This window comes from Magnolia sinica, chromosome 11 (assembly GCF_029962835.1).
Source record: "Magnolia sinica isolate HGM2019 chromosome 11, MsV1, whole genome shotgun sequence".
In the NCBI taxonomy this organism is placed as follows: domain Eukaryota; kingdom Viridiplantae; phylum Streptophyta; class Magnoliopsida; order Magnoliales; family Magnoliaceae; genus Magnolia; species Magnolia sinica.
The window spans coordinates 37225664-37297752 of NC_080583.1; the positions used below are offsets into that span (position 1 = coordinate 37225664).

Here is a 72089-nt window from a genome sequence, read left to right on the forward strand (position 1 = left end):
CTTGAAGAAGGGTAGGCTATTTTACGCCAGGTATTGTTGATCTTCAAGCCCTTGTTAAGCATAAGTTTAAGAAAGTGACTCGAACTCTGAAGTCTATCCTGTGTTGCTTGCAGGATAAGGGTGCCCCGCCTCCATCTCCTGATTCCGATGAGTAGTTGTCGGTGTAGCCGTCCTTTACTTTGTTTGTTGTTTCTTTCTGTGTATAGCCATTGTTGGCTTTGTAGTTGGAGTTGTTTGTGATTGCTTGAAGTGTTAAATGTTGTTGTTCTCATGCTTTCCTAATCGTGATTCATGTAATGCTGCACTACTTGTATTGCGACAATTTTGTTTAATGGAATGCATGTTGTTTTTCCTTGGAGTTGTGTTGTGAATGCTGTATGGATGGATTATGTGACGTAGAATCTGACAGGTTGCATCCTCTGTTGAATGTAAGGATGCCTCCTAAGGGTTCGAAGTCTTCGGCCCGTCTCTCTTTGGTTGAGTCGCTTGCTGGGGTTCCTCCCTTGAGCGATAGCCAGGTAGATCCTCAGACGGGTTCGTCTCATGCCAGTGTTGGGCCGACACCTATGGCTCCTCCAGTCACGCCCTCTGTTCCTTAGCCGAGTTGTGCATCTTCATTTGCTCCACCGTCTGATAGGTTTGAGCAGATGATGCTGTTGATGCAGTAGCAGCAGTTTCAGCAGCAGCACCACCAGCAGCAGCAGGAGTTCCTCTCTTCCATGGCTGGCATCTTTGCTCAGTCAGTGTGGGCGACTCCACCTGTTTCACCTATGCCTTCATCTGGGAGCGCCAGTGCCAGCGGCACTTTTGAGAGATTCCAGTGCTTGCGACCTCCTACCTTTGCGGGTTCTCATAGACCCGAGGAGGCCGAGTATTGGATTGATCGCATCTCTAAGATGCTGAGACCGTTGCACTACTCTGAGGTTGAGCAGGTTGAGCTTGCCTCCTTTATGTTTGAGAAGGAGGCCAGTCTATGGTGGGACAGTGTGCTTCGCACTGTCGAGGAAGGTTTTGAGTGGTCATGGCAGGCGTTTGAGGCACGCTTCCATGAGAAGTATTTCCCGGTTACGTACTGACATGAGAAGGAGAGTGAGTTCCTTCGCCTCCGCCAAGGAGGGCTGCCGGTGACGGAGTATAAGAACCGGTTCACTGAGCTGGGTCGGTATGTTCCTTTGATCCTGGGCTATTAGCCGATGAGGATGCGGCATTTTTCTGAGGGATTGAGACCTGAGATCCGATCGAAGATTTACTGTGCTAGCATTTCTTCTTATGCGGAGCTGGTGAGCATGTCCTTGCGAGCAGAGCAGGATGGGGACAGGTCGTCCCGCATGTGAGCACCGATGGCTCCTAGGCCGCGACCGGACTTTCAGGGTGCACCTTTTCTCGGCAAGAGGCCGTAAGCAGATTCTCCTCCTAGGCATTTAGCGCCGTCCGCTCAACAGATGAGAGCTGATGTTCGCTGTTCTTATTGTGGGAAGACAGGGCATTTGGACCGTTTTTACTTTTCGCGTATGCGGGCCAGTGGTTTTACTCCACCGTAGAGGATTAACCGTCCGATGCCTCAGGTTATCTCTGCTCCACCTCTTCGATCAGTGCCAGCTCATCCATCCTTCAGACCTGCAGTTCCTAGCTTCAGGCCACCTTAGCGGCCCATGGTTCCTCCGCCGAATTGTCAGCAGTAGGCTCGAATTCATGCGCTCTCAGCTGAAATGCCTATGTCTGACTTGGTGCCGAGGTCTTTCGAGGTGACAGCACACATTGAAGGTATTCCCGTTTCTATGTTGGTGGATACAGGGTCCACTACTTCTCTTATATCTTATGCGGCAGTTAGGCATTTGGGTTTGAGATCTGTTCCTATGCAAAGAGTGACACTTACTACCGCTATGGGGATTTCCTCTGCTTTGGGCAAGCGTTGTATGGATTGTTTGGTCGATCTTGGAAGTGGATCGATCCGTGTTGATTTCTTAGTCGCACCGCTTTATCATTACGATGTTATTTTGGGTATGGATTGGCTCACGAGGATGCGAGCTGAGATTGATTGTGAAGCAAGGTCGGTGACCATCCATGGACATGAGGGCGAGACAGTTACTTTCCTAGTTCAGGTCAGCTACCCTTTTCGTCTTGATTAGTATTCTTCTCTGTTGGAGAGTATGGCTGAATCGGCGTTAGTTAGCACGCCGGTAGTTTGGGAGTTTGAAGATGTGTTTAAGTCGATTCCTGGATTACCTCCTCAGTGTGAGATTGATTTTGCTATCGACCTCATGCCTGGTGCGGCGCCCATTTCACTACCCACCTATCGTATGCCTCCGAGTGAAATGGAGGAGTTGAGGAAGCAGATAGATGGTTTACTGGAATTGGGTTTTATTCGGCCTAGTGTGTCTCCTTGGGGAGCACCTGTTTTGTTTGTGAAGAAGAAGGATGGTTCCTTGCGATTGTGTATTGATTATCGCATGTTGAATTTGGTAATTGTGAAGAATAAGTACCCTTTGCCCAGGATTGATGGTCTGTTTGATCAATTGAAGGGGGCACGGTACTTTTCGAAGGTTGATCTGCAGTCAGGGTATCATCAGTTGCGCATCAAGGATGGGGACGTGCAGAAGACCGCTTTCAAGACTAGCTTCGGTCATTATGAGTTCCTTGTGATGTCGTTCGGTCTTACGAATGCACCGGCCGTGTTCATGGATCTAATGAACAGGGTGTTTCGGCCATTCTTGTTCCAATTCGTCATTGTCTTTATCGATGACATCTTTATTTATTCGGAGAGCCGGGAAGAACACAAGGAGCACTTAAGAGCGGTTTTGGATACTCTTAGGAAGAATCAGCTCTTTGCGCAGTTCAAGAAGTGTGATTTCTAGAAGGAGGAAGTCAAGTTCCTGGGACATGTGGTGTCCAAGGAAGGGATATCTGTCGATCTTGCCAAGGTAGCTGCAGTGCAGGACTATAAGCAGCCTGGTTCAGTTACTGAGGTAAGGAGTTTTCTGGGTCTTGCAGGCTATTATCGACGCTTTATTCAGGACTTCTCGAAGATTGCCAGACCGTTGTCACTGCTGACATGGAAGGATTTGAAGTTTGCTTGGAATGAGCAGGCGGAGTTAGCTTTTCAGGAGCTGAAGGACAAGTTGACATCCGCCCCTGTGCTAGTATTGCTAAAGCAAGGGGTTAAGTATATTATATATACTGATGCCTCTCGCGTTGGCCTGGGTTGTGTCCTTATGCAGAAGGACAGGGTGATTGCTTATGCTTCGCGTCGGTTGAGGAAACACAAAGAGAATTACCCTACGCACGACCTGGAGTTAGCGACTGTCATCTTCGCATTAAAGCTTTGGAGACATTACCTCTATGGTGAGTAAAAGCTCTTTTGCGACCACAAGAGCCTTAAGTACATTTTCACGCAGCGTGATTTGAATATGAGGCAGCGCAGATGGATAGAAACATTGAAGGACTTTAAGTTCGATGTTTCTTACCATCCGGGTAAGGCGAACCTTGTGGCAGATGCGTTAAGTCGCAAGAAGGCTATTGAGTTTGCGGCTCCGTTGATGATAGCAGAGTGGGATATGTTGGAGTTCGTGCGAGATTTTAAGCAGAAGCTTACGGTGGTTGAGCCGTATGAGGTTATCACACACATTCGGGTACAGCCCCTTATCGACAAGAGGATCGTTGTAGCTCAAGCAGATGATGAGCTTTTGGTGAAGATGAGGAAGTGGGTTGGTACAGATGAGAACTCTGACTGGAGTGTTAGTTCTGATGGGGGCCTACGATTTCGTGGCCGGTTATGTGTTCCTGACATCCCTGACTTGAGATGGGAGGTTCTCGAGTTAGCCCATAGTTCTAACTTGCGATGCATCCAGGTAGCACGAAGATGTATCAGGATATGAGGAGATCTTATTGGTGGGACAATATGAAGGTCCAGATTGCTGAGTTTATTTCTCGTTGTCTCACGTGCCAGCAGGTCAAGGCAGAGCATCGCCGACCTCCTGGGTTGCTGCAGCCCATGCCAATAGCCAAATGGAAGTGGGACTTCATCTCTATGGATTTTATTTCTGGGTTGCCGATGACGAGGAAGGGATATGACTCTATTTGGGTGATCATCGACCGATTAACGAAGTCGGCACATTTCTTACTGATTAGAGTCACTAACTCTGTAGACGAGTTGGCTAGGTTGTATATCAAGGAGATAGTACGTCTGCATGGAGTTCCCCTGGAGATTGTGTCTGATAGAGACACGCGTTTCACATCTATCTTCTGGACTCGTATTCAGGAAGCGATGGGTGTGAAACTGAAGTTCAGCACCGCGTTTCATCTGCAAATAGATGGGCAGACGGAGCGCGTGAATCAGGTCCTGGAAGATATGTTGCGAGCTTGTGTTTTGAATTTCAAGGACAGTTGGGATGATTGTGTTCAGTATGCAGAGTTTGCGTATAATAATAGTTTCCAGGCGAGTATCGGCATGGCTCCCTATGAGGCGCTGTATGGTCGCCCGTGCAGAGCACCACATTGTTGGGCAGAAGTTGGCGAGCGTAGTTTGCTTGGCCCGGAATTGGTGCAGGTGACTTCAGAGAAAGTTGACATCATTCGACGTCGACTTCTGACAGCCCAGAGTAGGCAGAAGAGTTATGCTGATACGAGGCGTCGACCGCTTGAGTTTGAGGTTGGAGACCATGTTTTTCTGAAGGTCTCTCCTATGAAGGGAGTTCTGCGGTTCGGTAAGAAGGGGAAGCTGACGCCGAGATTTATAGGTCCATTTCAAGTTCTGGATCGAGTGGGAGCGGTAGCATACCGCCTTGCTTTGCTCACACCTCTTGCGGGCGTGCATAACGTATTTCATGTTTCTATGCTGAAGAAGTACGTTCCTGATCCTTCGCATATTATCAGTTGGGAGCAAGTGCAGTTGAGTGAGGATGCCACTTATGTACTGCGACCGACGCGTATTCTCGATAGGAAGGAGCAGGTATTGCGTAGCAAGGTTATCCCTCTTGTGAAGGTGCTATGGTCGCATCATGGTGTGGAAGAGGCTACTTGGGAATCTAAAGCTGAGGTCAGGAAGAGCTACCCTCAGATCCTTGAAGTTTACGAGAAGGTATGAATTTCGAGGACGAAATATTCTTTAAGGGGGGTAGATTGTAATGACCCTGAAAATTTTGTGCTTATCTTTCCCTAGTAGTTGTTTTTGGGGTAATTAGTGCTAATCTCGATTGCTTGTGAAATTCGCATCAATCACTTTAAATTCGACCTGCATGACTCTAAACGTGTAGATTATTTAGCGCTATGTTACTCTGAAATCTGGGATCCATCGCTAAATCCAGTTGTTCTGGGGTATTTTTGGAAGTTTTGGATCGGACCTGGACCGCGCGTCAAAAGTCCGATAGCGATGATCTTAGGCTGTTGTGGTCACCATGTTGGACTTGACCATTACCTCAAAAATCAAGTCCAGAAGATGTTCTGGGTCGATTTGATTGAGTTCGGAGTGAAGAGTATGAGAACGGTTGGAAATTTATTAAGCTTTTATGAAATCTGAGTCGTGTCGCTTACGCGACGATTTTAAGCAATCTAACCGTTGGATTCTGACCCAATTTCGCCCTCTGATCAGGGAAGGTGACCCAGGCATATCCTTGCGCTTGTGGACCTGATCGAGATTCTGTGACCGTTGAATTGAGTGTGGTCTGCCACGGCTGATCTGTAAAGCCGGTCGGTACGAAAACTCAACCTGACCTAGATCCTTGGTCAGTGAGCTTAAGTCCGACCTTTCGTGGTGATAAGCCCACCATAAGTGCTTCGTTGGATCGAGAGAGGCATGCTTTGGTTATAACCTAAGTATACCTTGTCCCTGGGGTTATTTTCATCAAGTTTAGGCCTATTTATAGACCTTGAAACCCTAACTCTCTTTTTCATACGAATTTTCTCTAACCCTAGCTAAGTGAGAGAGAGGAAAAGAGAGAAAGTGAGAGAGAAGCTGGTGAATCGTCTTGGATTCTTTCTTGTTCTTCTACATCCTTGAACCTTCACTTTGAATCGTTATTCTGACGATTCTGAGTTCATCTTTGGATAAGTTAACCTAACCCTAATCTGTGTTAGAGCTTAGAATAGTCTTGGTGTTGTTATATCTCATTTCTATTCTTGCTTTAGGGTATTCTATCACCGTTGACGAAGACAACTCGTCTGAAATCAGTTCGGTGTTTTTTCTGGCTTAAGGTGCGGACTTTAAGTGTATAGGTTATGGTTTTCAAGGCTTTCAATGCCAGTTAATGATTTATTCTTGCTTTGGATGAGATTTCACATGCCAAATGTTATGTTTGCTTTGCGTTCCTGATATGCATGTGTTATATTGAGATTTGTGTATTCTACGTGTATGTATAAAGTACCGTATGCGTATAAAATATGCACTTGTGTTTGCCATGATTATTTGTCATGTATGTATGCTAGATGTATGTGCGACAACTCCTTGGTAAAAGGAATTGTCCAAATGGTTGTATTTCAACATACGTCATGTATGTTGTATTATGTATGCTAAGTGTTTGTAGAAATGTCTCAATGATCTAAAGTGTAACTTATTACACTATTTGCGGGTGTTGAGAAGTGATTCTCAATACTCCTATTGATGTGTATGATTTCCTCCATGTAAGTTACATTCCTTGTTATTTAATTTCAAGTCTTACTTATGTTTGAATTCATGTTAAGTGGATATTCTTCAAATGCTCGTGTACCACATGATTGAAGTTGTTGTTCCCTTACTGTTCTACATTCAATACAAATATCTGTTGTAGTGTAATGTGTGTGGGACTATGCATTAGTCCAGGAAATCGGTAATCGACCTTATCATCGTGGTTGAGGTTGCTTTCGCCATGTAGGACGTATTAGACGAACCCGAGTCGTATTAGAGTTGTCGGCAGTGGTTTGGCCATGCGGAGTGCTTGCGCACTCTATGTCGTTCAACCCAACGTGCGCTCGTGCTAGTCGAGTTCATCAAGTAACCCGATTGTCCGATGTATGTTCACCATGTATGGACGCTACTGCTTGAATCTAGGGTACCGAACTTACCAGTGAAATCCTATTAACCTTGGTACCTTGATCCGCTAAGACTCATGAGCCGGACATGGTGGTATGGGACACTGTGGTCGAGCTGTCGGCCTACGCTGGAGTGACGAGCCTTCCTGTAGTGACCAGTGAGCAACTAAACTCGTGAGCCGATTATGGTGGTATGGGACACTATATTCGTGCTGTCGGCCTACATTGATTGGTGACGAGCCCTTTGTAGTGACCTCGAGCATGCCTGGATACCGCATTGAGGTGACGAGCCTTAGTGTAGTAACGAAGGTGTGATAGGCGTGCATTGATTGGTGACGAGCCCTTTACTACGACCTGAAACTATATGATCGTATGAGATGTCTAGGATTGACGACCCTAGAATGGATCATTGTTTGGATGGTGATATGAGGAAGGTATCTTAGCTTCCCAATCCTGCTGTATGAAAAGGACTAATAATAACTTGGTAATTATATTCATGCACCGCATTTGCATGTGCTTTGTAGATGTGGCGCACTTTGAGATGGTGTCATGCGTAACGTAAGATGAAGACACTGAGGGTGTATGCGTGAGGGCACACATCATTTTGTATACATCCTTGCATTAACAAGAGTACTTAGGACATATTTGATTATTCTGCTTTATCATTATTGCTTGATTGAATTGATCACATGTTAACCTGTGCCTTATTGTTCCACTGAGTTGATCACTCACTCTCACGTTATGGGGTGGTGTTAAACACCCACCAGACTCTGTCTTAGGTTCTGATGTTGCAGATGTTGAGGCGACTTCTGAGGCAGAGCGGGAGATGGATGATGATGAGGCTGCTTTCTCTTATATGCAGTTTTTAGACGTGTTCTAGCGAGCCTCGTTCTGATGCGCGGGATTCTGGGATTATTTTTGGGAACTAAATGATGTACTTTGATACTTGTAATTTTGATAGTAACACTTTCATTACGACCTGGTATGTATATGTACTTCAGGGATTTGTACTTTTACACATATATTTCTATAAGTCTTCCGCTTGCTATCTTCACTTATCCCTGAATTATATCTGTGTTTTGGCTTAATCTATTTCATGTTTTATGCACTAATACAGACAACATACATCCATCATTAAATATGTTGCATAAGTGATGTTTTGGAACTCGGGAGCTGAGTTATGCTCGACCCCCGAATTTCAGGGCGTTACAGATTCCTTGACTCAAACTCCAACGATCAAAATCCTTTAATCCCGTCATCCTCAGTTAGTTGAAGGAAACCCTCGACCCATCGAAGGTGACCCTCGACCAGTCTAAGGTTACGCGAATAGCACACGGACTGCGTAAATTTGAGGTGGTTTCTTGATTTTTCCAACTCGATGTAAAAGTTGGATTTACAAAACTATAAATAGGAATACCTATGAAGTTCTTAGGCATCTTCTAAGGTTTGAGTTGAGCAAAAATGTGAAGAAGCCGTCACCAAGAGTTTTTCCTTCCTTTTCCTTAGTCGTTTTTATGCTTTTCTTAAGAGATTTTAGTTTAATCATGTCTATGGTTGGCTAAACCTCTTAGCTAGGGCTAAGAGGTGACACTTGTAACGTGATTGGGATGTTTGTTTTGATTCATGTTTTGTTGAACTCTCTTGGATTCTAGTTTGATTATAAGGAGTATTTTTAATTTTTAATGGTTTGTTGTGATAAATTACAATAGATCTGTGATAGCTTGAGATATCTTATTTTCCTTAACTGAGATTGTGAAATTAGGAAATCCTGTTGTTCACCATTGTCCCTTGGGCATGGTAGGATGGTGGAATCGTTCCTAACCTTCACAATTCTCTTACAATTGGTTGTGGGATTGGTAAATCCTGTTGTTTGCCTTATCTCCTGGGCATGGTTAGGTGATGGAATCACTTCCAAATCTTCACAACTCTCATCCATTAATGATTAGATGCATGAGAAGTTCAGAGATCTAACAAATCTCTTCTTACCAATTGATAGGATAGGACTATGATTCCAGTTGTGTCCTTGAATCATGCAAGGTAGCTTCCCAATTGCTACAAGTGGATCCTTGGCACCCTAGTTACCACCTTTGAATTTGTTAGTTTTAATCACTTTAATCACAATTACTCTCTCAAATATTTTAGATTTAGGTTTACATCTTCTTCTAGTTCTAGTTCTAGTTACTTTAAGAAGACACATAAGTTCAGTCCTTGTGGATTCGACCTCGGTCTTACCGAGATTATTACTACGTCAGGACCTTTCACTTGGGGTTTTGAAAAGGTTTTGGCGCCGTTGCTGGGTACTAACGGTTGTATTTTTTTTAGATTAGCTAGTTTTGGAATTAGTTTAAGATTAGGGTTTTTCTATTTTATATTTCTAAGATTAGGTTTTTCTGAATTATTTTAGAAACTAACTTACTTTCTATTTTCTGTTTTTAGGAACTTTCTTTTTTTCTTTTTCTTTTTTTTTTCTTTTTTTTTTTTTTTTTAGTTTTTCTGTTTTACAGGATGTTAATATAGAAACTTCTAATTTGGTAACCTCTTTCTAATTCTCTTCCTTTCTTTTATAGATTTCCTATTTGACTTAGGTTTCTTTCTTTTTAAGAATATGTTAGATTTTTCTTATTTTCTTATTTTTTTTATCTAAGGGTTTTAGAACTTTCTAATTTCAAAATTTTGTTTTTAAGATTTTTCCTGTTTTATTTATTTATAGAAATTAACATTGTTTTTTTGTTTTATAGAGTCCTAACATAGAACTCTGATCCGGTAACATTCTTCTAATTTCTTCCCTCTAACTGCTTTTCATACTTGCTATAGGAATTAAAAAAGGAGTTTTAGTTGAAAAATCTATTGATAAGTTAGAAAATCCTCAAATATTTTTGAAAGCATGGATCAAGAACATTGGGTTGATGAAGGCCCTGTGCATCACACACCACCTATTAAGATGGTGCGCGATGAGAATGAAGTACATCGAGTTCCCTTGGTTTGAGCGCTATGAGATTATTTACAATCGGTGAGAACAACTTTACCTTCCTGCATAATTCTTCCAATCAATACAGGAAATGTGAACTTCGAACCTGAGATAATCCAATTACTTCCTAAGTTCCATGGACTTGATTCAGAAAATCCATATATGCACATTAAAGAATTCGAAGAGATTGTTACGACCATACATTTTAATGATATTCCTTCTAATACAATTAGCCTTAAATTATTTCCATTCTCTTTAAAAGAAAAGGCCAAATCATGGTTTCATTCATTAAGGCATAGATCCATTAGAACATGGGCAAAGATGAGCCAGGAGTTCCTTAAAAAGTCCTTCCCTACTCATAAAACCAACGCTCTTAGACGAGAAATAATGAACTTCTCCCAGAAAAATAATGAGACTTTCTTTGAATGGTGGGAACGGTTCAAGGACATACTGCTCGCTTGCCCACACCATGGTTATGAAACTTGACAGACAATTGATCTTTTTTATGACGGACTAAGTCCAAACATGCGCCAATTCATACAGATGATGTGTAATGTCGAGTTCATGGATAAGAAACCAGAAGATGCATGGGATTACTTTGACATGCTAGTTGAAAATGCTCAATCATGGGACACATCAAACCAAGCTAGTACTTCCAAGGAAATGCCCAGAGAGATAGGAATACATGTACTCAAGAAGGAGGATGATATTAATGTACGGTTGGCAATTCTTGCATGAAAAATTGAGGACTTGGAATCTAGGAAGGAATCAACTCAGCCCACAGTGGTCGTTGAATCCGTATGTGGAATTTATGAGAGCGAGGTACACCTAATCAAAGATTGTTTTACAATCCCAACTTTTCAAGAGGTGTTTCACATTCAAGTAGAAACTACAAATGTGTATCAACAACCACTTAATGCACCAAATTCTGACATGCACACTCCCAATGAGTGGAACATTAATTGGGGAAATGAACCAACTACAAATGTAACTAATTATCCACAATGGCCATTTAGTGGACTTCCATTAAGGAGAACCCTTGAAGATACATTAGATGCATTTAGGCAAGAGCAACTGCAGGCTATGAATGAGCTTAGAACTTCGGTTGCAAGACTTGAGACACAACTAAATGTTAGGGAGACTGGGATCTTTTTGGCCCAACTGCAACCTAACCCAACGAGACAATGTGAGATATGTGATCACGACTCTTCAACTCAGCATCTAAAACATGTTAAGACCATCACCACCTTGAAAAATGGAAACGAAATAGACAAAGAGATTCCAAGGACGGTTGAGAAACCCAAGGAATCCAAAAGTTCAAAGGATGGTTGTGAATCTAGTAATGCTCCATATGACAAAGAACCAATGCAGGGATATAAACTCATGACCCCATTTCCTCAACGTCTCATCACATCAAAAAGGCTAAGTGAGAATCAAAATATTCTAGAGGTTTTTCAACAAGTCAAGGTTAACACCCCCTTGTTGGATGAAATTAAACAGTTTCCATCTTACGCCAAATTCCTGAAAGATCTATGTGCGGTAAAAAGGAAGCTAAATGTACACAAAGAAGCATTTTTACTAAACAGGTGAGTGCCATAATCAAACGAAACACTCTCCAAAATATAAGGATCCTGAAAGTCCTACGATCTTATGTGTGATCGAAAACTTCAAGGTTGATAATGCACTTTTAAACCTTGGGGTAAGTGTTAATCTGATACCATACTTGGTATATGAACTGTTAGGCCTCGGTGAGTTGAAACCTACTAAAACAACATTACAACTAGCCGATCGCTCGACCAGAATACCAAGAGGTAAGATAGAAGATGTGTTGGTCTAGGTCAATAGATTCTACTACCCAGTAGATTTCATAGTCTTGGACACACGCTCAGCTTCAAATATGGGCACTCAAATTCCAATCATATTAGGTCGACCATTCCTGGCCACTGCCAATGCCATTATAAATTGCAGGAATGGAGTAATGAAAATATCTTTTGGGAATATGATGGTAGAATTCAATGTTTTTCATTTGCACAAGCCACAAGAGGATAAGGACCTGACCCATGAGATGAACTTAATAGATACATTTGTAGATAATGAGTCTCTTTTAACTGAAACTCCTGAATCTTTAGATGTCTGCTTGGCGCACTCTGTAGATTCAAATGATCATATTAGGTAGGAAGTTGATGCCACTCCTTCCACTAACACTAAAATCTTACCATTACAGGTGAAGGAGATAGATTCTGAACTGGAGCCTACAACTTAGGATTTTAAAGGGACCACGACTAACAACCCTTTTTTTATTTAATTATTTATGGTCTCTCATTCATCTCAACCCACTAATATTGAGAAATTATCTTCTTTAGGTGAATCATATATTCTCTGGAAACCTCCAAATTTCGATCGCAACACATGATGCTGAGGTCCATAAATTTCTCTGGACATTCATGCTCCAAGATATCTAAGCTTATTGGAAAAAAGGCTTTTAGATAATCTTGTTAAGAAATGTCACACCCCAAACTCGAAAATCAGGCTCACAAAATTCTCGATCGCCGAATTTAGCACCGATAATCTCCATAGTACCCCATTCTCAAGTCCCAACACCCATACACCAGGTTCCGATCCTGGGATCCTACAAAGAGGATTTTTAACATGAATTTGATTCGTAATAAGCATAAAAAACTTGTTCACTCCCCAAGTATAGGGTTGTGATGTAGTAATAAACTCGATGAGACCGAGGTCGAATCCCAAGGGACTGAACTTTGTACATAATCTGAACATAAATAGAACTATAACTAGAATAAGATGAAATCTAAATCAAATGAATTCGAGGGAATAATGATGAATTATTAATATAAAACTTAAAGAATTCAGAGGTAAGAAACCAGGGATTCAGAGGATCCACTTGTAGAAATCAGGGAGATCTTATGCCTGTTTCAAGAACTCAACTGTACTTAGAGTCCCATCTTCATGAAAATCAAGACTGAACTTCCTTTGATATAGTTTTTAAGAGTGAAAGGTATATGAATTAGAATGGATTCCATCACCAAACCATGCCCATGAGACAAAATAAACAATAGAATTAACCAATTACTAACCAATCAACAATGTATGAAGGTTAGGAAGGGTACCGACATCTAACCATGCCCAGGAAACGATGACGAACAACAGGGCTTCCTGACGTCATAATCAAAATAAGGAAAAAGAAATACTCAAAGCCATCGTAGACCCATTGTAATTTCAGTCACAACAGACCATTAAAAACTAAAAATATTCCTATAATAAAATTAAATCAAAATCCATTCAATCTAAATAAAAGGCACACGCATAAATTCTCTCATCACGCTACAAGCTTCACCTCTTAGCCCTAGCTAAGAGGTTTAGCCTGACCTAAACATGATTAGGCTTATCTCTAAAAGAAAGACATAAAATAAAAACAAAGGAAAAAAAAACTCTATTAGGAAAGCTGCTCAACGTTCTAAGCCAAGCTCCTTGAATCCTCTTGGAATTGAAAATCCCCACTCTCTCTCTTTGTTCTCCCTTTTATCAGTATTGTAATCAGTGGCTGGAGTCGGTGGAGAGTCTTTACGCATCACCATACGCATGCAGAAGAACAACGCAAATCAGCTTGCATTTGGCTTGAATTTCTGGACAGTGGACGTCCCATCTTTGGTTCTGACTGCATGGTCATGGTCTTGGCCACCTGATGCAATGTGTGGACGGTTTGGATTAGAGATCCGACTGTGATCTCGTTCATAAAATAATCGTCAAAATCGGACAGCGTCCGGACGCGCGTAGTGCATAAGAAGTGAGGAAATTAGGATTTTCGATGTCAGTGGGGCCCATGATTGATGTTATAGGAGAGATCCGATCCGTCCATTGAATTTCTCTCAGAATTTCAGTCGGGAAGGTGTATTTTTGACCTTCTTTTGATGTGGCCCACAGGATCTTTTATTCCACCGTCCATCTCGCGTTTAACGGCTAGGATCTTTCAATCACTTGAATGGTATCAAAAGGAGAGCTAGGGGAGAGTTACACGTCCCCTCTGGACACAATGGATGGTCCAGATCCTTTAAATGACTGATGTGTGGGGCCCACTAACTTCTGCAAGACGGACAGAGTCCGTCCGTTACACGGACGCTGGAAGAGGAAGCTGTTGTTTTCTCCTTTTGTGAAGAAGACTCGGTCAGCGATCCGGTGCACATCCGGTATACATGTACTCGTATAGACACTACCTGAGGTGGGGTCCACAGTGATATAGTGTGAGATATCTGCACCGTCCATGTCCTTACTCATCTGATTTAAGGGGTTGAGACCAAAATTGAAGCATATCCAGATATCAGGTGGGCCCCAGATCAGATATTTATGGGCTGATCTATCCATTGGGCCATTTCCACAAGGATCCAGGAGCTGAAATTTTATGTGTACAGTTCATCAGGCCATGTAAAGTTTAGAGCCGATCAGATGGTGGGAACCCTGTGATCTTGCATTATGGACATCTTTCAGGCCTGTTTGAAGTGAGTGGCTGGAATTTCTCTGATCTCTGGTGTGTAGATCCTCGATCTTGGTCCCATGGAGTCCCGTCCAATGCCTTGGTGATGCCAGAGCGTTAAATCTATGCTTTTAGCATCCTTTCCAGTTCAAGCTCGTAGTTGCATCTTGCATCATAAACATGATTACAACAGGCCGTTAAACAGTATTATGTTCATAAATCCAGGCAATAACTGGGGTCTGATATGCAATATTTGACCCTCAACACAACCCCTAACCAGAATTTTGCTAGTCCCGAGCAAAATATGCGAAAATTAAGTTGAGACTTATAGGAAAATTTTATAAACTCGAGTGACTTTTGAAAGACAATTCAGATCCTAGAATTTTAAGATTCATGAATGTTGGGCATTACTCTCTCCTGGACTCAAGCGCACAGTAAATTTCATAATCAATTCTAAGCATTAATCCATCTATTAGAAAATTTCTAACAATGAGTACCATGAGTGTATAGTGAAATCTTGTCTTATCATCCTGGTTTACTTCTCTATTTCGTGATATCCATGGCACTCCACAAGAGCATTCAGGTCAACGACAACGTAAACCAAAACCTACCTCATAGATCAACATCTCAACCCTTTCTTTTGATTTTTCGTCAAAAGTCATGCTAATGAAAGGAATCAAATCCTCACCTATAGGGAGCAAACCTATGGTGAAGATCAGTCGCCCAATATTTTCTGAATGTCAACTGTGGGGAATTGAACCTTCACCTATAGGGAGCAAACCTATGGGGAAGACCATTCGCCCGACCCTGGGTATTTTCTTTTTCTACACTTCTTATTTTTCTTTTTATATTGATCGTGATAGGAAAATTGTCTAGGCTGGTTCCTTTCATGCTTAGTGATTACCAAGTTAGTCCTTCAATATTGAACTGAAACGTCAATGTGTAAGCGAGATGTGACATGTAAAATTATGATTCAATCAATGTTTAAAACTTCTAATCATGGATTGATAAGTCACTCTCAACTGTGAAATTTATTAGATAACTAAATCCAAGAGACATAAATCACCAACATCATGTATCTTGTAAGTCTAAATTCAAGACGGCCATCAAAATCACTTCACATTCATAAGAAGTTCCAAAAAAATTTTAAAATTTTCACAATTTTTTCTTAAGACCGATAAAATACTAATTAAGGGACTTAATCTCCCACCCCCAACCTAAAATCTACATTGTCCTCAATGTAAAAGATATGAGCATGCAATGCACATGGGACAACGAAAATAAAAGAGGAGTGATGGAAAGATAGTACCTGAACAGAGAATCAAGAGGCTTTCTCAAAAATATCAACGGAAAAGCGAGTTAACACAAGAGAGAAATCAATAAAAATAAAATGACAAAAATAAAATCACAAAAAGAAGATCCTACCTACACCACTTTCGCAGGTACTCTCGATTGCATTTAACGTATGCAACAAGCCTTTAAACCCCTAGGTTGCCCCTAGTGGACGAGTTGTAGTCTCGTGAGAGTTTCCAGCAATGTTACCCACAAACATTGAACTAACTAACTAGAAAATGAAATGGAATGAAAAGCTGGGTTGCCTCCCAGGAGCGCTAAGTTTAACGTCTTCAGCCAGACAACAAATTAACCTAGAACAACATGAAGCAAACTACCTTAGTCCTATGAAAACAGGAAACCTACCTATACCTCCATCAGACTAGGAGATCAATCCTGGTAAACAGGATCAGTCAGAGGTATGGACATGTCCTCTGAATCAAATTTCTCGACAAATGGCTTTAAGCGATGTCCATTTACTTTAAACTCCTTGCCATTGTCAGGATCTCTTATCTCAATGGCCCCATAAGGATACGCAGTGACCACAATGTAAGGGCTAGTCCAACGAGATCGAAGCTTCCCTAGAAAGAGATGTAATTGAGAATTATATAAAAGGACTTTGTGATCAGGTGTGAATGATTTCCGTAGAATACGTTGGTCATGAAACGCCTTCATTTTGTCCTTATAAATTCTCGAGTTCTCGTATGTATCATTCCGGATTTCTTCGAGTTCATTCAACTGAAGTTTGCATAACGAGCCAGCGTTATCTAGATTGAGATTCAATTTTTGATTGCCCAGTACCTCTATGTTCCAACTCCACATGCAAGTGGCAAGCCTTCCCATAGACAAGTCTAAAGGGAGACATTCCAATAGTGGTTTTAAACGTAGTACGGTAAGCCCATAAGGCGTTAGTTAATTGGATTGACCAATCCTTACGGTCAGGGTTAACCATTTTCTCCAAAATGTGTTTGATTTCCCTATTGAAAATCTCAACTTGCCCACTTGTCTGTGGGTGATATGGGGTGCTCACCTTATGAGAGATATCGTATTTCTTCATTAAACTCTTGAATGACCTATTACAAAAGTGTGAGCCCCCATCACTAATGATAGCTCGAGGCGTTCTGAATTGGGAAAGAATGTTCTCTTTTAGTAATTTAATGACTGTGCGATGGTCATTATTTTGACTCGGAATCACTTCAACCCATTTAGTGACATAGTCTACAGCGAGCAAAATATATAGATTTCCAAAAGATTGGGGGAATGGCCCCATGAAATCAATGCCCTAGCAATCAAATGCCTCAATGATAAGAATGGGATTCAAGAGCATCATATTTCGATGGGACAACGCTCCTAATTTCTAACAACGGTTACAAGCTTTGCAAAACTCATGAGTGTCCGTGAACATAGTGGCCCAGTAAAAGCTACACTGTAAAATCTTGGCTGTGGTCTTTTTGGTAGAAAAATGACCACCACAAGCCTGTGAATGACAGAAAGAGATGACACTCTGATGTTCAATGTCTGGCACACATCTCCTTAATATTTGGTCTGGGCAATATTTAAATAAATATGGATCATCCCAGAAAAATTTGCGCACCTCGGTGAAAAATTTCTTCTTATCTTGCGTAGTCCAATGTGTCGGTATGGAACTTGTGGTAAGATAATTAGCAATATCAGCGAACCAAGGTGAATGGGAGACTCTGAACAATTGTTCATCAGGGAACATGTCATTGATATGTGTCGTTTTAAGGGAATCAGAGGGATTAAGGTGAGAAAGATGGTTAGCCACTACGTTCCCTACTCCCTTTTTATCTTTTATTTCTAGGTCAAATTCCTAGAGTAGGAGGATCCATCATATCAGGCGAGGCTTAGCATCATTCTTAGACAGAAGATACTTGTGCGCCGCGTGATCAGTGTAAATAATGATCTTGGATCCAATCAAGTAGGACCAAAATTTGTCTAAAGCGAACACTACGACTAAGAGTTCCTTTTCTGTAGTCGAGTAGTTCACTTAGGCAGGATTTAGAGTCTTACTCACATAATGAATAACGTAGGGTTTCTTATCTTTTCTCTGGCCTAGAACCGCCCCAAGAGCATAATCAGACGCGTCGCATACAAGTTCAAAAGGAATGCCCTAGTTGGGTGGTTGTATGATGGGTGCACTAGTCAACATACCCTTAAGCTTAGTGAAAGCTTCCTAACATGGCTCAGTCCACTCGCATGGTGCATCCTTTTGAAGTAGATTACATAAAGGACGAGAGAGGAGACTAAAGTCCTTTATGAATCGCCTATAAAATCCTGCGTGTCCTAAGAAGGATCTCACGTCTCTAATGTTCTTGGGTGGAGGTAGGTTAGAGATAAGATCGATTTTTGCCTTATCCACCTCGATTCCTTTGGACGAGATAATATTTCCAAGGACAATTCCCTTATGAACCATGAAATGATACTTCTCCTAATTAAGTACCAAGTTCTTTTCTTCACATCTTTTCAGCACACATTTAAGACTCTCTAAGCACTCGCTGAAAGATGAACTGAAAATAGAGAAATCGTCCATAAAGACCTCTAGATATTTTCCCACCATGTCAGAAAAGATACTCATCATACATTGTTGAAAGGCAGCAGGGGCATTACATAATCCGAATGGCATCCTTCTGTAGGCAAAGGTGTCGTAGGGACATGTAAATGTGGTCTTTTCCTGGTCCTTAGGGGTGATTTCAATCTGATTGTAGCCCGAATACCTGTCAAGGAAACAGTAATAGGAATGACCAGCTAGCTTTTTCAAGATTTGATCAATGAGGGCAAAGGAAAGTGGTCCTTCCTCGTGACGGTATTCAGCTTCCTGTAGTCAATGCACATTCTCCAACCAGTAGTAACTCTAGTTGGCACGAGTTCATTATTGGCATTGGCTACGATGGTGATCCCAGACTTCTTAGGAACCACCTGAGTTGGACTCACCCATTGACTATCGGATATGGGGTATATGATACCCACATCTAATAGTTTAAGAACCTCGGCCTTAACCATTTCCCTCATGTTTGGATTTAGTCTACATTGTGATTGCCGAGCGATCTTCACATTATCCTCAAGATATATGCGGTGAGTACAAATCGAGGGGTCGATTCCCTTGAGGTCTGCTATCGTCCATCCAAGGGCTTCCTTATGCTCAATGAGAGTAGATATGAGCATACTCTCCTGTTCTTTCTCCAGGTGGGCAGAGATCACCACCGGGTATGTCTCATCTTAACCTAAATAGATATATTTCAAATCAGAGGGTAAAGGTTTTAGGTCAAGCTTCAGCGGCTTGAGGTTAGACGGTAGAGGCACTACATCAGTTTGAGGCAACTCTTCAAATTGTAGCCTCTATCGGTTAACTTCAAGTACCGGTGCAGTATCAAGCAAGGCAAACGTCTCCCTAATCATGTCATCATCAAAATCATGGGAGTGGGCCAGGCACGTCTCTAGAGGGTCAGAGGATAAGGTCAAAGGTGTCGTATCTTCCACTAAAGAGTCAATCATGTTAATGTCGTGGAAATCGTCATCATCCTCTAAGTTTCTGCCGTTATTGAAAAATATGTTTGACTCCAATGTTATATTCCCAAAAGACATAGTCATGACACCATTCCTACAATTGATAATTGCGTTTGAAGTGACAAGGAATGGGCGACCAAGAATGACAGGAATCTGAGTGTTTATGTTATTGATGGGTTCAGTGTCCAGGATGAAAAAATCTACATGGTAGTAAAATCTATCAACTTGGACCAACACATCCTCAATTATTCCTCTTGGTACACGAACAGAGCGATCAGCAAGTTGTAGTGTGGTTAGGGTGGGTTTTAATTCACTCAAACCTAACTGTTTGTATACCGAGTAGGGAATCAGATTGACGCTTTCTCCTAAGTCAAGAAGTGCATGATCAATTCGATGGTCCCCGATTTCACATGATATGGTTGGGCTACCGGGATCCTTGAATTTCTGTGGCACGTCTTGCTTTAGGATGGCACTCACTTTCTCGGTCAAGAAGATCTTCTTTTGAATACTCTGCCGTCGTTTGGTCATGCATAAGTCTTTCAGGAATTTGGCATATGAAGGTATCTTTTTTACGACATCAAGTAGAGGAATGTTGACTTTCACTTGCTTCAACACCTCTAGGATATCCTGAGAGTTAGAGAGAGGTTTTGGTGTGACTAACCGTTGGGAAAATGGAGCAATTGACTTTTCAAGAAGTTCCGGTTCTAATTTTTATGGGGCCTCACTAGGTCCATCATTATTGTCCTCTTCTAGTTCTTGAGGCTTTTTAGGCCTAACCGGAAGGGTTTTATCAATGATCTTCTCACTCCTAAGAGTGGTGATGGATTTAGCGTGCTCCATTTGATTTAAAGAGCTGGGATTACTTATCTCGTATTGTGGTTTAGGATTGGGGAGCGGTTGTGCAAGAAGCATCCCCTTTTCTATAACCATCATACGTGAATCCATCTTTTGCATAAAATCTCGCATTGCCTGGGTTAGCTCTTGCATGGAATTTTGAACCGGTTCTTCTTGAGGTTTCCCCTGATTTGGATTTTGATTGAAGAAACTTTGAGGGGTAGCAGTTTGTCCATTTCTCCAACTAAAGTTTGGATGATTTTTCCAACCAGGATTGTACGTATTAGAGGTCGGTCCATTGAAAGGTCTTTGATAATTATTTACGGCATTGGATTGTTCATTCAACACTTCTCAAAAGCGGGTATCGTCGGATAATTTTCAGTTGTATGAATGTTGCAATTATAGATGCCGCAAACACTTTCCTTAGCCTTATCCTTCTTTCCTTCCATGGCCTCAACTTTTCTTATGAGCGTAGTCACTTTATACTTGAGATCATCCTCTTCCTTCAAGAGATACAATCCACCTTTCTCCTTAGATTGAGTCAGCCTAGACGAGGTGTTTGATTTTGGGTAATAATCCCATGATTGTGTTTTTTCAGCAAGACTATCGAGGTAATCCCATACCTCATCAACATTTTTATTAATGAATTCTCCATTACACATTGTCTCGACCATTTGGCGCATGGAAGATGTTAGTCCATCATAGAAAAAATTTGTAATGCGTCACGTTTCAAGGCCATGTTGTGGGTATGAACTGACCAAATCCTTGAACCTTTCCCAACATTGGTAAAATGTTTCATCCTCCTTTTGGGCGAAGTTCATGATTACTTTTCTAAGGGTAATCGTTTTATAATGTGGAAAAAATTTCTTTATGAATTCCCTCTGCATATCATTCCATGTGCCTATAGATCTAAGACGCAGTGAATGTAACCACGTCTTAGCCTTCTCCTTCAAGGAAAAAGGAAAGAGTTTCAGCCTGACCGTGTCCTCAGACACATTTTGAAAATATAAAGTGGCTATGATCTCATCCAACTCTTTCAAATGTAGATATGGTTCTTCAGATTCAAGCCCATGGAACTTAGGAAGGAGTTGAATAACCCCTGGCTTGATGTCTATATGTCCTGTATTTTTAGAAAAAATCATGCATGAGGGCGTACTCAGCCCCGCTGGTTGTAAATAATCTCGTAAAGTACGAGGCAGGGGTGCTTGATGCACCTCATTCTCATCATGAATGTCCTCCACCCTAGGTTGAGGTAGAAGAGGTTGGTTCTCAGCCATCACTTCAATTAACTCAGGGGATTTCGAGTGGTGTTTAGTCCTGCGATGGATAGTTAACCCCTCGACCAATCCTCCTTCAGTCAAGAGACGTCGAGTGTTGTCATGGGCCCACTTGGGCATGAAACACTCACAGCCCTCAATCAAATTCGAAACCTAATCCTAAGAAAGGAAAAGAAAATCTAGAAAGAAAGAGAGGAATGGAAAGAAGTTACCAAATTTGAGTCCTTAAGTTAAAAACCTGCAAAAAAAAAAACAAAACAAGTCAGTTTCTAAAGAGAATGTTTAAAATTAGAAAATCCTTAAAATAAATAGAACTATAACTAGATTAATATGAAATCTAAATCAAATGAATTCGAGGAAATAATGATGAATTATTAATCTAAAACTTAAAGAATTCAGAGGTAAGAAACCAGGGATTCAGAGGATCCACTTGTAGAGATCAGGGAGATCTTATGCCTATTTCAAGAACTCAACTGTACTTAGAGTCCCATCTTCATGAAAATCAAGACTGAACTTCCTTTGATATAGTTTTTAAGAGATGAAAGGTATATTAATTAGAATGGATCCCATCACTAAACCATGCCCATAAGACAAAGTAAACAACATAATTAACCAATTACTAACCAATCAACAATGTATGAAGGTTAGGAAGGGTACCGACATCCAACCATGTGTAATGACCATGGAATTTTTGTGCTAATCTTTCCTTAAGTAGTTGTTTTTGGGGTAATTAGCGCTATACTCGATTGCTTGTGAAAGTTGCATCAATCACTTTAAATTGTATCTGCATGGCTCTAAACTTGTAGATTAGTTAGTGCTACGTTACTCTGAAACCTGGGATCCATCACTAAATCCAGTTGTTCTGGGGATTTTTTGGAAGATCTGGATCGGACCTGGACCGCGCGTCGAAAGTCCGATGGCGATGATCTTAGGCTGTTGCAGTCACCAAGTTGGGCTTGACCATCACCTTGAAAATCAAGTCCATCTGATGTTCTGGGTCGATTTGATTGAGCTCGGAGTGAAGAGTGTGAGAACGGTTGGAATTTAATAAGTTTTTATGAAATCTGAGTCGTGTCGCTTGCACGATGATTTTAAGCTATCTGACCATTGGATTCTGACCCAATTTCACCCTCTGATCAGGGAAGGTGGCCCAGGCATATCCTAGTGCTTGTGGACCTAATCGAGATTCCGTGACTGTTGAATTGAGTGTGGTCTGTCACGGCTGATCTGAAGAGCCGGTCGGTACGAAAACTCAGCCTGACCTAGATCCATGGTCAATGAGCTTAAGTCTGACCTTTCGTAGTTATAAGCCCACCAGAAGTGCTTCGTTGGATCGCGAGAGTCGGGTTTTGGTTATACCCTAAGTATACCTTGACCCTGGGGTTATTTTCATCAATAATAGGCCTATTTATAGTCCTTAAACCCTAGCACTCTTTTCCATACGAATTTTCTCTAACCCTAGCTTGGAAAGAGAGTGGAAAAGAGAGAGAAAGTGAGAGAGATAAGTTGGTGAATCATCTTGGATTCTTCCTTGTTCTTATTCATCTTTGAACCTTCACTTTGAATCATTCTTCTGACGGTTCTGAGTTCATATTGGGGTAAGTTAACCTAACCCTAATCTGTGTTAGAGCTTAGATTAGTCTTGGTGTTGTTGTATCTCATTTCTATCCTTGTTTTAGGGTATTCTATCGCCGTTGACGAAGACAACTCCTCTAAATCAGTTCGGTGTTTCTTTCCTTGCTTAAGGTGCAGACTTTAAGTGTATAGGTTATGGTTTTCAAGGCTTTCAATGCCAGTTAGTGATTTATTCTTGTTATGGATGAGATTTCACATGCCAAATGTTGTGTTTACGTTGCTTTCCTGATATGCATGTGCTATATTGAGATTTGTGTATTCTATGTGTATTTATAAAGTACCGTATACGTATAAAATATGCACTTATGTTTGCCATGATTATTTGTCATGTATGTATGCTAGATGCATGTATGACAACTCCTTGGTAAAAGGAATTGTCAAAATGCATGTATTTCAACATACGTCATGTATGTTGTTCCATGTATGCTAAGTGTTTGTAGAAATGCATGAATGATCTAAAGTGTAACTTATTACACTAATTGTGGGCGTTGAGAAGTGATTCTCAACACTCCTATTAATGCGCATGATTTCCTTTATGCAAATTACATTTCATGTTATTTAAATTCAAGCATTACCTATGCTTACATTTATGTTAAGTTGAGATTCTTCAGATGCATATGTACCCTGATTTAAGTTGTTGTTCCATTACTGTTTTACATTCAACATGAATATCTGTTGTAGTGTAAGGTGTTTGGGACTATGCCTTAGTCCAGGAAATCGGTAATCGGCCCTATGTTCGTGGTTGAGACTGCTTTCACCACGTAGGATGTATTAGACGAACCCGAGTCGTATTAGAGTTGTCGGCAGTGGTTTGGCCACGCGGAGTGTTTGCGCACTCTATGTCGCTCAACTCAACGTGCGCTCGTGCTAGTCGAGTTCTTCAAGTAACCCGATTGTCCGATGTATGTTCACCATGTATGGACGTTACTGCTTGAATCTAGGGTACCGAACTTACTAGTGAAATCCTATAAACTATGGTACTTGATCCGCTAAGACTCATGAGCCGGACATGGTGGTATGGGACACCGTGGTCGAGCTATCGGCCTACGCTAGGGTGACGAGCCTCCCCGTAGTGACCAGTGAGCAACTAAACTCGTGAGCCGATTATGGTGGTATGGGACACTATATTCGTGCTGTCGGCCTGCATTGATTGGTGACGAGCCCTTTGTAGTGACCTCGAGCACACCTGGATACTGCAGGGAGGTAACGAGCCGAACTGTGGTAGTAAAGGCATGAAAGGCGTGCATTGATTGGTGACGAGCCCTTTGCTACGACCTCAAACATATGATCGTATGAGATGTCTAGGATTGACGACCCTAGTATGGATCACTGTTTGGATGGTGATATGAGGAAGGTATCTTAGCTTCCCAATCCTGCTGTGTGAAATGGACTAATAACAACTTGGTAATCATATCCATGCACCGCATTTGCATGTGCTTTGTAGATGTGGCGCACTTTGAGGCGATGTCATGTGTAACGTAAGATGAAGACGCTGAGGGTGTACACGTGAGGGCACGCATCATATTGCATACATCCTTGCATTAACAAGAGTATTTAGGATTTATTTCATTGTTCTGCTTTATCATTACTGTTTGATTAAACTGATAACATGTTAACCAGTGCCTTATTATTCCACTGAGTTGATCACTCACTCCCACGTTTCTAGGGCGGTGTTAAACACCCACCAGACTCTGTCTTAGGCTCTGATGTTGCAGATGTGGATGTGACTTCTGAGGCAGAGCGGGAGCTGGATGATGATGAGGCTACCTTCTCCTATATGCAGTTTTAAGACGGGTTCTAGCGAGCTTCGGTCTGATATGCGGGATTATGGGATTATTTTTGGGAATTTAAATGATGTAACTTGATACTTATAATTTTGATAAGTAACACTTTCATACGACCTGGTTTGTATATGTACTTCAGGGATTTACACTTGTACACATATTTTTCTATAAGTCTTCCGCTTGCTTTATTCACTTATCCCTGAATCATATCTGTGTTTTGGCTTAATCTATTCCATGTTTTATGCACTAATACAGTCAACATACATCCATCATTAAATATGTTGCATAAGTGATGTTTTGGAACTCGGGAGCTGAGTTATGCTCGACCCCCAAATTTTAGGGCGTTACACCATGCCCAGGAGACGATGGCGAACAATAGGGCTTCCTGACGTCATAATCAAAATAAGGAAAAAGAAATACTCAAAGCCATCGCAGACCCATTGTAATTTCAGTCACAACAGACCATTAAAAACTAAAAATATTCTCATAATAAAATTAAATCAAAATCCATTCAATCTAAACAAAAGGCACACTCATAAATTCTCTCATCATGCTACAAGCTTCACCTCTTAGCCCTAGCTAAGTGGTTTAGCCTAACCTAAACATGATTAGGCTTATCTCTAAAAGAAAGACATAAAACAAAAACAAAGGAAGGAAAAAAAACTCTGTTAGGAAAGTTGCTCCACGTTCCAAGCCAAGCTCCTTGAATCCTCTTGGAATTGAAAATCCCTGCTCTCTCTCTTGTTCTCCCTTTTATAAGTGTTGCAATCGGTGGCTGGAGTCGGTGGAGAGTCTTTACGCATCACCGTGCACATGCAGAAGAACAACGCAAATCAGCTTGCGTTTGGCTTGAATTTCTAGATAGTGGACGTCCCATCTTTGGTTCTGACTGCATGGTGATGGTCTTGGCCACCTGATGCAATGTGTGGATGGTCTAGATCAGAGATCCGACCGTGATCTCATTCATAAAAAGATCATCAAAACCGGATAGCGTCCGGACGGGCGTAGTGCGTAAGAAGTGCAGAATTTAGGATTTTCGACATCAGTGGGGCCCATGATTAATGTTATAGGAGAGATCCGATCCGTCCATTGAATTTCTCTCGGAATTTCAGTCGGGTAGGTGTATTTTTGACCTTCTTTTGATGTGGACCATAGGATCTTTTATTCTGTCGTCCATCCTACGTTTAACGGCTAGGATCTTTCAATCACTTAAATGGTGCCAAAAGGAGAGCTAGGCGAGAGTTACATGTCCCCTCTGGACACAATGGATGGTCCAGATCCTTCAAATGACTGATGTGTGGGGCCCACTAACTTCCGCAAGACGGACAAAGTCCGTCCGTTACACGGACGCGGGAAGAGGAAGCTGCTGTTTCCTTTTTTTGTGAAGAAGACTTGGTCAGCGGTCCGGTGCACATCCAGTATACATGTACTCGTGTAAACACTACCTGAGGTGGGGTCCACAGTGATGGAGTGTGAGATATCTGCACCGTCCATCTCCTTACTCATCCGATTTAAGGGGTTGAGACCAAAATTGAAGCATATCCAGATATCAGGTGGGCCCTAGATCAGATATTTATGGGTTGATCTGTCCATTGGGCTATTTCCACAAGGATCCAGGAGCTGAAATTTTATATGTACAGTTCATTTATGGTCCTCAGACCATGTATAAAGTTTGGAGCCGATCAGATGGTGGGAACCCTGTGATCTTGCATTATGGACGTCTTTTAGGCCTGTGTGAAGTGAGTGGCTAGAATTTCTCTGATCTCTGGTGTGTAGATCCTCGATCTTAGTCCCATGGAGTCCCGTCCAATGCCTTGGTGATGTCAGAGCATCAAATCTATGCTTTTAGCATCCTTTCCAATTCAAGCTTGTAGTTGCATCTTGCATCATAAACATGATTACAACAGGCCGTTAAACAGTATTATGTTCATAAATCCAGGCAATAACTGGGGTCTGATTTGCAATATTTGACCCTCAACACATAACCATAAGCATAACCCATGAATAATAACCAAGACACCGTCACAAAATCCACTATGATAAAAAAAACTTTAAGGTACAATGTGCATGAAGGGAAATACAATGATAATAATAACGGAAACTCATAAAGCTCAACTGCAACCTCCTGTTGAGACTAAGCTATGGCTGCATCCTGGCGTCACCTGCATGCATCAATCATGCATAAGCTTTTAGAAAGCTTAAAGGGTGGTGTAAGTGTGTGCATAATATGAGCCTGCTTAGAATGCAATATTAGAGTAATGCGGAATCATGCTGATGAGTCCATGAATGCAATCAACCGTATTAAGGCTATGCGATGCAAGGCATGAATGCTATTGGCCATATCAAAGCATGAATACTATCATCCACATCAAGGCCATACGATGCAAGGAGTGAATAATGTCGGCCATAGTAAGGCCATGAGATGTGAGATGCAACTCAAGCATACCAGTCCTCATCCGAATCCACATATCAATGCAACTCATCACTAAAGCATTAAATATCAATATAGTTCTCACGCTGGACAATCACCAGGGTCTAGTATACTCTACGTAAGCTTACCGCCCCTATCCGAGTGCACAACTTGGTAAGTGGAAGAGACCTCACTATTCACCTGCCAATATTGGGCCCGACTCGATGATAGCGGACCTATTCCTCAAGCTAGTCAAACTAACCTAGATATTGCCCCCTCACTTAGGTGGGTAAAGTCACACCCCTTTTCAACTAACCACGATATAGTGGGAGATGCTGCCTACTAGTATACAGCCCTCATGCGCTCATGTATCCACTGGGTCTCGACGTTGAAATTATCCTTTAGTACCATTGGGTTTTGTAATTTTCACCCAGGGACATCTATGGTGCCCCAATGCTAGTAATAATATTTTCGGTGTCCGATCTTGTTATCCACAATATGCATGTGCAGGCCACAACCCTGATGTCGCCAGGGTGTACAGTAATCATGTCATATAATATACGAGGTGCATGGATCACACTATCAGTCATGCAGCAATCCTACGCGTACCGCGTGCTCATGTGGGGCAACTCTGCCTATCAGGGAGCCCCATAAACAATGTTCCTGAACACATATGCTATGATCAGTCACTCCTCATATCAAGCACACATATGATGCATATGAGCATGAATCATGGAGTTATATTAATCATATTATATAGTGAGGAACTCTATTCATAACAAAGATAGGCCTAGACGGCCTACACATAACAAGTATGGGCCTAACAATGGGCCCTAGGGAGAGTTACAATGTGGACATTTAACCATCATTGCTCTTACAATGTGGACGTCGAACCATCATTGTTCCCAAGGCATGAACCATTATAAACATCATTACATACATCACATTAGGCCTCGCACAAAGGCCTCACGTACATTTCTTTGGGCCTCATATATGTGCCTCAAATATATCACAATGGGCCTTAAGTATATCAAAATGGGCCTCATCATATGGGCTTCATATAGAACGCATCAGGCTTCATCACATGGGCCTCATATACATCAACTGGGCCGCATTAACAGGCCACACCAATGGGCTTCATAAACATCAAGTGGGCCGCACAATGGGCCTCATAAACGTCAAGTGGGCCGCACCAATGGACCTCATAAACATCAAGTGGACCGCATCAACGGGTCGCACCAATAGGTCTCATATACATCGAGTGGGCCACATCAACAGGCTCCACCAATGGGCCTCATAAACATCAAGTGGGCCACACATTCCCACAACAATGAATTGTATCAAAAGATCATCTGGACCATACTATAACTAGTAGTGGAGATAATGATTTCCATCGATAAAATCCTACAGGGCCCATCACAGAAAACCGTGAGAGCAGCCACACCCACCATTAAAACATTTATAGGACTCACTGTGATGTATTTTTTTGAGATCCAACCTATTCATAAGTTAACATAGAGATAGATGAAGTGAAAACAAAAATATCATCTTGATTGGAAACTATTGTGGCTCTTAAGAAGTTTTGAACAGTGGACGTCACTGTCCCCACTATTTTCAATGGTGGGGTTCGTTGAAACTTTAGATCTATCTCATTCTCTTAGTATTACCATAGGATGATGTCCACTATGGTTGGACGGTATGGATAGAACACATGCATCTTGTGGGCCACACTTGTCCAGATGGATGACGTGGAATACAAACACTCATTAGAGTGGGTTTCCATAGATGAACGGCGTGGAATACAAAACATACATCACAGTGGGTTTTCACGGGTGGATGGACGTGTGATAAACACAAACATCAAGGTGGGCCACTGCACGGACGGTGCAGATATAACACTACATCATGGTGGGGCCGTACATGGCACCGTCCAGATGGACGGTGCAGATGAAACACATACATTTATGGTGGGTCCCACAGAGCTTGCTAACGTTTCACATCAGCCAAATAGTTGGTGTGAGATACACTAGCCAATCCACTTCTTTCAGTAGGTGGGTCCCACATGGGGCCCACCAGATATATATAGTATATATATATATACATATCATATATTATATGTTATATTATTTATTTTATTTTATTTTTTTGAAAGGGGTCCGGCCTGCTGGCCACTGTCCAGATGGATGGTGGGCATGGATGAATGCATACATCTTAGTGCGCCCACACCGCACCATACATTAGAGTGGGCCCCGCCCATCCAGAACAGATGGATGGCTAGGATAAGACCCATGCATAAGGGTGAGTCTCATGCAGCATCGTCCTGATGGACTGTGTAGATGCATAATACATACATCCAAGGGGTCCCACAAACCTGCTGACATTAACAACAGCTTTAGCTATTGGCTGTCTAGTAGATGGACGGCCCAAATACATCATACATACATTAAGGTGGGTCCACACGTGTGGGACCCACCAGCTTTAGATAAAGCTGAAGTTTGTGTTTTCCTTTCACTTAGACAACAAGGTAGTCCAGCTGCTGGACAGTGTGCACTCCGCTATTTCGACAGCATGCGGTCCCCCTGGATATCATGGATCATACATCAAGGTGGGCCATGAAATATGGGAAAGAGAGAGAGAAAGACGAAGACAGAGAGAGATAGTGTGGTGGAGGGACCCCGCCACTTTAGGCCCCTCATATGATTACAACACATACATTAAATTGGGTCCCATCACAAGTGGGCCAACAAATTGAAAATCAACGGTGGATCACCCACCTATTGCACACCTTCTTGGTCCCTTGGCTTCATTAGCTCCTTGGCTTCTTCTTTGATGGTGGAAGATAGGGATTGAAGGGTGGAGGTTGGGGTAGGGAAGCGGGCCACACCTAGCTTCTTTGAGTGCTTCGAATTACTCTCTTGGAAGCTTAAGTGTGAAGAGAGATAATGAGAGAGAGAGAAGTGATGGATAAAAAGAGATGGGTTGGGTGTAAGGAAGGGATGGGTTGGGTTGAATTTTGGGTGAGAGAGGGATGGGTGGAGAGAGAGAGAGAGAGTTGAATTTAGGAAAGGGTGGTGTAAGAGGGGGATGGTTGCTTGTACTTAATTTAATTTGATTAATTGATTGATTGATGGGATAGGTCATAGATATTCTCTCAAAATTCACACATGCGACATTTTCTTCGAAATGAATGCGGGCCCACATCTTCTAGCCTAGGTATCGTATCGGTGCATGTGATGCGCCGTTAGAACGGTGGCGATGGCATGGTCATTAGGATACAAGTTTTAAGTCGAGTCGACATAGATATATAAGATGTGACTTAGGGTCACGTGCAAATGCCAATTACGGGTCGCGGGTTGCCGGAATTCGACCGGGAGAACCGTGAAAGTCTACGGAACGGTACAGACTATGATACGGGCCTTACAACTCTCCCCTCCTAATAAAAATTTTGTCATCAAAATTTACACAATCATCGCAACCAGACATAACTCACAAGGAAGAGGAAACATAGCATCATCATATAAAATTGGAGACAGTATACAAGATACAACATATAATCAATCATCAAAGAGATGGGGATAACGCTCTCGAATCTCGGCCTTGCGCTCCCAAGATGCCTCATTAACAGAATGGTGACCCCATTACACCTTCACTAAGGGAATGACCTTAGTCCGAAGGACCTGCTCCTTCCGATCAAGGATAGGAACTGACTGCTCAATGTAAGAAGCCTGCTCACGAACCTCCAGCAGCTGCCAATCAATAATAGGAATGATGTTCGACCCACACTTCCTCAGCATAGAGACATGAAAAATGTTATGGATGCCTGACAACTGAGATGTCAAGGCAAGCCGATAGGCCATGGTGGCAACGCACCCAGTGATGTCGAAAGGTCCTATGAATCTCGAGGCAAGCTTGCCCTTCGCTCCAAATCGAAGCACGCCCTTCATGGGTGAGACCTTGAGATACACTCTATTCCCAGTAGTCTCTAAGGGACGACACCATTGATCAGCAAAACTCTTCTGCCCGCTCTTAGCTGTATGCATCCTCTTTCAGATGATATTGATGGCCTCTGATGTCTGCTGCACAAGCTTTAGACCTAGGGGAGGGCGTTCTCCAACCTCGTTCCAACAACTAGGAGATTTACACGGTCTGTCATATAGTGCCTCAAAAGGAGCCATGCCAATGGTCAACTGATAGCTGTTGTTGTACGCGAACTTAACCAATCACAGATGCTCATCCCAGCTACCCCCGAAGCCAATCACGCAGGCCCAAAGCATATCCTCAAGGATCTGGTTAACCCTCTCGGTCTAGACATCGTTCTGTGGATGGTATGCGGTACTGAGCTGCAAAACAGACTCCAGCGTTCTCTAAAAGCTCTTCCAAAATTGAGACGTGAACCTCGGATCTCGATCAGAAACAATTGAAACTGGAATGCCATGTAGTCTCACAATCTCCTCGATGAATAGCTTCGCAAGCCGGTCCAAAGACCAAGTCGCATGAATCATGAGAAAGTGTGCCGACTTCGTCAAGCGATCCATGACAACTGAGATGGCGTCATGACCGCGCTGAGTTTTCGGTAAGCCCATAATGAAATTTGTCGACACGTGCGCCCACTTCCACATCGGGATGATCAATGGCTTCATTGGACCAGGGGGTCTCTGATGATTGGCCTTGACAACTGGCATGTGTTACACTCGGCCACAAAATTGGTGGTCTGGCGCTTCATCCCCGCCCAAAAATACTATCGCATCATGTCATGATACATCTTCGTCGAGCCAGGGTGGATAGAAAATCATGATCGATGTGCCTCAGTCATAAGATCTCTGTGCAACTCAGGAATATCTGGGACACATAATCGGCCTCTGAAGCGAAGTCCACCATCAAAACCAACCTGCTAATCTAACTGACTCTCAGATGCCACCTCAGCCCTATAACTCTGTAACGACTCATCAGCCTGTTAAGCCTCGATCACCCTTGCGACAAGAGATGGTTGAATTAACAGGCTCGATAACTGCACAATAGAAGACTATAGACCGATCTCAAAATCATATGTTGCCACATCCTCAAGCATCTTCCACTCTTGAATCATCATATGCACCATCAGGCCTCGTGGTTGATGACTGAGGGCAGCCGCCACCATGTTTGCCTTGCCCGGGTGGTACTGGAGATCAAAATCATAAGCCTTCAAGAGCTCCATCTAACGCCTCTACCTCATGTTCAGCTCGACTGAGAGAATAGGTACTTCAAGCTCTCGTGGTTGGAGAAGAGCTCGAACTTGACCCATAGAGATAGTGCCTCCACACCTTTAGTGCGAAGACGACTGCTGCCGGCTCCAAATCATGCGTGGGGTAGTTCAGCTCATGGACATTAAGCTAGCAAGATGCATAAGCCACTAGTTTCCCACGCTGCATTAGGACAACACCCAAACCAATATGCGAGGCATTAGTGAATACAACAAATCCATCACTCCGAGAGGAAAGAGTAATGACAAGAAAGGATGTGAGGCAGTCCTTTAGCTCCATAAATGCTTGCTCACATGCGTCGCTCCAAATAAACTCTGCACCCTTCTGAGCTAACCTGGTCAACGGGGTTGCAATACGGGAGAAGCCCTCAATGAAACACCAGTAGTAGCCTGCCAAACCAAGAAAACTGCAGATCTCGGATGTGTTCGTGGGCTGGCCCCATTGATGCACCACTTTAACCTTCAAGGGTTCCACTGTGACACCATCTCTCGTCACCACGTGACCTAGGAACTTCACCTCTTCCTACCAGAACTCGCACTTCTCTAGCTTTGCATACAGCTGGTGGGCATAGAGGGTCTGCAATACAATCTCCAAATGCTGCGCATGCTCCTCACGGGTCCTCGAATATATCAGAATGTCGTCGATGAATACCACAACAAACCAATCGAGATACGGATGGAAGACCTCATTGATCAACTACATGAAGACCGTGGGTGCATTGGTCAATCTGAACAACATGACCTGAAACTCAAAATGACCAAATGCATCTTGAAAGTCGTCTTCGAAATGTCCTCCTCTCGGACTCAAATTTGATGATAATCAGAACATAGGTCAATCTTTGAAAAGAATTATGCACCCCGTAGCTAATTAAACAAATCATCTATCCTCGGGGGCAGATACTTGTTCTTGATCGTGACCCGGTTAAGCTCGCGGTAATCCACGTAGAGCCTCAACGAGCCATCCTTCTTCCTGATGAAGAGTACCGGCGCTCCCCAAGGTGAAATGCTCTGACCAATGAATCCTAACTAACATAATTCGTCCAACTGTCGCTGCAGCTCCCTCAACTCCATCGGTGCCATACGATATGGGGCTTTCGAGATAAGCACGGTACTAGGCACAAGATCAATCTAGAACTTAATATACCGTCATGACAGTAATCCCAGAATCTCCTTGAACACATCAGGAAAATTGCAGACCACCAGTAATTGATCAATACACAAGGCAATAGGCTCCTCAACTGCACACGACATCAGGCAAGATAATGGCTCTCCTCTAGGCTTGGTAATGAACTAAAACTACGGCAAGCCTGGTATATAGAATGTGACTGTCCTCACAGAGCAGTCCAAGATGGCGTGGTACTGGGCAAGGCAATCCATGCCCAGGATAACATCAAAATCTGACATGGGTAGCACAAACAAGTTGGCAGGCAAGAAAATCTCTCCCACCAAAATGGGACAAGACGAACAGTAACGGCCCAACACTGTAGTCTTCCTCAAGGGCATCGATATAGTCAATCCCTCACTACTAGACTCTGTCGGCAATCCAGTCGAACGATAGAATCCTTGGGATATAAAAGAATGCGAAGCACCGAAATTAAACAAAACTCATGCAATGCATGTAGAGACTAGAAGTATACCCTCAACGATTCCTTCAGAGGACTGCAGGTCCTGTTGAGCTGTATAGAAACTACCCTAAGTTGGCTGGGGAGGTGTCTATCCCCTCTTAGGTCCCTGCTGCTGCTATCACTGAGGCGGTCGAAACTGCTACCTCTACTATTGAGGTCTCAGTGGCTGGTGTTGATGCTACTACTAAGGGGGCCTTAATGGTGGGAGCTGCTATCGCTGCTACTGCGGAGACTACTGTAGTGCTCTTAACTGTTGCTATGGAGGCTGCTGTGGTCGAGGACACTCCCACCTACGGTGTCTTATCCCGTCGCATCCATAACAGACATCGGGAAGCTGCATCTTAGGTGGTGCTAGAGGTGCCACTGGTACTACTGGTGCCCTGGTGGCTGGGTGGCCTGTGCGCCTCTGCTGCTAACGATACTGCTATTGATGGGAGCTATCGGAGGGGGACCTACCTCTTCCAGTCTCTCCTTTGATCGTGGTCACTCTACGTGTTGGCCCACTCAGTCTCATAAATCTGAGCCCTCCGTACTACTGCCTAAAAAGTTGGGAGTTCATGCCCAACAACACGGCCTTGAAGAACATAACGCAAGCCATTCTCAAAATGGCGTGCCTTTTACCCCTCATCATCAACCAAATATGGTACGAACCTTGATAGCACCGTGAAATGAGCCACATACTCTGCCACAGACATATCTCCCTGCACCAAGGTCTGGAACTCTATTGCTCACTACCGACGAATGTGGTCGGGAAAGTACTGTTGGTCGAATCGGTCTACGAAATCCTCCCATGTCCAGACAAAATCAGGCCCTACAACACGGGTAATGGAGGTCCACCAGTGCTCGACCTAACTCTAGAGAAGAAATACTGCCAGCCGGACTCACTGCTGGGTTGTACAGGTCATCACATAAAATCTTCTCCACCTTAGAGCACCATCTCTCGTTTACTGTCGGATCTGGCTCACCCTTAAAATACTGAGGATCGAGTTGTTGAAACTCCCAAAGAAGGGCACTTGTGCACTCCTGCTTTGCCTGGGCTGTCAAAACAATGGGGTGCCTGCCCTGTCCCTGAAGGGGGGCCATCATAGCCTGCAACATTTACTGTAACTGGGAGGCACTCATGAGTACAGTCGAAACCACACCGGTCTCAAGTGAAGGAACGACATCCTCAGGCTAGGGAGCAGGGATCTCGGGTGGTCAAGTGGGAGTCGTAGGTAGTAGAGTGGGAGCCTTAGGTGGTGGAGCGGGTGTCACTCAGGTCGCTCTCCTGGACAACATGTCCCATAAGAAAGAACAAGGATGCTTATCAACCCTAAAAACTCTTGAAGGCACGCATGTTAGGGAAGTAAATCGAAAGGTTACGCACTCGGAACTTAATTATCCTAAACTCATAGTAGATATGTGATGTTATCCTAAGTTATTCCCAAGTTATACTTTGATACCAACTTCTGTCACGCCCTAAACTCGAAAACCGGGCTCACAAAATTTATGATCATCGAATCCAGCGCCAACAGCCTGCGTAGTACCACATTCTCGGCTCCCAGCACCTATACATCATGTTCCGATCCTAGGATCCTACAAGGAGGATTTTTAATAAGAATTTGATTCGTAATAGGCATAACCCACAAACAATAACTAAGACACCATCACAAAATCCACTATAATAAAAAAATTTAAGGTACAATGTGTATGAAGGAAATATAATGATAATAATAATGGAAACTCCTAAAGCTCGACTACACGCTCCTGCTCCGACTAAGCTATGGCTATGTCCTGACGTCACCTACATGCATCAATCGTGCATAAGCTTATAGAAAGCTTAGAGGGTGATGTAAGTGTATGCACAATATGAGCGTGCTCAGAATGTAATATCAAAGTAATATGGAATCATGCTCATGTGTCCATGAATGCAATCAACCATATTAAGGTTATGCAATGCACGGCATGAATGCTATTAGGCATATCAAGACCATGCGATGTAAGGCAAGAATATTATCGGCCACATCAAGGCCATACAATGCAAGGAGTGAATGATGTCGGCCATACCTAGGCCATGCAATGCGAGATGCAACTTAAGCATACCAGTCCTCATCCGAATTCACATATCAATGCAACTCATCACCAGAGCATCAAATATCAATACAGTTCTCACACTGGACAACCATAGGGGTCTAGTATACCCTACGCCAGCTTGTCGCCCCTATCCGACCGCACAACTTGGTAAGTGGAAGAGACCTCATGATTCACTTGCAATATTGGGCCCGACTTGTCAATAGCAGATCCATTCCTCAAGCTGGTCAAACTCAACCTGCATATTGCCCCCTTATTCAGGCAGGTAATGTCACACCCCTTTTCAACTGATCATGACACAGTGGGAGACGCGGCTTACTGGTATACGACTCTATTGCACTCATGTATCCACTCAGTCTCAATGTTGGAGTCATCCCATGATACCATTGGGTTTAGGGATTTTCACCCAGGCACATCTATGGTGTCCCAATGCTAGTAATAATATTTTTGGTGTCCAATCCTACCATCCACGATATGTATGTGGAGGACACAACCCTAATGTTGCTAGGGTGTATAGTAATCATGTCATACAAATGCGAGGTGAATGGATCACACTATCAGTCATGTAGAAATCCTACACATATTGTACGCTCATGTGGGGCAACTCTGCCTATCAGGGAGCCCTATAAACAATTTGCCCGAAGGCATATGCTATGATCAGTCAATCCTCATATCAAGCATACATATGATGCGTGTGAGCATGAATCATGGAGCTATACTAAGCATATTATATGGTGATGAACTCTATTCAAAACGAAGATGGGCCTAGACGGCCTACACACAGTAAGTATGGGCCTAACAATGGGCCCTAGGGAGAGTTACAATGCAGACATTTAACCATCATTTCTCTTACAATCTAGACGTCAAACCAACATTGCTCCCAAGGCATGGACAATTATAAACATCATTACATACATCACATTAGGCCTCACATAAAGGCCTCATGTTCATTTCTTTAGGCCTCACTTATGGGCCTCAAATATATCATAATGGGCCTCAAATATATCAAAATGGGCCTCATCATATGGGCTTCATAAACAACGCATTGGGCTTCATCATGTGGGCCTCATATACATCAACTGGGCCGCATCAACGGGCCGCACTAATGGGCCTCAAAAACATCAAGTGGGCCACTTCAACAGGCCACACCAATGGGCCTCATAAACATCAAGTGGGCTGCATCAACGGGTCGCACCAATGGGCCTCATATACATTGAGTGGGCCGCATTAATGGGCCGCACTAATAGGCCTCATAAACATCAAGTGGGCCGTACACGTTCCCAAAAAAATGAATTGTATCGAAAGATCATCTGGACCATACTACAACTAGCAAGGGAGATAATGATTTCCACCTATAAAATCTAACAGGGCCCATCACAGAAAACCATGAGAGCAGCCATACCCATCATTAAAACATTTATAAGACTCACTGTGATGTATTTTTTTGAGATCCAACCTATATAGATGAAGTGAAAATAAAAATATTAGCTTGATTGGACACTACCTTGACTCCTAAGAAGTTTTGAATGATGTCCACTATGGTTGGACCATATGGATACAACACATGCATCTTGTCGGCCACACTTGTCCAGATGGACGACGTGGAACACAAAACATACACCATAATGGGTTTCCACAGATGGATGGCATGGAATACAAAACATACATCACGGTGGGTTTCCACAGGTGTATGGTCGGTGTGATAAACACAAACATCAAGGCGGGCCACTTCAAGGATGGTGCAGATACAACACTACATCATGGTGGGGCTGTACATCTAGATAGTGCAGATGAAACACATACATTTATGGTGGGTCTCGCGGAGCTTATTGACGTTTCAAATCAGCCAAATAGTTGGTGTGAGATACACTAGGCAATCCACTTCTTTCAATAGTGGGTCCCACGTGGGGCCCACCAGATATATATAGTGTATATATATATATATATATATATCACATATTAGATGTTATATTATTTATTTATTTATTTTTGAAAGGGGTCCAGGCCTGTTCGCCACCATCTTGGTGTGCCCACACCACACCATACATTAGAGTGGGCCCCACCCATCCAGAACAGACGGACGGCTAGGATAAGACCCATGCATCACAGTGCATCCCATGTAGCAACGTCCAGATGGATGGTGCAGATGCAGAATACATACATCCAAGGGGGTCCCACGGACTGTTGACATTAACAACAACTTTAGTTGCCAGCCGTCTAGCAGATGGATGACCCAGATACATCATATATACATTAAAGTTGGTCCACACGTGTGGGACCCACCGACTTTAGATAAAGCTGAAGTTTGTATTTTCCTTTCTCTTGGGCAGCAAGGCAGTCCACCTGCTGGACAGTGTGCACTCCATTGTTTCGACAGCGTGTGGTCTCCCTGGATAGCGTGGATCATACATCAAGGTGGGCCATTGAATATGGGAGAGAGAGAGAGAGACGGTGCAGATAGAGGGACCCCACCACTATGGGCTCCTCATATGATTACAACACATATATCAAATTGGGTCCCATCACAAGTGGGCCAACAAATTGAAAATCAATGGTGGATCACCCACCTATTACACTCGATCCCTCGGCTTCCTTAGCTCTTTGGCTCTTTCTTTGATGGTGGAAGATGGGGATTGAAGATTGGAGATTGGGGTGGGGAAGTGGGCCACACCTAGCTTCTTGGAATACTTCGATGTTGCTCTCTTAGAAGCTTAAGAGTGAAGAGAGATAATGAGAGAGAGAGAGATGTGATGGATGAAAAGAGATGGGATGGGTGTACGGAAGGGATGGGTTGGGTTGAATTTTGGGTGAGAGAGGGATGGGTGGAGAGAGAGAGAGAGTTGACTTTAGGTAAGGGTGGTGTAATAGGGGCATGGTTGCTTGTACTTGACTTGATTTGATTGATAGATTAATTGATGGGATAGGTGATGGGATAGGTTGTAGAGATTCTCTCAAAATTCGCACACGCTGCATTTTCCTCGAAATGAATGCTAAGATACAAGTTTCGAGTTGAGCTGACATAGATATACTTGATGTAAGTTAGGGTCGCACGCAAACGCCAATTACGGGTCGCGGGTTGTTGAAATTCGACCGGGAGGACCGTGAAAGTCTACGAAACGGTATGTACTATGATACTTGCCTTACAAGAAATCTACTGATAAATTTATCAAGATATTGGCCAGAGGAGGAACCTTGTGGCATGACTGAGTAGCTTCCCCCTGTTTTCCTAGTTAGGTTTATTGCTTTCAATGAATTTAGGATTAGGATAGTTTGTTTTCCACTGTTTTAGGATAGTTTGCTTTCTACTGTTTTAGGATAGTTTGCTTATCATCTATTTTAGTCGTTGGCTAACCTATGTGCACTTTGAGACTCTTGGAAAAGCCTCCAGATTCCTTCTTCAAGTACTACCTTTCCATCACTTCTCCTTTACTTTCGTTGTCTCATGTGCATTGCATACTTATATCTTTTACATTGAGGACAATATAGATTTTAGGTTTGGGGGTGTTGATTAGGCAAGCTAATCAGTGTTTTCTTAGTCTTTAAGCAAAAATTATAAAAAAAAATTATAAAATTTTTGTAAATTCGAGTGATTTTGAGGTTCATCCATGATTCAGAAGTATAAAATACTTAACGTTGGTAATTTATGACTCTTAGATTCAGTTACTTGTTAGATTTCACAGTTAAGTTTAAATTATTAATCCATGATTAGAAGTTTTAAACACTGATTGAGTCATGATTTCACATGTCACATCTAGCTTACACATTGAGGTGTTAGTTTGATACTGAATTATTAACTTGGTGATTATTAAGCATGAAAGGAACCAACCTAGGGAATTTGTCCATCATATTCAATGAGAAGAATTGATAATAAAGAAAAAATAAAAATAAATACCTAGTTAAAAAACAGTTGTCGTTAAAAACAGCTACATATTGAAAATCATTGAAAAGATTGAATATAGCGTGAAAGCCATCGATGGAAAAATAAAAAGATGGAAGAATAGAAAGGCTGAACTGTAAGGCAAGTTTTGGTTATCCTGAATGCTCTTTTAATTATCAATGTTATTATGAAAATTGAGAATTGGACCTTTGATAAGTCTAAGATTCACTATTCACCCATGGAACTCAATGTTTAGAATTGTTCTAATTGGAGGATTAATGCTTTGAACTTGATTATGAGATTTACCATGTGCTAGAGTTTAGGAGGAAATATTGCTCGATATTAATGTATCCTAGATTTCTATGAAATGGATTATCTTTAGAATCACTTGAGCTTATGGAAATTATACAGTGGTTTTTCAAAATATCTTTCGTATGTTTTGCTCGGGACTAGCAAAATGTTAGTTGGGGGTGTGTTGAGACTTAAATATTGCATATTATCCCCCATTTATTACTTGGTTTTATGAACATGATAATACTTAATGTTCTATTTTAATCATGTTTGTGTTACAAGGTGAATTTAAGGGTTGGATTGAAAAGGTTGTTAAAAGCATGTATTTAACGCTCAAGAATCACCGAAGCCAACGATGGATCTTATGAGACCAAGAATGAAGAATTCACATACCAAAGATCTAAGAAAACTAAGTGAGGAATGAAGAGCATTGAAATAAGCCCTAAAAATCAGCATCCTTCGACTAGTCTAAGGCCATCTTCAACCAGTGAGGGATCCTTCTCGACTAGTCGAAGATTCCTCGACTCGAACTCTAGCTACCAAAATCCTTTAATCCCATCATCCTTGACCAGTTGAAGGAAACCGTTGACCAATCTAAGGTTACACGGACAGCACACGGACTGCGTAAATTTGAGGCGGTTTTCGAATTTTTCCAACTTGGTGCGAAAGTTGGAGTTACAAAACTATAAATAGGAGTCCCTAGGATGTTCATAGACATCTTCTAGGGTTTAAGGAGTGGAGAAAAGGTGTGGAGGAGCCGTCGCCAAGATTTTTTCCTTCCTTTTCCTTAGTCATTTTTATGCTTTTCTTAAGAGATTTTAGTTCAATCATGTCTATGATTGGCTAAACCTCTTAGCTAGGGCTAAGAGGTGAAGCTTGTAGCATGATTGAGATGTTTGTTTTGATTTATATTTTTGTTGAACTCTCTTGGATTCTAGTTTGATTATAAGGAGTATTTTTAGTTTTTAATGGATTGTTGTGACAAATTACAATAGATCTGCGATAGCTTAAGATATCTTATTTTCCTGAATTGAGATTGCAAAATTAGGAAATCAAGTTATTCACCATTGTCCCTTGGGCATGGTAGGATGACCGAATCCTTCCTAACCTTCACAATTCTCTTCTGATTGGTTGTGGGATTAGTAAATCTTAGTGTTTGCCTTGTCTCATAGGCATGGTTAGGTGCTGTAATCATTTCCAAATCCTCACAACTCTCATCTATTGATGATTAGATCCATGAGAAGTTCGGAGATCTGACAAATATCTTCTTACCAATTGGATAGGATAGGACTCTGATTCCAGCTGTGTCCTTGAATCATGCAAGGTAGCTTCGTAATTGCTACAAGTGGATCCTTGGTACCATAGTTACCACCTTTGAATTTGTTAGTTTTAATCACTTTAATCGCAATTAATCTCTTAAATATTTTAGATTTAAGTTTACATCTTCTTCTGGTTCTAGTTCTAGTTACTTTCAGAAGACACATAAGTTCAGTCCTTGTGGATTCGACCTCGGTCTTACCAAGATTATTACTACATCGCGACCCTACACTTGGGGTTGTGAACACTCCGCTTTGGGTCAGCCTAGGGCTCATCTCTCTGTCCTTATCAACTCGGGGAGTTCATCCTAGTATTCCAATCGGCCCAGTTTGAAGGCATTTCTCCTATTATTGGTTGCATTTCTCGTATAACAGGCCAGTTTGGTTTTCCCTAGAATAGTTGCCCACCACTTCCGAGCTCCTCATGCACGAGCTTGGAAAGTAGGAACCTAAACTGGTCTGGAAGTGTGGGAACTAAATTTCAAACTGTAAGTAGCCCAATCTTTTTCTTTTGCTTGAAATTTCAAGTTGAACTCAGATTTGCCGTCTAATGATGAGGGCGAGAACAGAAAAAGTGAAGCCCATTGTGGGATTGGAGAAAGATATGATAGCGATTGTAAGGTACGAGGGGACCCCCATTAATTGGCAAGAGTCATTCGGCCCCTGGACAAATCATCATTAGACAAATGTCACCCAAGTCATCATGGTCTTCTCCGGGCTAACCCCATGCTGCCATGTGGAGGGGTGCGGTAGTCGAAGCATCTCCTCGAGTTGACATGGGTTTAGTCAACAATAAATGCCCTGTTATAGGCACCATATAAGTATTTCCTTCCCATCCCATTAGCTCATCATTTCATTTTTATGAAGCCTGAGCTCTACCGATTAAGTCTTCCTCTCTTGCTCCAACTTCTAAGTCCCCTCTCCTTTAGTGTACCCCAGCTAGAGATCACTATGCCGAAGCTTTATTCCGGTACGCCTGGACCTTCCCTTGCTTTCATTCTCTTCTACTTTTTTCTTCTTCCTTCCTTCTAACGCCTCCCTTTTTCTTCTTTCACATCTTTTGAAGAGAACTTCGGGGCTACCTCCACCTCCAGGGCCTTTTACAGGGAGTCAGTGAGTAATAGTATAGACTCCCGGTTTGTCCTATCATCAGGTTTCGGACCTCAGGGACCTACCTCTCCTCCTAGGGAGTCATTAATAGAGATGGAACCTCGAATAAGGGAGGCCTCTTTGCCTCAAGCGGAGCTGGCCTCCTTGTCATTTTAGGGATGTGTCCCTTACAGTCAACATCTTTGTGTCTAGGTTAAGGATGGGGAACCTACAGGCCCTCCGATTAGAGTATGTGATCCCGAGCTAAGTGAGGCTCTGGCTGCCTCAGGTGGGAGAGCTTCCAGGTCAACCTCCAGCAGGGGAGGTTACTTAGTATCTATTATTTTTCTTACACCTTACAGTTACCTTTCCATCTAATGGTGAGAGAGTGTTGAGGGTCAAATATTACATATTGGACCCTATTTATTACTTGGTTTTATGCACATGGGAATGCCTAATGTTCTATTTTAATCATGTTTGTGTTGCAAGGTGAATTCAAGAGCTTGGATTGAAAAGGATGCTAAAAGCATGGATTTAACGCTCAAGAATCACCAAAGCCAGTAGGGATTAGCTAGGAGCCATTGATCTTGGGCCACCTGATCCTTGGATATGCTTCCGTTTTGGGCCTGACCCCCTTAAATCAGATGGGAAAGCGGATAGACGGGGTAAATCTCTCTAGATCATTAAGATGGGCCCCACTTCGCGTGGCCGGAGCATCAGTAGAGGTACACATGCCGTGTACTGAACTATTAGACTGGTCAAACGGTGTTTGACTCGCAACATCAAAAGAGATTTGAAGGGCGAAACTCCCACCGCTGCAATGGGAAATAGGGGATCGAGTGAAGTCTCGGTGGGCCACCAAAATGGACCCAGATGGATAATCTGGACTGTCTATTTAAAGCAGGAAGAGCCACTGACCAAGAATTTCCCTAATTGTCCACAGTGTCCCACTGATGACGAGAATTAGATTCGATTGCCACGCTGAGTCTAGATTGATGATCTCTTTCCCTGGGTCTAATTTTCATAAGAAACTCAATGGATGGATCGAATTTAGCAAATGCTTCAGACCGAAGGCCCAACTACGGTTGCCGCAACTTGCTTTACGCAAGGAGAGTGCGTTCGAGGAAACCGAACGATTTGGCACCAAGAACGAACAAACCTGGGATCAAGACACTGATCCAGGTCGTCCAATCACCAGAGGGAGGGATTCTGCACCCTTCCACGCTGTCGGATTGTGCAGACGAAGCAACCGTTCACCCCGAACTTGGTTTAATCACAAGATCTCTCCATGGTTTCGCAGCACAAGAACGGAATTGCGTAAACCGTCTTTACAAAGGAAATTACTAGAAAAGTCTAGAAGAAACACAACATCCTATATAAAGGCATGTTGTCCAACTATTAAAAGGAGGTGAGCAGGAGAAAGGAATCAAAGATTAATAACGGGGAGAAGCCATCTTTAAGAGTTTTTTTTCTTTCCTCCCTTTTTCCTAGTTTTTTTTGCTATATTTTTATTAAAAGATTCTAGTTCAATCATGTCTATGATTGGCTAAACCTCTTAGCTAAGGCTAAGAGGTGAAGCTTGTCGTGTGATGGGTTATTTTCTATTGCATTGATTCATGTTGTTGAACTCTCTTTGATTTCAATTTGATTATAAGGAATACTTGCAGTTTTTAATGGTTTGTTGTGACTTAAATTACAATAGATCTGTGATGGCTTTAAAATATGTTCTTTTCATTATTGAGACTGTGAATTTAGGAAATCCTGTTGTTCACCATTGTCCCCTGGGCGTGGTTGGATGATGGAATCCTCCCTAACTCTCACAATTCGCTCAGATTGGTTGTGGAATGGTAAATTCTATTGTTTGCTTTGTCTCATGGGCATAGTTTTGTGATGGAATCACTTCTAGTTCTCATACCTCTCATCCATTGAGAACTAGATCAAATGAAGTTCAGATTTAATTTTTTATGAGTTATCTTCCAATTGGATAATATGGGACTCTGATTCCATTTGTGTTCGTGAATCAAACATAAATCTCCCTAATCCCTATAAGCGGATCCTTGAAAACCCTAGTTTCTCACTTTTGAATTTCACGAGTTTTTTTTTTTAAGTTTTTCACAATTATTCTGTCACATATTCTAAATTAGGTTTTCATCTTCTTCTATTTCTAGTTCTAGTTCTAGTTGTTCTAAAAAAACACACTAGATTAGTCCCTATGGATTCGACCTCGGTCTCACTGAGATTATTACTACATCGCAGCCCTACACTTGGGGTTGTGACCAAGTTTTTAGTGTCGTTGCCAGGGACTAACTGTAAGGCCCGTATCCTAGTTGGTACCATTCCTTAAACTTCTGTGATCCTCCCCGTCAAATTCTGGCGACTCTCGAGCTGTAGTCGGCATTTACATGCGACCCTAAGTCGCATCCCGTAGGTCTGACTCAACTCAACTCGAGACATGTACCTTATTGACCGCGTTGTCGCCATGGTTCCAATGCCATGACTTGCGCACCAATGTGATACCCAGGCCAGAAGTTGTGGGCCCACGTATATTTTGAAGAAACACCACGCATTGTGGATTTCGAGAGAATCTCTATCCCATCCATCCCATCAATCAATCAATCACAAGTGAAGTACAACCCATCACTCACCCATACCTCTCCCACCAACTAGTCAAAGCAACCCATGCTTAGCCCATTCCTCTCATTCCAAAAGTCAATGAGACCCACGCTTTCCATGTCATATCCCTTACACACCACTCCTCTCTCTCTCTCTCTCTCATTTCTCACTCCATTCAAAGCAATTCCCAAGGAGATGACGTCCAAGCTCTTCCAAGAGTGCCAAGTGTGTGGCCCACTTCCTACCCCAAGATCTTAACATCCAACCCTTTAACCTTTATCATCCTTCATCAAAGAGGAAGTTTAGGAGCTTGGGAGATCAAGGAGCCAAGAAGAATTGAAATTGATGGGTGTTCATAGCATTAGATCTTGATTTTTTATCTAGGGCCCACATGATTTGGAACCCATCTTGATATATGCATTGTAAAGAAGGGAGCTCATAATGGCGGAGCTCCCTCCATCACCGCTCATCTCTCTCTCTCTCTCTCTCTCTCTCTCTCTCTCTCTCTCTCTCTCTCTACCTTGTTTTACGGCCCACCATGATGCATGAATTTTATCTACACCGTCCACATGATGGGCGGACCTTGCTGGACTATTCAATGGACGATCTTGCTACCTGTCTGTCTGGACAAGCCTAGTTGAATAGAAAACATATATATCAACTTAAATCTAAAGCTGGTGGGCTCCCACACAGGTGGACCCACCTTAATGTATGTGATGTATACCCACATCGTCCAAGCTTTGGACGGTGGATCCCTTCATGATGTACATATTGTATCCACCCGTCTGTCCGTGGACCCATCTACATGGCCCACCTTATGGATGTGGGACATCCAGCCCGTCCAAGGTAGGACCAGCCATGATGTAAGTGTTTAATCCATACTGTCTAGTCCTTGGGCGAGGACTGAACCCCACATTGATGTATGTATTATATCCATACCGTCCATTTTTCCTAGATAGTGGAGCCCACCAGCGTGTGAAATGTACACCGCCCAATTATCTAAGATGGTGGGACCCACCCTGCACGTGTTGCACATGTGGGGTGTGGGGCCTACTAGGATGGATGTGTCTTACATCCAAGCCGTTCGTCCAGCATACCTGGACACTGGACGCTAGAGCTTTAAAAAATATATATATAACATAATAATAATAATATAATATATATAATATTATATGGTGGGCCCACGTGGGACCCACCTGCTGTGGCAACAGATTGGCTGATGTATCTCACATCAGCTATATAGCTGTTGTAGCGACATCACCAAGTTCTATGGGGCCTGCCATGATTTATGTGGTAATCCACACCGTCCAGAGAGATGGGATGGTGGGACCCACCTCTATATATGTATTATCATACCATCCATCTGGATGGTGGCCCCACCCACTATATAGCTGTTGTATTGATGTTAGCGTGTTCAGTGGGTCTGATCTTGTGGTACGTGTTATATCCACATCATGCATCCGTAGGACCCACTATGTTGTATCTGTTTCATCTGCACCATCCAGCAAGGACAGTGGGATCCACCATGATGTAAGTGTTTTATCTATGATGCCCGGCAGCCATGGGCCCCACACATGTGGAAACCACATGATGTATGTGTTTTATCAATGTCGTCCATCTATTTTGCAGCGGGTGGGGCCCACTCCACACGTGCTGCAAGTATGGGCGGATGGGAGCCACCTTGATGCATGCACTCTTTATCCACACCATCCATTTTTGGACGGTGCTGTGTGGGGCCGACCATGATGTATGGGTCTCCTCCATGCAGTCTATTTGTTGAACGAGTGGGGCCCAGCTTGATGTTATGTATATTCACACCATCCATCAGGTTGGACGTGTGGCCCACTTTGATGTTTTGTATATTCACACTGTCCATTAGGTTGGACGTGTGGCCCACCTTGATGTTTTGTATATTCACACCATCCATCAGGTTGGATTTGTGGCCCACCTTGATGTTTTATATATTCACACTGTCCATTAGGTTGGACATGTGGTCCACCTTGATGTTTTGTATATTCACACCGTCCATCAGGTTGGACATGTGGCCCACCTTGTATGTATGTATTATATATCCAGTCGTCCGTTCAGGCCATGGGGCCCGCTGAGATATATGTGTTCTATCCACCTGTCCGTCTAGATGGGCTGGATGTGGGCCCACCATGCTGTGTGTGTTTCATCTATGCAGTTAACTTGTGCAGCCCACCATGATGTATAATGTGCCCCCCATGCTATATGTATTGTAGATCCCAGCTGTCCATTTGGTGTAGCCTAATACGATATTTGTGTGGCCTATATGTGCCACCCAATATGATATTTGTGTGGCCCATATGTGCGGCCTATGATGAGGCCCGATGTGATGTATGAGAGGCCCATATGATGAGGCCCATTGTGGTGTATTTAAGACCCATTTGGTGAGGCCCATTGTGATGTATATGTGGCCCATGTGTGAGGCCCATTGTGATGTATTTAAGGCCCATATGATGAGGCTCGATGTGATGTATATGAGGCCCATATATTGAGGCCCATTGTGACATGTTTGTGGCCCATTAGGTGAGGCCCTTGTGTGAGGCACGGGCCCACTGTGTTTGGCTCTATGAGGGCCACTCCTTAGGAGCAACGTTGGTTAAATGTCCACAATGATAGGCAATGATGGTTAAATGTCCACATTGTGACCTTCCCTCAGGCCTCTATTAGGCCCATTCTCATCATTCTCTAAGTGGGTTGACCCTAATCATGAGGTCCCATTAATAATTGCATGATCCATCTATTTTTATTGGGCTAACCAAGGATGTTGGGCCCCTATTGGTTGCTAGTAAGATTATTTTAATCTTGGATTCCATCTAGGACTTATTTGGGACCCCTAGGGCATCTAGCGAGCTAACGATAGTATGGTGAAGGAAGCCCGTTCCAGATCCTTAGGTTATAGGTATGCCACCTAGGCCTAACCTTAATAAGAGGAGAGTTCATCATCACCATTAACAAAGGGATCCATGTTGTCAGGTTTGGTATATCCATTATTGAGGACTAACCCTCATGTTATGGATCTGTTGTCCATCTATGGACCTCGCCTTGTATATAGGCCAGTTATCGATACCGATTATGAGTATGTGATAACATAGCATCATGATACATGCCTATTCGCATCACCTGTATGCTTATGATGAGATGTGGTTGACCATTGCATATGCCATTGGGTTGGTTTATTATGGGACTCCTTATTAGACAGAGTTGCCACACATGAGCGCGCAGTACGCGCAGCTTTAATACATGACTGGATAGTATGACTCATGCATCTCGTATTTATTGTGATATAATCGTTGTATGCCCTAGCGACATCAGGACCATGACCTCCACATGTATATCGTGGATGACTAGTTAGGACACAGGAAATGTTTGGTTCTAGCATATGGGCATCTAATATATCCATGGGTGAAAGTCCCTAAACCCCTTAATACCAGGGGTGCTCCATTGTCTAAACCGAGTAGATGCAGGAGCGCCGAGTGTCGAATACTAGGAGGTCGCGCTTCCCACTATGTCATGGTCAGTTGGAAGGGGGTGCGGCCTTACCCACCTGAGGGAGTAGGCAATGTTAGGCTAGGTCTGACCAGCTCATAAATGGGTCCTCTATCGATGAGCCGAGCCGATATTGGTAGGAAGATAGTGAAGTCTCTTCCACTTACCCGGTTGTGTGCTTGATGGGGCGGCAGGTGGTGTAGAGTGTATTAGACCCGGTGGTGATCCCAAAGAAGTTCGATACTAATATGTGGACTTACTGAGCAGGAGTTGCATACTCAGCATTTTACTCATTCAATCATTCATTCAATCTCCACTCGGGCAGGTGATGCGCAACTAATTTGTTATGTGTACCCTCGTAATGGCCATGATTTCAGTTGGGTACGCGACTAACCTGAGATTAGGAGTTTAGCACATTGTGTCCAGCTATCCAAATCAGGTATGGGCCAGTTTGGATAGAAGTCCCTTGTGATGGACCCCACAACTTGCGATACTATGTATTATCATCCCGACTTCACACTCTAGCTTGGTCATTTCATTCGCACCGCATATTGTATTGCATCTTCAACACATATCATTTGGTTTACTATGCTTCTGTATTGCATATCTTAAATAAGGTTGATGGTATTATGGACTCGCCAGGATTTGCATATTGCATGACATCCACGGCATATTGCATTTGGGTTGCTATGTTTCTACATTTATACAGCGTAGATGAGGCTGATGGTAATCGTGGTTCACTAGGAATTGTATATTGCATTGTATCCTCGGCATATGATATTTGGCTCTCTATGATTTGGCATTTGCATAACCGATCTGCATTGCATACTATGATATTGTATGACTTAGGGATTTGCCAGTATTTTCACTTAATCTGATATTTATATGCTTGGCACTTATCTTGCGCACACACTTATACCACCCTCTAAGCTTTCTATAAGCTTAGGCACGACCATTACGTGCAGGTGAGGCTAGGTCGCAACAGCATTGAGGTAGGAGCTTATGGCAAATCACTTTGGAGATTTTTTTATTTATGTATTTCCCTTTCAACATTGTGGTCAAATGTTTATATTAGTGGATTTGTGGTGTTGATGTTATCGTTTGTGATTTGGTTATGCTTATGGTTATGCTCCTTTAAAAAAAATTCACACAAAAAAATCCTCCTTATAGGATCCTAGGATCGAAATCTGGCATATGGGTGTAGGAAGTCGAGAATGGGGTAATACGGAGGTTGTCGGCGCTAGATTTGGCGATCGGGAATTTTGTGAGCCCGGTTTCTGAGTTTGGGGCGTGAAACTAACGGTTGCGTTTTTCTAAGATTAGGTAGTTTTGGGATTAGTTTAAGATTAGGTTTTCCTATTTTCTAATTTTAAGATTAGTTTTTTTCATTTGATTCTTACAAACTAACCTAACTTGCCTGTTTTGTAGGATCCTAATATAGACATTCTAAATTGGTAATCTCTTTCCAATTTTTCTGTTTTCTGTTAGGGTTTGTTTTCTATTTTTAGAAACCTTCTAATTCTATGATTTCTTTTATTTTTAGAAACTTATTTTCTAATTTTAGATTTAGAAACTTTCTATTTTCTGTTTTTAGAAACTGACTAATTTTGTTTTCTTTTGCAGGATTTTAATTAGGAACTTCTAATTTGGTAACTTCTTTCTAATTGTCTTTCTCATTTTTAGATTTTTATTTCCTTTCTCTTTTAGGTTTAGGTTAGAATCTGAATTTGAGGGCTGAGAGTGTTTCATGCCCAAGTGGGTCCGTGATAACACTCGATGTCTTTTTAGTGAAGGAGAATTGGTTGAGGGGTTATCTATCCATCGCAGGATTATATACCACTCAAGATCCTCAGAGTTAATTGAGGTTATGGCTGCAAATCAACCAATAAATCAACTATTATGCCCCAAACTCAGAAATTAGATTTACAGGAATCCCGATCGCTGAATCCGATGCCGACAGCCTCCATAGTACCCCATTCTCGGCTCCCAATGCCCATATGCCAGGTTCCGATCCTGGGATCATACAAGGAGGATTTTTCAATGTACATTTATCTCGTAAGAAGCATAACCACAAGTTTACCCAAATCATAAAAGCAACATCATCATCATATATCCACTAATATAAGCATTTGAATACAATGCTGAAAGGGAAATACATATGTCAAAATCAAAGCTCCAGAAGTCAACTACATGCTCCAAGCTCCACGCTGTTGCAACCTAACATCACCTGCACGCATCTATCATGCATAAGCTTATAGAAAGCTTAGAGGGTGGTGTAAGTGTGTGCACAAGGTAAGTGCCAAGTAGTCGATACAATTCCATAATCATACATATCGAAAATACTGGTAAGATCATTAATCATACGATATCAGAGTAAGCAGAAATACTGATAAGCCCATGAGTCAATCAATATCAGAATACGCAATATAGATCATCTATGCAAATGAGGAGTCATAAAGAGCCAAATATCAGATGTCGAGGGTGTAATGCAATATGTAAATCCTGTCGAGTCCTTCTAGGCCATATAAGTGTAGAAACATAATAATCCCAAAATGCCATATGCATGTGGATGTAATGCAATATGCGATGCGAATGAAATGATCAAGCCGGAGTGTGAAGTCGTGATGATAGTATATAGTATCGCAGGCTACGGGCTCCACCACAAGGGACTTCTACTAAACCAGTCCCATACCTAAATTTGGATAGCTAGACTCATTGTGGTAAACTCTTGACCTCAGGCTAGTCGCGTGCCCCAACCGAAATCCTGGCCATTGCGAAGGTACACATAACAAATAGTTGCACACCACCAGCCTGAGTGGATCGTGAATGAATGAATGAATGGGTATGCAACTCCTGCCCAATAAGTCCACATATTAGTATTGTTCATCTCTGGGATCATCACCGGCGTCTAGTCCACTCTACATGTAAATCGCCGCCCACTAACGCGCGACCATGCAAGTGAAAGAGACCTCACTATCCACTTGACCAGTAGTCAGTCAATATCTACTTGGCATGTCGATAGCAGACCCATTCACGAGCTGGTCAAACTCAGCCTAGATTATAGCCCCCTCACTCGGGCGGATAAGGCCACACCCCCTCCCAATTGACCATGACACAGTGAGAGACGTGGCCTACTGATATTCGGCACCTGGGCACCCATGTATCCACTCGGTCTAGACGTTGGGGCATCTCTTGGCCATGGAGGTTTAGAGACTTTCACCCACGGACATCCAAAGTGCCAGATGCTCGAACCAAACATTTTCGGTGTCCCATCTAGCCATCCACAATATGCGTGTGGAGGCTATGGCCCTGATGTCGTAGAGCGTACAATAATCACAACACATAATGCAAGGTGCATGAGTCATACAATCCAGTTATGCATCAATCCTGCGCATACCGTGTGCTCATGTAAGATAACCTCTGCTTATCAAGGAGTCTCATAATAACCTACCTAATGACATATGCAATGGTCAACTACATCTCATAACAAACATACAGATGATGCGTATAGGCATGTATCATGATGTTATGCTGTCACACACTCATATCAGTATCAATAACTGACATCGACAATCGACCTCGTTAATGTGGACATTTAACCAACATTGCCCCCAAAGAATGGTCCACATAGAGCCTAACATATAGTGGACCAGGACCTCACACAAGGGCTAAATATACAACACTATGGGCCTCACTCAAGAGCTTAATATACATCATGACGGGCCTTTCACATGGGCCTAACATACATCATAATAGGCTCCATCGCCTGGTCCTCAAATGCATCACAATAGACCTCATCATATAGGCCTCATATACATCACATTGGGCCTCAAACACAAGCTGAATACACATCACAAATGGGCCTCAAATACGGGCCGCATATACATCACAATGGGTCTTATCAATCATCCTTGGCAATCAGAATCAGCCTCGGTGGTCGGCCTCGACAGTCGGAATCGACCTCGATAATCAGAAATCGATATTAACAATCGAAATTGGCTTTAATAGTTAGAAATCGATAACGACAATCAGAATCAGCCTCGACAATCAGAATCGGAATCAGCCTCAACATCGGCCTCGACAATCGAAAATCAGAATCGGCCTTAACAATCGGCCTCAACAATCGGCCTTGATAATTGGCCTCGACAATCAAAATCGGAATTGACCTCAACAATCGGCCTCAGAATTGGCCTCAACAATCAAAAATCAGAATCGGACTCAACAATCGGCGTTGACAATCAGAATCAGCCTCAATAATTGGCCTCGACAATCGAAATCAGGATCGACAATCGAAATCGGTATTGACAATCGGAATCGGCCTTAATAATCGGCCTCGACAATCGGAATCGATCTTGATAATTAAAATTGGCCTCGATAATCGAAATTAGAATCGGCCTCAACAATTGGCCTCGATAATCAGAATCGGCCTCGACAATCAAAAAATGGAATCAGCCTTAACAATCAGCCTTGACAATTAGAATCAGAATCAACCTCAACAATCCAAATCGGAATCGTCCTCATTAATTGGCCTTGATAATTGAAGATCAAAATCGTCCTCAATAATTGGCCTTGACAAACGGAATCGGTATCGACAATCAGAATTGACCTTGATAATCGACCTCGATAATCGGAATTGATCTCGATAATCGAAATCAACCTTGATAATTAGAATCAGAATCGGAATTGGAATCGGAATCGGCCTCAACAATCGGCCTCAACAATTGAAAATTGGAATCGTCCTCAATAATTGGGCTCGACATTCGAAATCGTCCTCTACGCAAGGTGGGATCCATAGATGGATAGCCAATGATGGACCAAGCAATATCAATGGGGCCTAGTTGTTTGGGGTAACCCACTAAAGAATGATAAGAATAGGCCTAACTTGGATAAGGGAGGGCCACAATGTGGACGTCCAACCATCATTGCCCATCAATGTGGACATTTAACCATCATTGCTCCCAAGGAGTGGCCCACATAGAGCCAAACATATAGTGGGCCCACGGCCTCACACAAAGGCCTAATATACATCACAATGGGTCTTACTCAAGGGCCACATATACATCACAATGATCCTCAACGCATGGCCCAAAAATATATCACAATGGGCTACTCATACGGGCCTAATACACATCAAGTGAGTTGCATCAGTGGGCTGCAATAATGGGCCTCATATACAACACATCGGGCCTCACACATGGCCATATAAATGTCACATTGGCCTCACCACATGGGTCATGAATACATCGCTTTGGGCCTCCTCAATGGGCCACAATTAGACCACATTGGGCCCCATCATATGGGCCACAAATACACCAATGCGGGCTGCAAAAATGGACGGCATGGATATACAATGCATATGACATGGCAGGCCACATGAATGGATGACATAGATATACAATGCATACGACATGGCAAGCCGCACGAATGGACGACATAGATATTCAATACATACATCATGGCGGGCTGCATACATGGGCCTAATATACATCACCAAGGGCCACGACCCATGGGCTTCAAATGTATCATAAATTGTTATGACCCATGGGCCTCAATATACATCATAAATCACAATGGGCTATGCCCCATGGGCCTCAACATACATCAAGTGGGCCACATCAATGGGCCATAAATATGCAACAGGTGGGCCCCGCTCATGGGCCAAAGATACATCATGATGAGCCTCATGGATGGGCCGCACCAATGGGCAAATATACATCAAGATGAGTTAGAACAACGGGCTTCATATACATCAAGATGGGCCTATTGAAATATCATCTGGACTGCACCACAAATAGTAGTGGAGATAATGATTCCTACCGTTTAAAATTCACAGGGGTTCCACCAGAACGTTTATTTTCCATCCAATCTGTCCATATGGTCACAAGGGCCTAGATTAAGTGGAAAAAAGAAATTTCGTACTGATCCAAAACTTTTGCACATCCCACGAGGGGTTTCAATGGTAGACGTTCAACCCCTTACTGGTAGCAGTGTGGTCCACCTGATAGACAGCATGGATATAGAATAAATGCATCAATGGTGGGTCCCACCATCCAGACTACTGGACGGTATAGATTTAAAACACATACATCATACATCACATGGGCCACGTTCACAGAAATTGCTAACGTTGCTGCAGTGGGCCCACTGTCCTAAAATCTGATGGATGGCTGGGATGAAATGCATATATCAAGGTGGATTGCCACCGTCCACCTCGCTGGATTGTGGACGGTCCATGCATCCAGCAGGATGATGGATGGAGCAGATGAAACACATGCATCATGGGGGTCCACGTCCTGCACTCAGCAAGTCATAGAGGTGGGCCCCATATCCCCTACATGGATGGGGTGGATATGAATACATCAAGGTGGTGTCCAACACATGGACGAACGGTGTAGGTTAAAACCCATACATTATTGGATGTGGCCCCACCTGTTCACTAACATTAGCAGCAGCAATTGCTGCTACTGCAAAGGGATGCACGGCGTGAATGAAGCCCACATCACAGTGGGCCACGTCCAGATGGACGGATGGCGTGAATATAACAAATACATCAGGGGCCCCCACTGTAGTAGCCTTACTGCTGGATGGCTGGGCTGCTGGTCTAGCGTCCAGCAGATGGACGGTGTGGATTTAACACACATACCGCATGATCAGACCCCTGATCTTATTACAGCTATATAGCTGGTAAATGTGCTCCAGCTAATTGGCTTCTATGGTAGCTGGGTCCCACATGGGTGGAGGCAGCACTTGGACCAAGTGGGTACTACAGCACCGTCCACACCTGATGGACTGCCCAAACACGACGCATCCATGAGGTGGGTCCCACAGGACCGTCCAGGCATGGATGGCCTGGACATAAAACACATATATCATGGTGGTTCCCACCTGTCCAGTTCATGGACGATGTAGATGGTGGGACCCACAACCACTTGCTAATGTAGTGGGACCCACAGAGCTTGGTGGCATCAATACCCAGCTATATAACTGGTGTGAAGTACCCAGCCAATCCGTTTTCAAGGTGGGGTCCATCTTGTGGATGGCATGGACCAAGTGGCCATACAATCATCATCATCAGAAAAAAAAGGAGAGAGACAGGAGAAAGAAAGAAGAAGAGAGAGATCGGATGGTGGAGGGACCCCACCACTATGGGCCCCTCATATGATCACAACACATACAACATATATATCAAAACGGGTCCCACTAGGATCCAAAGGTCAAGATTTACTCTAAAAACACCCACCATTAGATCTCGCACTCTTCCTTCCACCGATGTGATCTAGAGCTCTAATTGATAAATTTCAACAGTTGAGATTGGACTTGGATGATGGAGATGGAAGGTAGAAAGGTGGGCCACACTAGCTTCTCCATGGAAGCTTGGATGATTGCTCCCATGGGAGTTGCTTGAAAATGAGAGAGAAATGAGAGAGAGGGGTGATGCAAGGAGAGAGGGATGGTGAGGTATGAGTTTATTTGAATTTTGGATAAAAGAGGAATGAGTGGGGAGAGAGAGGGAGTTGACTTGTGAGGGGTGAGGTGGCATGGGGCATGGGTGGTATACTTGACTTATGAAATGATGTGTACTTGATTGATTGATGTGATGGGTCGTAGAGATTCTCTCAAAATTCACAATGCATAGTGTTACTTTGGAATGAACACGGGAACACATCTCCTGGCCTGGGTATCGGATCGATGCATGAGTCATGGCGTTAGGACTGTGGCGACGGTGCAGTCGCTAAGGTACAAGTTTCGGGTCGAGCCGGGTCTGATATACAGTACTCGGTTTAGGATCGAGTGAAATCGTCGAATACAGGCTGAGGGTTGCCGGAATTAGACCAGGAGGATCGTGGAAACCTACGGAACGGTATGGTCTAGGATACGGGTCTTACACCAACAACTTCAACCTAGGGCTAAGGAAGTCCGGTATGAGAATGAGGTGTATCAAGCATCCGCACCTCATACTTTACAAGATTATTTACAACCGGTGGGGGTGAATATACACTCATGCATGGTTTTTCCAGAAAATACAGGACATATGGATATCAAGTCAAGGGTAATCCAACTCCTTCCAAAATTTCATGGGCTTGAATATGAAAATCCGTATCTACACCTGAAAGAGTTTGACGAGATTATATCCACTCTATACTTTCCAAACATGTCCGATGACACAGTCAGGCTGAAACTCTTTCCTTTTTCTATAAAAGAGAAAGCTAAGACATGGTTGCATTCACTGTGTCCTCAATCTATTGGTAGATGGACTGACATGACAAGGGAGTTCATAAAAAAATTTCCCCATACCATAAGACAAACACCCTTGCAAAAGTCGATCATGAACTTCTCCTAAAAGGAAGATGAAACATTCTTCCAATGTTGGGAGCAGTTTAAGGATCTTGTCAGTTCATGCCCACAACATGGTTTTGAAATGTGGTGCATCACAAACTTTTTCTATGATGGAGTGACATTTCCCATGTGCCAATTAGTCGAGACAATGTGTAATGGGAAATTCATGAATAAAAGTGTCGATGATGTGTGGAACTACTTTGATAAACTTGCTGAAAACACACAATCATGAGACATCTCCCCAAAACCAAGCACCATGTCTAGGCCCTCTCAATCTAAAGAAATGGGTGAAATGTATCTCCTGAAAGAGAATGATGATATCAGTGTTAAAGTGGCTAATCTTACCTGAAAACTCGAGGTTATAGAATTAAAGAAGGAGAAGGCTAAGGAAACTATTTGCAGTATTTGTGCTTGTAACGTTCACACAACTAAGAATTGTCCAACGATACCTACCTTTCAAGAGGTGTTGAATGAGCAATCTAATGTCGTGAACAATTACCAAAGACTTTTCAATGGATCCAACTCCAATACATATAATCTGAGTTGGAGAAATCATCCAAACTTTAGTTGGAGGAATGGATAAACTGTTACACCTCAAGGTTTCTTCAACCAACCTCAAAATCAAGAGAAACCTCAAGAGGATTTGGTTCTAAAACATCTTCAAAAGAAAGAGCTTTTCAATCAGGGGATGCTACAAGCCCTTCAAGACCTTACAAAAGCCATACAAGGGCTTGTCATAAGGAATACGATTAGGAATAAGAGGAGCCTTCCAGCTTAACCTCTTCTCAATCCAAAACCACAGCATGAAGTTAGCGACCCAAGCTCTTCAAGCCAAATGGAGCATGCTAAATCTATCACCACTCTCAGGAGTGGGAAGACCACTAACAAGACCATTATGGTTAGGGATGAAAAGCCTAAGGAGCTGGAAGAATGATAGACCTCACATTGCTCCACAATAATTAGAACCGGAACTTCAAGGCAAACCAATTGCTCCATTCCCCCAATGGTTGGTTGCACCAAAACCTCTCTCTAACTCTCAGGACATTCTAAAGATGTTGAAACAAGTAAACGTCAATATTCCTCTACCGAAAGTGGTTAAACAAATGCCTTCTTATGCTAAATTTTTGAAAGACTTGTGTACGACCAAAAGAGGGGAAAATATTCAAAAGAAAATCTTCTTAACTGAAAAAGTGAGTGTCATCCTAAAGCAAGATGTGCCACAAAAATTCAAAGATCCCGGTTACCCAACCATACCTTGTGTAATTGGGAATTACTGAATTGAGCATGCACTTCTTGACTTAGGAACAAGAGTAAATCTGATTCCCTACTCGGTCTACAAACAGTTAAGTTTAGGTGAATTAAAACTCACCCTAACCACATTACAACTTGCTAATCACTCAGTTCGTGTACCGAGAGGGATAATTAAGGATGTGTTGGTCTAGGTTGACAGATTCTACTACCCGGTAGATTTAATCATCCTAGATAGGAACATATCAGTAACATGAGAACTCAAATTCACATCATTCTTAGTCGCCCATTCCTTGCCACATTAAATGCAATCATTAATTGAAGGAATGGAGTCATGAGTATGTCTTTCAAGAATATGACATTGGAGTTGAATATCTTTTTCAACACAGATAAATGGTTAAAGGATGATGACGATTTCCACGACATTAACATGATTGACTCTTTCATGGAAGATAAAACTTGATGACTTTATCCTCTGACCCTCTAGGGACATGCTTGGCCCACTCCCATGATTTACATGATGACATGATTAGGGAGATGCGTGCATTGCTTGATACTGCGCTGGTACTTGAAGTTAACTGACGATGGCCACAATTTGAAGAATTCCCCAAACCGATGTAGTGCCTCTATCGTCGAACCTCAAGGCACTAAAGCTTGACATAAAACCTTGGCCCTCTAATTTGAAATATGTCTATTTAGGTCAAGATGAGACGTACCTGGTGGTGATTTCATCCTACCTTGAGCAGGAACAGGAGAGTATTCTCATCTCTACTCTCATTGAGCATAAGGGAGCCCTGGGATGGATGATTACGGACCTCAAAGGAATTGACCCTTCAGTTTGTACTCACTGCATTTATCTTAAGGATAATACGAAGACCTCTCGGCAACCACAACGTAGACTACTTCCAAACATGAAGGAAATGGTTGAGGCCGAGGTTCTTAAGCCATATGACATGGGTATCATATACCCTATATCTGATAGCCAATGGGTGAGTCCAACTCAGGTGGTTCCTAAGAAGTCCAGCATCACCATCATAACCAATGGCAACAATGAACATGTGCTAACTAGAGTTACTACTGGTTGGAGAATGTGCATTGACAATAGGAAGTTCAATACCGTCACGAGGAAGGGCCACTTTCCTTTGCCCTTCATTTACCAAATCTTAGAAAGGCTAGCTGGTTACTCGTACTATTGTTACCTTGACGGATATTCGGGCTACAATCAGATAGAGATAGCTCCTGAAGATCAGGAAAAGACTACATTCACATGACATTTTGGCACCTTTGCTTACCAAAGGATGTCATTCGAATTGTGTAATGCCCCCAACCCTTTTCAATGATGTATAATGAATATTTTTTCTAACATGGTGGGGCAATAACTAAAGGTCTTCATAGACGACTTCTCTGTTTTTGGTCCATCTTTCAGCGATTACTTAAAGAATCTTAAATGTGTGCTGAAAAGATGTTAAGAAAAGAATTTGATACTCAATTGGGAGAAGTGTCATTTCATGGTTCGTAAGGGAATTGTCCTTGGACATATCATCTCGTCCAAGGGAATTGAGATAGACAAGGCTACAATTGATCCTATCTCTAACCTACCTCCACCTAAGAACATATGAGACGTGTGATCCTTCTTAGGACATGCCAACTTTTATAGGAGATTCATAAAGGACTTTAGTCATCTCTCTCATCCTTTATGTAATCTACTTCAAAAGGATGCACCATACGAGTTGTTGAGGGTCAAATGTTATATACTAGACCCCAGTTATTACTTGGTTTTATGAATATGATAACGTTTAACGTTCTATTTTAATCATGTTTGTGTTGCAAGGTGAATTTAGGAGCTTGGACTGAAAAGGGTACTAAAAGCATGGGTTTGATGCCAAGAAATACCAAGGCAAGGGACGAATTTTAGGAGACTAAGATTGAAGAATTCACACGCCAAATATTTAAGAAAATTAAGTAATTGAAGATAAAGAAGCTTGAAAATCATCATAAATGCAAAATCACAGGGTTCCCACCATCCGTTTGGCACGAAATATATATCTAGCCTGAGTGTCGAAAAATAACAGTACACGTAAAATTTCAGCCCCTGGATCTTTGTGGAAGTGGTCCAATGGAAAGATCAGTCATAAATCACCAATTTGGGCCCACTTGATCTTTGGATATGCTTTAATTTTGGTTTCAACCCCTTAAATTAGATGGGAAGACGGATGGACGGTGTGGATTTGCCAAAAAGTCAAAGCAGGACACACCCTGCATTATATAAGTGCATAGCATGGGTGTGGCTGTTGTGCACTAAATCGGTCAGAGTGGTCAAAGACTGTTGACCTGTGCCCTTTGCGAATGGATTCAAAAATCCTTCACTGCTGTAATACGTCTGCACAGGGACCTACGGATGGTCCTGATGGGCCACCAATCTTAGCTCAGACATCTGATCTGGACCGTCCACTAGCCTCTAATGGGTCGTCTGATCAAGACCTAGGTGATGGAATTCCAGGAGACAATGGAGATCAATTTTCAACCGTTTAAATGGAAGACAGACGGTGCTAAGAAAAATTCCATGGACCACACTGGATTTGATCTGGAAAATGTCCATCTTACTGAACTTCCAAGGGGAATCCAATGGATGAACAGGATCTCTCAGAGAATATCGATCATGGGGCCCACTAATCGTCACAGTGCAAGAAGTGTACGTAGGCCCTATTTATCCACTTATATAAACCAATCCCATTCAGGGACTCAGTGGGGCCCACCATCGAAGGAGAAGGACAAATCGGAACTGTTCATTGGACACCATGGCCACAACCACACTGACTGTAGGGAAAATCTGATCCAGAAACACCCAGCGCAGTTCACCACTTCAGCACCGTCAAAGTTACGTGATCAGGATTTCTGACCACAACAATTCAAGATGTGTACTCTAGGTCGTCCGATCTATTAATCACACATGGAGGATCGTAAAAACTGACCACAACCAGGCCAGAAGAGTGTGGTCCCGATCAGGCAGCAAGCCCCACGCACGTATTTACGTTCGGTTCCACTGCGAACTGAATTACGGAAATGGGGTCGGTTCTTTCGACTCTAGCCAATCTATGAATGGAAATCCTATAAAAGGTAGAGAGAAGGTGAGCAAAAAAGAGAAAAAATAGGAAGGAAGAAAAAAAGAGGGCAAGAAAGAAGGAGAGGATCGATCGGCTCCATCAACAAGAGTTTTTTTTTCTCTCCCTTTTTCCTTAGATGTTTGATTATGTTTTTTTAAGATTTTAGTTTAATCATGGTTATGATAGGCTATACCGCTTAGCTAGGGCTAAGAGGTGAAGCTTGTAACGTGATGGGATCATTTCTATTGCTTTGATTCATGTTGTTGAACTCTCGTTGATTTTTGTTTGATTATAGAAATACTTCTAGTTTTTAATGATTTGTTGTGACTTAAATTACAATAGATCTGCGATAGGTTTGAATATGTTCTTTTCATATTGAGATTGTGATTTTAGGAAATCTTATTATTCACCATCGTCCCCTGGGCATGGTTGGATGATGGAATCCTCCCTAACTCTCACAATTCTCTTAGACTGGTTATGGATTGGTAAATTCTGTTGTTTACTCTGTCTCATGGACATGGTTTTGTGATGGAATCAATTCTAGTTCTAATACCTCTCGTCTATTGAGAAACAGATCAAAGGGAGTTCAAAATTGAATTTTAATGAATTATCTTCCAATTGGATGAAGATGGGACTCTGATTCCAGTTGTGTTCTTGAATCAAGCATTGATCTCCCTGATCTCTACAAGTTGATCCTTGGAAACCCTAGTTTCCCACCTTTGAATTTTACAAGTTTTAGTTAAATAATCTACCATTATTCTCTTAAATTCTCCTGATTTAGATTACATCTTCTTCTAGTTCTAGTTCTAGTTTCTTTTAGAATACGTATAAGGTTCAGTCCCTGTGGATTCGACCTCGGTCTTACCGAGAATATTACTACATCGCGGTCCTATACTTGGGGTTATGAATAAGTTTTTGGCATCATTGCTGGGGATTGACTGATGCATTTTTCTAAGATTAACTAGTTTTAGAATTAGGCTAAGATTAAGTTTTCTAATTTTAGGTTTAGGTTTTTCGGTTTGATTTTTAGAAGCTAACCTAACTTTCCTGTTTTATAAGATCTTGATATAGACTTTCTAAATTGGTAATCTCTTTCTAATTTTTCTATTTTTCTATTTTTAGGATTAGGTTTTATTTTCTATTTTTAGAAACTTTCTAATTCTAGGATTTCTTTTATTTTTAGAAACTAACTTGTTTTCTAATTCTAGGGTTTAAAACTTTTTATTTTCTGTTTTTAGAAATTTCTCCTTTTTTAGAAACTAGTTTACTTTCTATTAGAACTTTCTAATTTTAGAATTCCTATTTTAGAAACTGACTTGTTTTGTTTTGTTTTGTAGGACCTAACTTAGGAACTTCCAATTTGGTAGCTTCTTTCTAATTCCCTTTCTTTCTATTTCTATATTTCTATATTTCTATTTCCTTTCTTTCTTTTAGGTTTAGGTTAGAATCTAAGATTGAGGGCTGAGACTGTTTCATGCCCAAGTGGTTCTATGACAACACTCAATATCTTTTGAGTGAAGGAGGATTGATTGAGGGGTTATCTATCCATTATAAGATTAGACACCACTCGAGATCCTCAGAGTTAATTGAACTAATAGTAGCAAATCAACCAGTTAATCAACTGGGAAGACAACTTCAACCTAGGGTTGAGGAATCCAGTATGAGAATGAGGTGCATCAAGCACCCCTGCCTCATACTTTACGAGATTATTTACAACTTGTTGGGGTGAGCATGCCCTCATCCATTCTTTTTATAGAAAATACAGGACACATGGATATTAAGCTAGGGGTGATCCAACTCCTAAAATTTTATGGGCTTGAATCTGAAAATCTATATTTACACCTAAAAGAGTTTGATGAAATCATATCCACTCTATACTTTTTTAACGTGTCTGACAACATGATCAGGCTGAAACTCTTTCCCTTTTCTTTGAAAAAGAAAGCTAAGACGTGGTTACATTCACTATGTCCTTGATCTATTGGCAGATAGAATGACATGACAAGTGAGTTCATAAAGAAAATTTTCCCATACCATAAGCCGAACACCTTTAGAAAGTCGATCATGAACTTCGCCCAAAAGGAAGATGAAACATTCTTCTAATATTGGGAGCGGTTCAAGGATCTTCTCAATTCATGCCCACGACATGGTTTTTAAATGTGGTGTATCACGAACATTTTCTATGATGGACTCACATCTCCCATGCACCAGTTAGTCGAGACAATGTGTAATGGGGAATTTATGAATAAAAGTGTTGATGAGGTGTGGGACTATTTTCATAAACTTGCTGAAAACACACAATCATGGGACATCTCCCCAAAACCAAGCACCATGTCTAGGCCGACTCAATCCAAAGAAAGGGGTGGAATGTATCTATTGAAAGTGGACGATGATATCAGTACTAAAGTGGCTAATCTTACCAAGAAACTTGAGGCTATGGAATTAAAGAACGATAAGGTTAAGGAAACTATTTGCGGTATTTGTGCTTGCAACATTCACACAACTGAAAATTGTCCAACAATATCTGCCTTTCAAGAGGTGTTGAATAAGCAATCCAGTGCTGTGAACAATTACCAAAGACCTTTCAATGGACCTACCTCCAATACATTCAATCCTAGTTGGAGAAATCATCCGAACTTCAGTTGGAGGAATGGATAAACTACTACCCATCAAGGTTTCTTCAATCAAATTCCACAGCAAGAGAAACCTCAAGAGGACTCGGTTCTAAAACATCTTCAAAAGCAAGAGGTTTTTAATCAGGGTATGCTACAAGCCTTTCAAGACCTCACAAAAGCCATATAAGGACTTGATACTAAAAGTACGATTGGGAATAAGGGGAGCCTTCCAGCTCAACCTCTTCTCAATCCAAAACCACAATATGAAGTTAGAGACCCAAGCTCTTCAAATCAGATGGAGCAAGCTAAATCTATCACCACTCTTAGGAGTGGGAAGACCATTGACAAAACTATTTCGGTTAGGGCCGAAAAGCCTAAGGACCCAGAAGAGGACAACAAGGATAGACCTAGCATTACTCCACAAGAATTAGAACCAGAACCTCAAGGGAAGACGATTGCTCCATTTCCTTAATGGTTGGTTGCACTAAAACCTCTCTCTAACTCTCAGGACATTCTAGAGGTGTTGAAACAAGTTAAGGTCAATATTCTTCTACTAGATGCGGTTAAACAAATACCTTTATATGCTAAATTCCTGAAAGACTTGTGTACGACTAAAAGATGGTGAAATATTCAAAAGAAAATCTTCTTAGCTGAGAAAGTGAGTGCCATCCTAAAGCAAGATATGCCACAGAAATTCAAAGAACCAGGTAGCCCAACCATACCTTTTATAATCGGGAACTACCGAATTGAGCATACACTTCTTGACTTAGGAGCAAGCATAAATCTAATTCCTTACTCGATCTACAAACAATTTGGTTTGGGTGAATTAAAACCCACCCTAACCACATTATAACTTGTTGATCACTTAGTTCATGTACTGAGAGGGATAATTAAGGATGTGTTAGTCCAGGTTGACAGATTCTATTACCCTGTAGATTTTATCGTCCTCAATACGAAACCCATCAGCAACATGAGCACTCAGATTCCCATCATTCTTGGTGGCTCATTCCTTGCACTTTAAATGCAATCATTAATTATAGGAATGGAATCATGAGTATGTCTTTAGGGAATATGACATTGAAGTTAAATATCTTTTTCAATACTATTAGATGGTTAGAGAATTTGATGATTTCCATGATATTAATATGATTAACTCTTTTGTGGAAGATAGAACACCTTTGACCTTATCCTCTGACCCTCTAAAGACGTGCCTAGCCCACTCCCATGATTTTGATGATGACATGATTAGGGTGATGCGTGCCATGCTTGATACTGTGCCGGTACTTGAAGTTAACCGGTGAAGGCCATAATTTGAAGAGTTGCCCCAAACTGATGATGTGTCTCTTCCATCTAACCTCAAGGCACTAAAACTTGACCTAAAACCTTTGCCCTTTGATTTGAAATATGTCTATTTAGGTCAAGATGAGACATACCCGATGGCGATTTCATCCCACCTTGAGCAAGATCAAGAGAGTATGCTCATATCTACTCTCATTGCGCATAAGAGAGCCCTTGGATGGATGATTGCAGACCTTAAGGGAATTTACCCTTTACTTTGTACTCACTGGATTTATCTTGAGGATAATGCAAAGACCTCTTGGTAATCACAACATAGATTAAATCCGAACATGAAGGAAGTGGTTAAGGCCAAGGTTCTTAAACTATTGGATGTGGGTATCATATACCCTATATCCGATAGCCAATGGGTGAGTCCAACTCACATGGCTCTTAAGAAGTCCGGAATCACCATCGTAGTCAATGCCAACAATGAACTCGTGCCAACTAGAGTTACTACTGGTTGGAGAATGTGCATTGACTACAGGAAGTTGAATACCGTCACGATGAATGACCACTTCCCTTTGCCCTTCATTGATCAAATCTTAGAAAGGCTAGTTGCTCACTCGTACTATTGTTTCATTAACAGGTATTCAGGCTACAACCAGATAGAGATAGCCCCTGAAGATCAGGTGGAGACCACGTTCACATGTCCTTTTGGTACATTTGCTTAATGAAGGATGCCATTCGGAATGTGCAATGCCCACGCTACTTTTCAGATATGCTTGATGAGTATTTTTTCTGACATGCTGGGGCAATATCTAGAAGTCTTCATGAATGACTTCTCTATTTTTGGTCTATCCTTCAGCGACTGCTTAGAAAATCTTAAATGTGTGTTGAAAAGATGTGAAGAAAAGAATTTAGTGCTCAATTGGGAGAAGTGTCATTTCATGGTTCGTAAGGGAATTGTCCTTGGACATATCATCTCGTCAAAGGGAATTGAGGTAGATAAGGCTAAAATTGACCTTATCTCTAACCTACCTCCAGGCAAGAACATAAGAGACGTGTGATCCTTTGTAGGACACGTCAAGTTTTGTAAAAGATTCATAAAGGATTTTAGTCACCTCTCTCGTCCTCTATGTAATTTACTTCAAAAGGATGCACCATACGAGTGGACTAAGCAATGCCAGGAAGCTTTTACTAAGCTCAAGGGCATGTTAACCACTACACCTATCATGCAGCCACTCGACTGAGGCCTTCCTTTTGAACTTATGTGCGATGCGTCTGACTATGCTCTTGGGGCAATTTTAGGCTAGAGAAAAGAAAAGAAGCCTGACGTTATTCGTTACGTGATTAGAACTCTAAATCCTACCCAAGTGAACTACTCAACTATGGAAAAGGAACTCTTAGCCATAGTATTCACTTTGGACAAATTTAAGTCCTACTTAATCGGATCTAAGATTATCATTTACATAAACCATGCAGCGCTCAAGTATCTTCTTTCTAAGAATGATGCTAAGCCCCACTTGATTAGATGGATCCTCCTATTCCAAGAATTTGATTTGGAAATAAAAGACAAAAAGGGAGTAGAGAACGTAGTGGCTGACCATCTTTCCCTACCTAGATCTCCATAATTCCCTTGAGACGATACATATAAATCACATGTTCCCTGACGAACAATTGTTTAAAGTCTCTCTTTCACCTTGGTTTGTTGATATTGCTAATTATCTTGCCACAGGTTTCACGCCGACACATTGGACTGCACAAGATAAGAAAAAATTCTTCGCTGAGGTTAATAAATACTCCTGGGATGATTTGTATTTGTTTAAATATTTTTCAGACCAAATATTAAGGAGATGTGTGCCAGACGATGAATATCAAAGTGTCATCTCCTTCTGTCACTCTCAAGCCTATGGTGGTTACTTTTCGGCTAAAAGGATCACGACCAAGATTTTACAATGTGGTTTGTACTAGCCCACTATGTTCAAGGACACTCATGAGTTTTGCAAGGCTTGTGAGAGTTGTCAGAAGTTGGGAGCATTATCCTATTGAAATATGATGCCTCTTAACCCCATCCTTATCATAGAAGCATTTGATTATTGGGGCATCGACTTCATAGGACCACTCCTCCAATCCGTTGGAAGTTTATATATTTTTCTCACCGTAGACTATGTCACTAAATGGGTCGAAGTGATTCGATGCTAAAACAATGACTATTAAATGGTTATCAAATTCTTAAAAGAGAACATCCTTTCTCAGTTCGGAACGCCTCAAGCCATCATTAGTGATGGGGGCTCAAATTTTTGTAATATGCCATTCGTGAATTTAATAAAGAAATATGGCATTTTCCATAAGGTGAGTACTTCATATCACCCACAAACAAGTTGGCAAGCTGAGATTTGTAATAGGGAGATCAAACACATTTTGGAGAAAACGGTTAACCCTGATCGAAAGGATTGGTCAATCCATTTGACCGATGCTTTATAGGCTTACCGTATCGCATTTAAGACCGCTATTGGAATGTCTCCCTTTTAGACTTGTCTATGGGAAAGCTTACCACTTGCCTGTGGAGTTGGAACATAAAGCCTTCTGGGTGATCAAAATTTTGAACTTTAATTTGGACAATGCTGGCTCGCCATGCAAACTTTAGTTCAATGAACTTGAAGAAATCTGGAATGATGCGTACGAGAACTCGAGAATCTACAAGGATAGGATGAAGGCGTTTCATGACCAACACATTCTTCGAAAATCATTCATGCTAGGTCAAACGTTCCTTTTGTATGATTCTCGGTTACATATTTTTTTGGGTAAGCTCCGATCTCGTTGGACCAGCCCTTTCACTGTTATCAATGTTTACCCACATGGGGCTGTCGAGATTCGAAATCTAAATAATGGTAATGAGTTTAAAGTAAATGGACATCGATTAAAGCCATTTGTTGAGAAATTTGATTCAGAAGACATGTCCATATCTCTGACTGATCCTATGTACCAGGATTGATCTCATAGTCTGATGAAGGTATAGGTAGGTTTACTGCTTTCATAGGACTAGGGTAGTTTGCTTTATGTCGTTCTAGGGTAGTCGGATTTATGCTGTTAGGATAGGTTTCTTTTTGTTTGTTTTAGGATAGTTTACTTTTTGTTGGTTTCAACTCTTGTGCTGACCCACCTTCACGCTGAGATCCTTTTGGAAAAGCCTCTTTATTCCTTCATTAGGTACTACCTTTCCATCACTTCTCCTTTACTTTCGTTGTCGCATGTACATTATATGCTTATATCTTTTACATTGAGGACAATGTAGATTTTAGGTTGGGGATGAGAGATTAAGTTACCTAATCAGTGTTTTCTCAGTCTTGAGCAAAAATTGTGACAATTTTTTTAAACTTTTTTCTGAAAAATTTGTGAATTCAGGTGATTTTGAAGGCCATCCTTCCTTTAGAAGTATAAGATAATTAATGTTGGTGATTTATGACTCTTGGATTTAGTTACCTATTAGATTTCATAGTTAAGTTCGAATTATTAATCTATGATTAGAAGTTTTAAACATTGATTAAGTCATAATTTCACATGTCACATCTGGCTTACACATTAAGGTGTCAGTTTGATATTAATTGTTAACTTGGTTATCACCAAGCATGGAAGGAACCAACCTGGGAAATTTATCCATCTCGTTCAATGACCATACAAAAAAAAAAGAATACTCAGCTAAAAACAGTTCTCATCGAAAATGCCGACCTATTAAAGATCTTTGAAAAGGTTCACATATCGTGAAGCCATCGATGGAAAAATCAAAAGCCGAAATAATAAAAAGGTTGAACTGTAAGGCAAGTTTCGGTTTAGGATGGGTTATCTGGTATGCACTTTTTTATTATCAATGTTATCATGGGAATTAATGATTGGACCTTTAATTGTGATAAGTCAAGGTTACACTCTGCACCCATGGAACTCAATGTTTATAATTGTTTTAATTGATGGATTAATACTTTGAACTTGACCGTGAAATTTATTGAGCACTCGAGTTTAGGAGCAAATAAGACTCGACATTAATGTATCTTAGAATTCTATTTTCTAAATCGATGTTCAAAAATCACTTGAGTTTATAAGAATTGTCCTGTAATTCTCAAAATATTTTTCTCATACTTTGCTCGGGACTAACAAAATGCTAGTTGGGGATTGTGTTGAGGGTTAAATATTACATATTAAACCCCTGTTATTACTTGGTTTTATGAACATGATAATGTTTAACGTTCTATTTTAATCATGTTTGTGTTCCAAGGTGAATTTAGGAGCTTGGACTGAAAAGGGTGCTAAAAACATGGATTTGATGCTAAAAAATCACCAATGTAAGGGAGGGATCTTAGGAGACCGAGATTGAAGAATTCACATGCCAAAGATCCAAGAAAATTAAGTGATTGAAGATAAAAAAAAAAATCCTGAAAAGCATCTTGAATGCAAAATCAAAGGACCATCCGTTTAGCACAAAACTTTATATCCCGCCTGAGTCTCAAAAAGTAACCATACATGTAAAATTTCAGCCCCTGGATCTTTGCAGAAGTGGTCCAATGGAAAGATTAGCCATAAATCACCGATTCAAGGCCCACCTGATCTTTGGATATGCTTCAATTTTGGTTTCAACCCATTAAATTATAAGGGAAGATGGATAGATGGTGTGGATTTGCCAAAAATGTCAAAGCAGGCCACACCCTGCATTGTGCAAGTGCATAGTAGGGGTGTGGCCGTTGTGCACTGAATCGGTCAGAGTGGTCAAAGAACGCTGACCCGCGCCCTTTCCGAATGGATTCGAAAATCCTTCACCGCTATGAAATGTTCGCACAGGGACTTGCAGAGGGTCTTGATGGGCCATCAATCTTAGCTCAAACGTCCGATCCAAACCGTTTAGTAGCCTCCAATGGGCCATCTAATCAAGACCTAGGTGACAGAATTCCAGGAGACAACAGAGATCAATTTTTAACCGTCCAAACGGAAGACAGATGGTGCCAAGAAAAATCCTGTGGGCCACACTGAATTACATCTGAAAATTGTCCATCTCGCCGAACTTCCAAGGGGAATACAATGGATCGACTGGATCTCTCAAAGAATATCGATCATGGAGCTCACCAATCGTCACAACGCAAGAAGCGTACGTAGGCCCTGTTTACACACTCATGCAAACCGATCCCATTTAAGAACTTAGTGGAGCCCACAACCGAAGGAGAAGGACAAATCAGAACCATTCATTAGACACCATGGCCATGACCGGACCAATTATAGGGAAATTTTGGTCTAGAAACACCCAGCGCAGTTTGCCACTTCAGCACCATCAGAGTTGCGTGATCAGATTTCTAGCCGCAGCAATTCAAGATGTGTAATCTAGGCTGTCCGATCTATTATCCACACATGGAGGATTGGAAAAACCAACCACATCTAGGCCGGAAGAGAGTGGTCTCGATCAGGCAGCAAGCAAGCACAAGTATGTGTTCGGTTTCGCTACGAATTGAATTGCGAAAGCAGGGTCAGTTCTTCCGACTCTAGCCAATCTATGAATGGCAATCCTATAAATGGCAGAGAGAAGGTGAGAAAAAAAGGGAAAAAATAGGAAGGAAGAAGAATAGAGAGCAAGAAAGAAAGAGAGGATCAGCCGGCTCCATCAACAAGAGTTTTTTTCTCTCCCTTTTTCCTTAGATGTTTGATTATGTTTTTTTTTGAGATTTTAGTTTAATCATGGTTATAATAGGCTAAATCTCTTAGATAAGGCTACGAGGTGAAGCTTGTAGCGTGATGGGATCTTTTCTATTGTTTCGATTCATGTTGTTGAACTCTCTTTAATTTTAGTTTGATTATAGAAATACTTTTAGATTCTAATGATTTGTTGTGACTTAAATAATAATAGATCTGCGATAGCTTTGAGTGTGTTCTTTTCATATTGAGATTATGATTTTAGGAAATCCTATTGTTCACTATTGTCCCCTAGGCATGGTTGGATGATAGAATCCTCCTTAACTCTCACAATTCTCTTAAACTGGTTATGGATTGGTAAATTCTATTATTTACTCTGTCTCATGGACATGGTTTTGTGATGGAATCAATTCTAGTTCTAATACCTCTCGTCTATTGAGAACTAGATCAAAGAGAGTTCAGAATTGAATTTTAATGAATTATCTTCCAATTGGATGAAGATGGGACTCTGATTCCAGTTGTGTTCATGAATCAAGCATAGATCTCCCTGATCTCTACGAGTGGATACTTGGAAACCCTAGTTTCTCACCTTTGAATTTTACAAGTTTTAGTTAAATAATTCACCATTATTCTATTACATTCTCCTAATATAGATTACATCTTCTTCTAGTTCTAGTTCTAGTCACTTTCAGAATACGTACAAGGTTTAGTCCCTGTGGATTCGACCTCGGTCTTACCGAGATTATTACTACATCGGGGCCCTATACTTGTGGTTGTGAACACGAGTGAATTGAGCAATGCCAGGAAGCTTTCACTAAGCTTAAGGGCATGTTAACCACTGCACCTATCAGGTAGCCACCCGATTGGAGCCTTCCTTTTGAACTTATGTGCGACGCATCTGACTATGCTCCTGGGGCAGTTTTAGGCCAGAGAAAAGAAAAGAAGGCCTAC

At 42.0% G+C, this 72089-nt stretch overlaps 3 non-coding genes across 3 annotated transcripts; 1 reads left to right on the top strand and 2 right to left on the bottom strand.

Moving 5' to 3' along the window:
- Nucleotides 1-10339: 10339 nt before the first annotated feature.
- LOC131219632 (small nucleolar RNA R71) lies at nt 10340-10446 on the bottom strand. The gene has a single exon (XR_009158280.1). It is a non-coding gene; the product is annotated as a small nucleolar RNA R71 (small nucleolar RNA).
- A 10436-nt stretch (nt 10447-20882) lies between these two features.
- LOC131219722 (small nucleolar RNA R71) lies at nt 20883-20989 on the top strand. Its single transcript, XR_009158367.1, has one exon. It is a non-coding gene; the product is annotated as a small nucleolar RNA R71 (small nucleolar RNA).
- A 42632-nt stretch (nt 20990-63621) lies between these two features.
- LOC131219750 (small nucleolar RNA R71) lies at nt 63622-63728 on the bottom strand. Its single transcript, XR_009158395.1, has one exon. It is a non-coding gene; the product is annotated as a small nucleolar RNA R71 (small nucleolar RNA).
- Nucleotides 63729-72089: the final 8361 nt, after the last annotated feature.